General features: G+C 34.2%; 1 protein-coding gene, 1 long non-coding RNA gene and 1 pseudogene across 2 annotated transcripts; 1 reads left to right on the top strand and 2 right to left on the bottom strand.

The window, feature by feature from the left end:
* Positions 1-6,363: 6,363 nt before the first annotated feature.
* On the top strand, positions 6,364-7,696 carry LOC107846254 (annotated as a pseudogene).
* An 8,559-nt stretch (positions 7,697-16,255) lies between these two features.
* Positions 16,256-17,986, bottom strand: LOC107847098. Its single transcript, XR_001667307.2, has 3 exons — positions 17,828-17,986; positions 17,540-17,603; positions 16,256-16,547 (listed from the first exon to the last, which is right to left on the bottom strand). It is a non-coding gene; the product is annotated as an uncharacterized LOC107847098 (long non-coding RNA).
* Positions 17,987-41,654: 23,668 nt separating this feature from the next.
* On the bottom strand, positions 41,655-47,879 carry LOC107848473 (tetraspanin-3). The gene is made up of 2 exons (XM_016693243.2): positions 47,077-47,879; positions 41,655-42,196 (listed from the first exon to the last, which is right to left on the bottom strand). The coding sequence occupies exons 1-2, from the start codon at positions 47,587-47,589 to the stop codon at positions 41,852-41,854; spliced, it is 858 nt and encodes a 285-aa protein (XP_016548729.1). The 5' UTR covers positions 47,590-47,879; the 3' UTR covers positions 41,655-41,851.
* Between the last annotated feature and the right edge of the window lie 24,210 nt (positions 47,880-72,089).

The following is a 72,089-nucleotide window of genomic DNA, read 5'->3' as shown; positions in this document are numbered from 1 at the left end:
TAGTCTTGCATATTCTTCAGTAAGAATTTAGTTGCGACTTATGGATAATCTTTGGACTATCAATTTTTTGGGTAACCTTGCACATTATACAGTTAGGATGTTGTTGCGGCTTACGGATGACCTATGGGCTATCAACTCAGAGATAATCTTGTATACTATCCTATTTTAAATAATATGGCTTATAAATGACCCTCAAATTGTCAATTTCAAGGAAATCTCATATGTCTCTTATCTTCATGTAGCGACTTCAAGGCATCCCTTCAAATCATGTGCTCTTGATGCATTTAGATATTGATTCATAAAATGATAACATATCATCGATGCCAGCATATGATATTGTAACGCCCCAAATCTGGTACCCAAAATGCTACACGATGCTCATCACCCCGAAGGACCACAAGCTAACCCATGACTGATATCTGTACATGAACAGTGCATAATATACTATAAAAATATGTGGAAACATGAACTGAAAGGCCATAAGGTTCAAAACTATAACATAACTGATAAAAATAATTATCTGAGTGGGGTAGTAAAATACCCAAAACTAAAATACTTTCTGAACATACTGTAGTCTGAAAGCCTCTAAACTGTCTGAATAAGGAGTTGATGGGACATGTCCCCAACTAACTTCAAAATACTGAAAATGATGAAATAACCAAATAATAATAATAACATCCTCGAATGATGAAGACTCACTGCTGACTCTGACTACTGAAAGCTGGAACGTTACTGATGCTCTGGAGCTCATGCTTCTGAACCTATGGCGTAAAGTAAAACACCATAGCGCAAATACGTTAGTATGATTGAATGTACTGGTGTGTAAATGAGGTAGGCTGAATGCAAAAGGGTTCATAGGCATGAATAATACTGAATGACTGACTAACATGAACATGAGAATACATGCATGAATATGTATCTATAATTGAGATCGTGATAGGACTGAATACTAAGTTATGATGACTGAGTCTACTGATAACATAGATTTACTGACCTCTGAGTTTACTGATACTGGGATACTGAATAACTGAGTCTACTGAGGTTAATATTTGAGTCACTGATAAGTGAGGAACTGATACTACATTACTGAATACTGAGAGATTGATAACATATTATTGAATATGAATGACTGTTTGTAACAGTTCTGGTTATGAAGAACTGACCTGGTTGACTATATACGACCGTCCTAAATTTGATTACTGATAACATGAGTTACTAATAACTGATTTAACAAATAACTGATATAACTGATAAATAGTGCGACTATGTCTAACAGTCCTGTGTTATGTCATCTGCTTCTGTGCTGTACTATGTGTTTGTGTGATATCTCGTGACTTGAGCCGGGGGTCTTTCGAAAACAGCCTTTCTACTTCATCAGAGGTAGAGGTAGGGACTGCGTACATCTTACCCCCCCCAGACCCCACTAAGTGGGAATACACTGGGTTTGTTGTTGTTGTTGTTTATGTCTAACAGTCCTAATTCTGATGGAAATAGATGAATTTCGTACTATACTTAGTTGACTGTATCTGATAGTCTAAGTTCTGATGAAACTAACTGAGTTCTATACTATACTAAGTGGCTATATCTGACAGTCCTGAAATCTGAAGAACTATCTGAGTTCTTTTACTGAGACTGAGACTGAGACTAAAACTGAGACTGTGGGAAGTAGTCATCTAACTGACATGCCCTAAATACACTATTATGGCTAAGCCGGGGTCCAATTTATAATCTCAATTGGAAGGGTGTCAATACCGCGCCACTGGTAAGGACAAGCTGTGAGTGACCCTCATCTGACAGTATCCCCAAAAGAGAATAGAAGGACCCTCATCTGATAGTGTTAATCCACCTCATCAACCCTCATCTGACAGTGTTTATATCTTAACCTATGCTGGCTACATAATTTTGGAATGCAAGGATTGCTTCTAAAAATCACACCCTTATCTGATAGTATGTGTTTCCATCCTTGGGTTCACTAGGTGTTAACTTCTACTCTTATCTGAATAGACACTGAATATGATTAACTAAACTGAATTGATTAACTGAACTAAACTGATACTGATGGTATTATTTAGCTGAGCTGAACTGAGTTCACTAAGTTTCGTTGACTGACGAAAGGCTACTGAGATCTGAGGACTGACTGAGAGTACTGAAGTTACTGAGATTACTGAACTATTGAGATTATTGAGATTACTAAACTACTGAGATTTTTGAGATTTCTGGTTTTCCTGAGTCACATAACTGACTGAGTTCTATAGATCATGGCTTGATTGAGAGTATTGTGAAAACATGACACTGGCTCTAGGCACACAACTATATTTTTTAGGTACAAGTACCCCCAGGACTCGATAGAAGGAAACTGACAAGCATGAATTTCTTGAATACATGACCATCATCAACAATCCATAAAATAATAAGTTGGGGATTTCATGAAGTACATGGTTATCATAATATTGTACATAGATAGGATTGCAAGTAGACATGGAATAATTTCATAAGGCTAATTCATAAGCAATCCAACAACATTGACGAGGCACATTAATAGCATGGGAGTCATTTGGACGTAGGGGTAAAACATGAATCCATCACTTAAGTCACAATTGAACTATATTACATGATTTCTAGTTTCTTAAGCATTTTATCAAACACCTTACATGCACTACTTTGGGGCATAGGCATAACTATCAATTTAACAATCCTAAACCACCAAATTCATGGATTTCAACTCATATACCAAGTAGTTTCATAACATCACATAAGGATTTCAACTTGGGAATCATACAACAATAATCACATAAACATATTCAACCCATAACATAAACATCATGATTTATAATTTGAAATAGGATTCTTGAGCTTTATGGATGAAAGGAATCCATAAATCAACACTACGCATACCTTAGATGGAAGATCCTTGAAAACTAACGGTGAAAATCCCTTGAATCTTGAAGCTTCTATGAAAACCCTACCTTGTTCTTGAGAGGATTTTAAGATAATTGGGTATATTTTGGTCTAAATGAGGCTTAATTCCGTATATGTGACTTATATAAGGGTAGGAAATTGACCAGATTGCCCTTGAAAACATGGAGGTCAAATACTAAAAAACTGGAATCCTGTGTTTGTGACTTATATAAGGGTAAGAAATTGACCAGATTGCCCTTGAAAACATGGAGGTGAAATGCTGAAAAACAAGGGCTACACCCAGGGCGGGGCCTTGGTTAGAGCCTTTTCTAACCTGGGCGGAGCCTTGGTTAGAGCCTTTTCTAACCTGGGTTGTGCCCACTTATAGCCTTTAGCTACTGGTTCAAAATCCAAATGTGCCCTAAACGGATTCCAAAAATTCTAAAACTCACCTAGAGTGTACTGTGGACTTGCCCCATCATAACGTAACTTGAAAATCAAAAAAACAGATGTCGGGAAGGTCTTCAAATAAATCCCCAAAGTTCGAAGGCTCAAAATGAGACTAAGTCTTAAACACTTAGCTAAATATTCTAAGTGTTGGAGCTTTTGAAGAGCTTAAGGAGCCGAATTTAGACTTAGAATTTTGTGGGGTGTTACAGATACCTCGCGTGCCAATAGATATTAGATGCTAATGATATCCTCGATGCCAGCGTATTCTATCTTGCGTGTCAACAGATATTATATGTTGATGATATCCTCAAGCCAGTGTATGCTATCTCACATGTCAACGGATGTTGGATGTTGATGATATCCCCGATGCCAGCGTATGCTTTCTAGCATTTCAATAGATATTGAATGCTGATAATATCCTTGACACCAGCGTAAGGTATCTTACATGTCAGCAGATATTGGATGCTGATGATATCCTCGACGCCAGCGTATGCTATCTCACGTGTCAACAGATATTAGATGCTAATGATATCCTCGATGCTAGTGTATTTTATCTCACGTGTCAACAGATATTGAATGTTAATGATACCTCAACTCCAGCATATGTTATCTCACATGTTAACAGATATTGGATGTTGATGATATCCTCAACACCAGAGTATGGTATCTCACGTGTCAACAGGTATTGGATACTAATGATATCCTTGATGCCAGCGTATGCTATCTCATGTGTCAACAGATATTGAAAGCTAATGATACCCTCGATGTTAGCGTATAATATCTCGCGCGTCAGCAGATATTTAATGCAGATGATACCCTTGACGCCAGCGTATGATATCTCGTGCGTCATTAGATATTTGATGCAGATGATACCCTCAACGCCAGCATATGATATCTCATGCGTCATCAAATATTTAATGCAGATGATACCCTTGACGCCAGCATATGATATCTGGGCGTCATCAAATATTTAATGCAGATGATACCCTTGACGCCAGTGTATGATATCTTATGCATCATCAGATACTTAATGCAGATGATACCCTTGACGCCAGCGTATGATATCTCGTACGTCATCAAATATTTAATGCAAATGATACCCTCGATGCCAGCGTATGATATCTCATGCGTCATCAAATATTTAATGGCTCTCTCGGCAATGAAATGAGATGGAATGGCTCTTTTGGCAATGAAGATAGTTTCGCATGAACCCTTTTATTTGCATTTTTTTGCTTTATATATGTACCTGTACTCAAGGTAGACAGTTAGTAGACATAATGTCACTCTCATTGACGACCACAGTCAAGTTTTGTGACAGTTAAATAAAAAATACTGAGCATCATAATTTGAATGACTTATTCCACTATTAATCTTTTCTTTTCAAAGAGATAATTATATATCGAATTCATCGAATGCAAGTAGATGGGGAAAAGTCCTTACTTGGGGATTACTCAAATACCGTTTGGTTCGCTCCAAGGCGAATTTTGAGAATGACTTTCTACTATTCCTCTTATTGAGTGGTCCTTTGCTGTATTTATCATGTTGACTCTCTTAAATATACCTTTGTTTGTCCTTCATGGTCTCAGGAGATGAGACAGATAATTCTAAAGGCCCTCGACAAATGGGTATTAAACTCATTTTTAAGGCTACCCAAAAATACCGTTCTTGAGCATTATATTCTTTGGTGCGGCTCGTAACCTACTTGGGGATTATCTAAAAAAGATTTCCACCCTTGTGTATTGATTCCTGCATCCACAAAAAAATATTTAGTTCTGAAGAAAACTACTCCGTGTTGACGTCCTTTGATCCTTGGTTAGCTCCTCGCCATTTTTTGGGTGCTCCGTCATGCTGGGACCTCCCTTCTGATTCCCCGTTCTAATAGATGTCTAGGTAATCATTAATTAAGGAGATTTACATGGATTTTCTAAATTAGTCTTAATTTTAAAAAATAGTTTCGAAAAAATTCTGTAAAAGCATTAGAAAATCCCTGCCAGTCATGTCATGTACTAGCTCAACGAACGTCTTCCTCTTGGTTTTGACTATATCGATGGAGGATTTCCAAAACTCATCATCATTGTTGAAGGGTTCTTCAAACAGTTCTATCATAGCCGGAGATTGAGTTTACCTAGACTTTGTCGCAGCTGATGACTTTTAAAGTTTGACTTTGACCTCTGGTACTGGGGAATTGGAAATATATTCCAGTATTTTAATGGAAATTTTGAGGACCTCCTCAAAATTTCTGCTCCAGTTTAAAGTTGTTTAAGACGATCCCAGCTCAAGAGGATTCGAAGTCTTTGTTAGTCTTCATTCTCTTTGTTGCATGATGGTCTTCATCATTGTGAATTTTTGAGATTCTTTCTTGAAATTCTGCCCAAGTTTACTACTACTTGAGATTATCTTGGCTCGAGAAGATCTGAAGTCACTAAAAAAACTGTGTTTAGCGACGAAACATTCAATTTGGCTGCATACATGGCAGCTCAATTTTTTTGGTATTTTATTAGCAATGAATCAGTGACGGAATTATAATTTCATCCCTAAATAATAGCAAAAATGGCGCCTTAAATTAGTGACAGATTAGCAACAAAATATTGGTCGCTATGTTAGCTATTTCGTAGCAACAGATTTAGCAATAAAATTTCATTTTATTTAGCGACCTACGTATTCATCGTAAAATATTAATAATATTTCAGAATAGAAAAAAGGGGGGATTCTAGGATTTATTTATTTCAGACGCCCCCTGTTTCTCTTTCTAATCTCTCTCTCTCAAGAACCAAATCACGATTTAAATGAGTTTTTGCACAATTTGAATGAGTTTTTGCATGAATTTAAGACATTTATGCATGTATTAAAGGTCAAGCTTACACTAGGTTACTGATTTGAAGCATTCGAAGGTATTTTCTTCCACTGTTACACTACACAAAGTTAGCTAGGTTTGGATGTAGATGAATTTTGATGAGTAAATTGTCCAAATATTTGTCAAAATCTGAGCAGAAGATTATGATGTTTTGGTTATCAATGATTGCCCATAATTCAGCCTATCTCCATATTAAAGAAGTTGCTAGTATTCTCTCAAAGTTTGTAAAGTCAGATCTGGTTCTTGTAACATCATTTGACAAAGATAAATTATTTTAAAATCTAAGAACTTGCATTAATTGAAAAGATTTTTGCACGTTGTATTCTCTCAAAGATTGTTAATTATGTCATCTTAAGCTGCATTTTGCTCAACAAAGGGAGATTTTTGATTCACCTGATCTGTTATACTTTTTTTCAATATTGAAGGGACCTAATGGTCGTTGGTCAAAGAGTTGCTTCTTCGACTTTGATAAGCTTTGTGGCTGTCATTCGTTGGTTCTCTTGTAGGCGTTTGTTTTAATCTCCATACAGTCTTCTCAGTATCTTCAATACTTACATTATTTGTTTCTGATACGTGGGATGTTAAATGCTAGCTATATTTGTGTTAGTAAGCAGTTGAATGGTAAAAGTATTAATCAACTGCTAATAAACAGTAAACTTACTTTAACTATATCAACAAAAATAAGCATAACATTGGATCTCGATGGCCTTCTTTTGCAAGAAGTTTGTACAGTTGAACAGATGCTACTTGTTGCTCTGTTTGACCTCGTTATGGAAGGTTAGAGGAGGAAGATTACAACAAGAAGAAAACTAGCTCAAAAAGTTTGTTACTTTTTTTGAACTTTGTTCAAAGAAGAGTAGAGTTACTTAAAAAAACTTTAAGAAAATAGGAATAGAAAATGATGTCATGGTGTCAAAATTCAAGAGAATTTGTGTGTTTTAAGGGAGTTGCAATGGGAAGAAAATTAGTAATAAAGGTGTTACTATTGAGCTAGGCATATAATTGATCTCAAGAAACATTGATTTGGTTTATGGTAGCGGTAGCATAGGCCTAATGGGTTTGGTTTCACAAGCAGTTCATGATGGTGGTAGGCATGTTATTGGAGTTATTCCAAGGGCACTCATGCCTATAGAGTTAACTGGTGAAACAATAGGAGAAGTGAAGGTAGTTGCAGATATGCATCAAAGAAAAGTAAAAATAGCTAGACACTCTAATGCTTTTATTGCTTTACCAGGTAGGTATGGCACACTTGAGGAGCTACTTAAAGTAATTAATAGGGAAGAGCTTGGCATCCACGATAAGCCGGTAGGAATGCTGAATGTGGATGGATATTACAATTCATTATAGTTATTTATTGACAAAGTTGTGGACGAAGGCTTCATCAGTCCCAATGCTCGCCAAATCATCGTATCTGAGCCAATAGCAAGAGAGCTTGTTGAGAAACTGGAGGAATATGTTCCTTTACATGAAAGAGTTGCACGTCCATACACATAATTCTTCTCTTACATTTTCCTTATTCCATCCTCGAGACCATCGTTAATAGGTTTTGAAAAATGATTGGTAGAGCCCAGTTTTACTACTAGTCATTTTTCTTTTCCTGTAACAAAGTTATAGTCAAGAGGGATATCTCTTATTCTTTTTGATCTTGTAGGGCCATTTTGTGCCGACACAGAGTAGTTTCTATTACCTGCAAAGTAAAACAACTCAAAGGCTAATGTGTTAGATTTTGTTAATAATAAGCAAAGCAAGATGATTAGGTAGGAAGTAAGCACATAAAGTTTTTTCTTATCTCATGCGAATTGATCCATGGAGTAATGATGACTAAAGAATTTCAATGGATGAAATTTTGTTCAACGATATGGATAGGTGGAATTTATCAGGAAGGCTCAACTTTTCTTCTTTTCAACCTTATTTCTTCTTTCGAGAAAATGCAGGACAACAAAGTTTTTTAAGATAGGGACTTGGCCAAAAGGTTGCCTACGTATCTCACGGATGAGAAATCAGTTCCTACGTAGTTCGAACTATAATGGCTTTTTTTATTCTAAAATCAACTTTCCTAAAATGGTAGCGATCATTTTGGAAGTTTTAAGAATGACTGTGGAACTTTCTGAGAAACTTGGGAGACTTGGGAGTATGTTTGATCAGGTTTTTGTATAGTGGGGTATATTTCTGCCTAGAGATGCTTTATGAAAAAGGGGATTGGATCAATTTGCCTTTGATTCAAATCATCATAGCACGTATAAGTACATAAACAGTTATATAACATAAACATATTGTAATAAGCATGTATCCTAATTGGGTGACCCCTTTGAGCCAAGGGTTGGCGTAATGTATTTGAAGGAAGTATATGTTTTTTAAAACCAATCTATTATCTCTCGAAAACCTTCATAGGTATACATAAAGGGCATAAATACTTACAAAGTTGCAAAAAAGGGATACAATCTTTAGGGAAAAGAGAAATAACATGAGAAAAGAACAATGTCCCACACAGGGGATAGGAAATACCAGTTCCTGAATGCTCTTCTATCGGCCTTTTCCTTCTTAGCTTTTTCCACTTCTTATCATGGACGACATCTATTGATGAAATTTTTCCCTCAGTTGGTGGATGATTGACGCCTCCTTACACGAAAGTAAGCAAAACAAGCCTTCTGCCGACCCTCCAAAGGATAATGGATTGGATTAAACAAGCATATATTTCTTCACGCATAAATATGATTCGTCTATAATTGACTCAGGGTCAATTGACGCAAGACAAGTTTTCAAATGGGCCCAATATCCCCTCGGGTATTAGGTCTTCCTAGGCTCATGTTTAAAATAGGGTTTTGGTTTCGCTCTATCCTAGGTATCTAGGGTGGGTTTGGACACAGGTTCCCAAGCGGACAACTTAAGTTTGGAAATATGAACAGCTATCAGACGACTCACGTACTAATAAACTATCGTATTTTTAATATTTTATTTAGAGATGAAACACAAGGCCGGGAGATCCACGAAACTCCAAAAAAGTTTAATAATAAATGTAGGATTTATGAATGAAATGCTACAGTTTAAATTCTGCAGAATTAAAACATATTAGCACATAAACAATTTAAACAATTTAGTCAAAAGATAAATTCAAACATTTGGTTAGAACCTAGTAAAAGTACCCAGCAGAGTCGCCATTTCTATTTTGCTGAGAAATTTTGACTTTTTTTATAGAGTCGCCACTTAATTTATTTAGGAAAATTAAGAAAACCTTTATAAATTACTCAAACAATTCAAAACAGAAAAAATCATTTGAGGTTTAGAAATTCTAGATAAGCGGTTCCTATTAACGTTTTAGGAAGGTTTTTAAGGCACCTAAAACGTCTGCTAACTAGCAATTATCCGAACTGTTAGAAAGTATCTTTTGACTAAATTCTAAGAAAAAATCGATTCATTGAAAAGAGAAATTGATTAAGGAATATCTTTGAAGATTTGTAAAATCAGTTTTTAGTGACTTAGTTTCGGAGTTTCAACTAAGTCTAGGCAAATAACAAATAGCACATAAAATAGAAGGAAAGAAAATAAAAGACCCAGGCCATTGGGCCCGAATCAATAAACCTTGTCCTAGTCTAATTGGGCTTTTGACCCATTTTCACCTGTCCTAATCTAAATATTAGGCTTTGGCCCATAACCTGTCCTAAACTATTTTTTGAACCTTTGGATCGAATTTCGCTTCACCTGTATTAAATTTACAACTTTGGCTTCAAGGCCCAAATGAATAAACAAATAAATAAATAAAATAAATAACTGAAAATTAATAAAGCAGTGATAAATAAATCAATAAATAAATAAAGGAAAATAAGACTCTTCAAGTCTCTTAACTACTTCAATGAGGAGTCTTTGCTTCATTTTTCCTTCTTTCAAATCCTCGTGTCCGTATGCCATGTGATTGTCTTTGGACTTTCTTTCGGGCTTGACTCAAAAGACGGGCCTCATTGGCCCAAGATTAATATGCGAAAGGGAAAGAGTTCGTGAAAGACTCAAATAATTTTCCTATCTCGGAGCAGCAAAATGAGACTCGAGCTAATGTCGGACTCTACCACCACCGGAAGTCGATCCTTCGAGCATTCCAATCAATCGATGGCTAAAATTTTACTAAAAATTAACGTTTTTACAGGATTTTTGTCAAAGATGGTTTTTCTCCCTTTTTGAGACTTTTTTCCCTCTTCCCCCTCTCCTTAGCTCAACAACGAGCCTTTATATAAAGAATAAAATAAGGACCCCCAAATCCTTTTCTGTCGATGTGGGAGAAAAGAAAACCGAGCATAATTTGGGGATCTTTCCAAGAATACCGTTGAAGAGAATATGAGGACCCCACCTCCAGCTGGAAAGAATGGTACCGTTTTGGTACCAATTATTCCCAATTCGAATGATTTTTTAACCAACGAAAAAAAACTAAGAGATGAATATAGAGACACATCATGGATTCTAGACCCTTCATAATACAACCACGATTTGGACATGTTGGAAGTTGTTGTGGAAGATTCGGGTTGAACTTGGAGTCGGGTTCATTAGGTCGGGTCGACGCGGTTGATGTCAGATCGTTGATGGGTTTAGGTCGGCTTCGCCGAGTTGTACTCGGGTTGAAGTTGTTTGTGCTGGTCTAGTTTAGGTTCGTTGTGGGTCGATTCAGATCTTACGGGTTTGCGGGTTTTATATTGTCGATGGTGTTGTCGATCATCGGCTACACGCGACTGATGTGTTTGCTGTGTCGATATTGACGTTTGCCATAGTTAAAACTATTGTTCGATTTGTTCGTTGGTCTTAAAGTCGCTATTTTTTTTGCCATTGAAAGTTCGAAGTTGTAATTGTTGCCATGTTGTCGATGTTGTTGTGGTTTGTTCGCCATCGTTGTTATGTGAGGTTTTTATCATTGTTTTGTTGTTGGATTAGATTGAGTCAAGGCTGAAAGAGGGGGGTTAAAGAGATTAGGCCGGGTCGTTGGAATAATTGGGTTGGTTGGTGGATAGTTGATTTGGGCTAAGAGAAGGAGTTTTGGGAAGCTAAAAATTGTCAGATTAAATATATTTTTAGGCCGGTTGAATGGGTTAGAATTGGATTTAAAATTGGGATTATTTAATAACCCCAATTACATTTAATTGGGGTTATTAAATAACCCTAATTAAATTTAATTGGATTAAATGACTATAATTTAATTTAATTGGATCAAAAATAACCCTATTTAAATTTAATTGGATTAAAACACTCCTAATTAATAGACGGTAATTTTTTGGGATTAAGATTGAATTACAATTTAGGCGACTTATTTAAATTCTAACCAAATTGAATATCCATTGGTCAATTACATTACAATTATGGCCAATTTGATTTCGATTGAGGTCATATTTAATTAGTTCATTAAATTGAATCGCAATCCGACACGAATCAAGTACAAATTAACCTCTAGTTTCTTGATTTGATAAAAATTGAATAAATATTTCTCCCAAATAAATTATTCTTAAGAACAAATTATATTTAAATCAAGATTTTAGTCATCTAAATGTATTTCAAGACAAACCTTGATTAAAATTTGATATTTTATAAAAATAGATATTTAAGTAACAAAATTATATAATTTCATATAATTGAATACGATAATATATAATCTCTACTTAAAATGGAAAAATTACGTACAAATATATTTTAAATTTTTTTTATTTGGATGAAATAAATATTTTGATTTTATTAAAAATTAAAGAAATTCGGGATTAAATTTAGTCGTGGAGGGCAAAAACTAGATGTCAACAAGCCTCTATCAGAAATGATGGACAATGGAACCCCATGAAGTCGGACAATTTCATCCATAAATAACTAAGCATATTTCACTCTACTATATGTAGTCTTTACTGGTGGAAAGTGAGCCGACTTAGTAAGTCGATCTACAATTACCCATACAGAGTCGTGGCCTTTTGTGGTTCACTGTAGCCCGATTACAAAATCGATGGTAACTATTTCCCATTCCCAATCTGGAATCCTGATCTCTTGCAATAACCCTGCTGGTCGTTGATGCTCCACTTTAACCTGTTAACAAGTCAAGCAACTAGAAACAAAGTTAGCAACATCTTTCTCCATACCTTCCCACCAGTACAACTGTTTTAGGTCATGATACATCTTAGTGGAACTAGGGTGAATGGTATATCTGTAGTTGTGAGCTTTCTCAAGAATAGCTCGTCTTAACCCATTTGTAGCTGGTACACATAATTGATTACCCACTCGAAGAACACCATCACAATCAACACTCAGCGTCTTATTTTGACTAGCTAGGACCTCATCTCGATATTTACACAACTGCACATCCTCAAATTGAGTGGCCTTTATGCGCTCTACCAAAGAAGATTTAGCTTGAACACAAGCCAAAAACATCCCTGACCTTCCAAAACCAAAAATGACACCTTTGCCTTCAAGTTTCTGCACATCTTTCGCCAACTGCCTCTTTCCAGGAGCTATATGCGCCAAACTACCAATAGATTTCCTGCTCAAAGCATCATCCACGACATTAGCTTTTCCAGGATGATACAAGATAGCACAATCATAATCTTTGAGTAGTTCCATCCACCGACACTATCGAAGATTTAGATATTTCTGCTGAAAAATATACTTCAAGCTCTTATGATCGATATAAATCTCACAAAATTCACCGTGTAAGTAATGCCTCTAAATCTTAAGAGAAAAAACCACAGCGACCATCTCTAAATCATGGGTAGGATAATTCCGCTTGTGCTTCTTCAAATATCTCGAAGCATAAGATATAACATGATCATGTTACATGAGAACACATCTTAATCCAACCCGTGAAGCATCACAGAATACTTTAAATCCTTCAGAACTTGATGGTAAGGCTAAAGTTGGTGCAGTTTTCAAACATGTTTTGAGTATCTGAAAGCTCTGCTCACATTCTTCTGTCCACTGTAACTTCACATTTTAATGTGTTAACTTGGTTAATGGAGCTGCAATTTTAGAGAAATCCTGTACAAACAACCTACATTAATTAGCCAAACCTATAAATTTGCGAATCTCCATAGGTGAAGTAGGTCTAGGCCATTTTTGCACTGCTTTTATCTTTTTAGAATCCACTGTGATACCCTCTTTGGAGACAACATGCCCCAAAAAGGGTACTGAGTCAAGCTAAAATTTGCACTTTGAGAACTTAGCATAAAGATTATGTTCCTACAAAGTCTGCAATATAGTCATCAGATAATTCTCATGTTCTTCCTGGCTACGAGAATAACTCAGAATATTATCAATGAATACTATCACAAACTTATCCAGGAACGACCTGAACACCCTATTCATCAAGTCCATGAATGCAGCAGGAGCATTGGTTAACTTGAACGGCATCACAAGAAACTCATAATGCCCATATCAAGTTCTGAATGTTGTCTTGGATATATCTTCCTCCTTGATTCTAAGCTGATGGTAACCAAACCGAAGATCAATCTTAAAAAAATTGGCAGCTCCTTGTAACTGATCAAACAGGTCCTCTATATAAGGCAACGGATAATTGTTACATATTGTTACCTTGTTTAGCTGCTTGTAGTCAATACACATTCTTAGAGACCCATCTTTTTTTTTACAGACAAAACTGGTGCACCCCATTGTGATATACTCGTTCTGATGAAACTCTTATCTAGCAAGTCCTGCAACTGCTATTTGAGCTCCTTTAACTATGTTGGCACTATACGATATGGGGTTATGGATATTGGCATAGTATCAGGTATCAAATCAATACCGAAGTCTATCTCACGTACTGGAGGCTATCCTGGAAACTCCTCAAAAAATTTCTTTACCATAGGTATATTCTCCAAACTAAGTCCTCCCTTACTATCATCAATTATCAAAGCCAAGATACCCATGCAACCTTTCTTCAAAAGTCGTTGGGTATTCATAAAAGATATAAATTTACTAACCTCCAGAACCTGACCCTCATCTAATACAAAACTAGATTCGTTGGGTATCTCAAATCGAACTATCTTTGCATGACAATCTACGGTAGCATAGAAAGGAGATAACCAATCCATGCCCATCAACACATCAAAGGCAATCATATTAAATACAATCAAGCCAGCAAGGGTATCCCTACCTTCCACTATAATCTCGCAATCACGATACACATACTTAACTAATAAGGAATATCCTATGGGAGTAGCAACAAGAAAAGGACAATCTAATATCTCAGGCTGTCTATCGAATCTCACAGTAAAGTATGAGGACACATAAGAGTGGGAAGAACCCGGATCAACCAAAGCATATGTATCAAAAAAACAAACGAAAATAATACCTGCAACCACTACATTCGAAGCCTGTACATCTTATATAGTAAGTGCAAAGACTCTCAGTTGGCGTCTTCCAGCACTTCCTTGTGCCTGATTCCCAGCAACCCGTTCTCCATTACCTCGTCCTCTACTTCCTATACCAGTAGGATTACGAGTATTCTGACTAGGTGCAGCTACCTGACCAGAACCTTGACTAATATTTCTCTGAAGCTGAGGGCAATCCCTGATGCGATGACCTAACCGACCACATCGAAAGCGCGCTCCAGTCAAAGCATGACACTGACCCATATGTGAGTTTCCACAAGTCTGGCAGAATGGATTGGTGGCCTAAATCTGGCCCAAACTACGATATCCATGAGATGCCGAAGACCCATGAATACCCTATCTAGCAGGTGGCTTATACGCAGACTGTGAAACCAAATCTGTCCCTGTCTGATGGCTCTGATACTTTCCTTTATTTTTCATTCTAAGGTTTGCACTTAAGTTATCACTGAAAGATCCACCCATCTTAGACTTCTTACGAACCTCATAAGCTGTTCGTTCTGCACGACCCTTGTCCTCAATCATTCTAGCAAGATCCCCTATCTTATAATAGGTCAAAATTTTCATTTGTGGAGCCACTGCATTATAAAGATGAGAAACCGGCTCATTTACAAACCTCTGGACTCGAGTTTCATCCGTGGACACCAAATATGGAGCATATCTAGCTAACTTACAAAACAGAGTGTTATAAGTTGATACATCCATATCTGGAGTCTGAACCAATCTCTCAAACTGAGCTGCATATTTCTGTTTCTGACTGTCAAGAAGAAAGGTATCCTTGAAGAACTTAGTGAACTCGTCCCATGTCAAAGGTTCTGCTCCTGCAGGCCTTCCTACCAATAAAGTATCATACCAAGTGCTAGCCGTGTCTTCTAATTTGTACAATGTAAGCTCCACGACCCTCTCACTAGAACATTCTAACGCCCGCAATGCCTTGAAAGTACCATCAAAAAAACTTTGAGGATCAGCTGAACTGTCTGAACCTGTGAATTTTGGTGACTTCAACTTTAGAAACTCCTGCAAAGATACCTCCTTATTTTCAAAGTTGTAAGTCTGAATAGGTGCCTACAACTGTGCAGATTTGTGTTGACCACCCCTTTTCGGTCTATCCAGTCAGTCGGCCAAACCCTCTATGGCTCTTTGTATGAAAGCAAGTGCCTCGGCAGTACTACCCTCATGAGATGGAGGAGGTGGACTAATATTTCCTTCAGGACTAGGCTCTCTTGAACTTCTTGGAGTGATAGTGTGATTCCCTTTGGTATCATGACTACCCCTACCTCGACCCCTTCTGCGGGCTCCACCTATTCCCCTACCAATAGTTGCTCTATGAACCATCTAATTTAACAAAACAAAACAGTTAGATTCATCTAATTGATCCTAAATGCCACACACGTACGAAAGAATAAGAAAGAAAATCAAGACACATCCTATCACGCTCTCGCAGAATCATGTTTATAGAAATGGCCGACAACATAATCATATTGAGATTTTACTACTAACATGTGCTCCATAGTCTCAAGAATAACCTAGGTGCTCAGATACCAACTTTGTCATGACCGAAATAGGATCATGATCGGCGCTAAGGATTTTAGGACTCCAAAGCAAGCCTTGTCAGAATTCTACAGAAAATCGGACAGAGTTTCCTTTGTTTTGGGGCCTAACAAGAAAATTTCCTGTCTCAATTCAACAACAAAACAACCCCACAGCACAACCACTACACAAACACCAACATAATTCACCATATATTACCAACATTTCACCAATACCACCAACTAACAATACGAAAATCATCTCCAAAGATGAGAGAAGATCCAATATTCCACAAATCCAAAATAACGAAGAGTACACAAAACTCTAAAGACATGACTATGGAGCAAACTAAGAGTTTTCAAGAAAAAGAAACATAACGAATAAATAAACTATAGCCCACGTGAACAATTGCGGGGCTTATCAAGAATATGCTACTCGGATCCTTTAGCCAATGCGATCCTCACCGTCACCTGTGTTCTCTAAAAAAATAATAGAGAGGAGTGAGCCACTAGCTCAGTGAGTAATAAATGGGGACAAGTCATGAAACACCATGAAATAAATGTTCTTTCAGAAAACGGTAACAATAAACAATATCATTGTTTCATGTAAGCTAAGTGAACCAATAGCTCAGTAATAAACTTTAAAAAAAAACATCGTATCATATCAAATATTACATATTTGGGAGGTTTCCAAGAATGAATCATGTAATCAGTGTGGGGTTCTTCTTCATTAAGAATAACCCAAAATAGTGGACCCCTCATAAAGGAGTTAAATATCATATCAATGTCAATATGCTAGTTCTACCTTCCCACTAGCGAGGGTTGTAATATTCATCAGTAAATACAAGGTGCACCAGGTCTAACGATCCCGCTGTTAGCTACGGGATTCAAATCAAGGTCTATTCCCATTTGTAAATTCTTTGTAAACAATAGGCTATTCATGTGAAAGCATTTTTCAGAATAATACATATCATTTAAAGTTCATATCAAATCATGTTACATATAAACTTGAATAAAAATATTTGTTAAAAATACTTATTTCTCGTGTAAGTGAAAATATTCACCGTAATAATATCATATCTCAAATAACCATTTTAATATCATGTTAAGATCATACCTCAAATAACCGTGTCAATATCATATCAAGATCATATCTCAAATAACCATTTCAATATCCATATCTCAAATAATCATTTCAATATCATATCAAGACCATATCTCAAATAACCTTTTCAATATCATATCAAGATCATATCTCAGATAATCATTTCAATATCATATCAAGATCATATTTCAAATAACCTTTTCAATATCATATCAAGATCATATCTCAAATAATCATTTCAATATCATATCGAATAAGGACTTGCCCCACATGCAATTTCAAAGTATTTCATAACTCATTGTTTCATCAAAAATATGTATAAATATGCAATTTAATAAACACAAATTGTGGTAAGATTACTACTCACTATATTATTTCCGGAATACCAACTTGTCACCTCGAACAATTGATAGGACTCCCTTCGATCGAATCTAAAATCATATCATATCAATCTCAAGTTAATTCTCTTGTTTAGGCTAAATCATAATAAAATTAGACTACCCTACCCTTAAGGTTTCATGAAAACCTTCAATTTCACAACTTTGAATCCAAGACATCTTATTACCTAAATTCTTATCTTTAATAACTAAATTTCAATACCAAAATCAAATTAATTTAACTGAAATTTACAATGAAGATGTAGAAACAAATTTACCTTAACCCGAAATAATTTTTCAATCAAAGCTTGAACTCTTTCTTTTTTTTTTCTAACTGAACGAGAAATTTGATTTGGAATTCTTTCTCCTGTTTTGGCGTGAATGCAGGCAGAAGTACTGTCTTGCTAATCTTAATTTCTCTATGAAAATGTAATGGGGCAAGACCCCTTATAATATATAAATATATAATATTATTTCTCATTCCCACTTAAACTTGAATTGAAGTTATGAGTCACCTATCACTCCCTTTTCTTTTCTTTTTTAATGTGGCTTTAGCCCACTTTCTATTCTTTATTAATTCTTTCCCTTTTTTTTTATAAGGGATATTACATTTTTTAAAATAATTAATAGTAAAATTTAAAGCAAAAAAATTTAAAATGAAAAGGGAAAAAATTGAATGCTCAAGTGGCATCCATCTGATGCAAATGTCACGTCATGTGGCTCTCTTATCATGGTGTAGAAATGTTAAAATAAAGAATATTTTTAATAATTTTGCTAATGATAGAGATATATTTTGCCCTATAGCATAATAACAGGGAAAATATTTAAGTCAATAATATAATGAGGGACAAATTTATCAAAATAATGAAATATTTTTGACCCTTTTTTGCCTAAATGCATGTGTGTATGTAATTACAAAACTTAGCTAAAGTTTGAAATAATTATAATTTTTATCTAAAATTTTACTTAATACCTTATCATATAGAATTTTTAGCTAAGTTTAAAACTTTTAATGAAATAATTATAGTTTGAGTCAATATAGAATTTAAGAAAGACTTTTGATTGCATTTTATAATTTAAAATAAGTTATAAATATTTATGTTTCTATAAATTATTTCATTAAAAGTAAATAAATATTTAAAGCTTAAATGTTGTTAAAGGTACAAATATATCTTTCTTCTTGAGAATGACTAAAAGGGAAGATGAGTGAAGTGACAAATATATATTATTTGATTTCTTGTGTATTTTTTATATGTTTTATGTCGTATATGTCGTATATTTCACGTGTATCCGTTTCATATGTATTCAATCATGTAGTTGTACTATTATTGTAATTCCAACCGTCATATGTGAATTATATATATATATATATATATATATATATATATATATATATATATATATAAAAGACATATTTGTCTTTATATCAGCCAAGTTTATATTTATTTTTCTAAGTGAATTTAGGGAACCAAATATATTTATGGCTTAAAATGTAGCTATGATTTGTAATTAAAAGTTAAACCGAAATGTTTTTATGTGGTAGTTAGTTTTAAGCATTAGGAGTCGTTTGATAGAGCGTACAAGAATGTTATTGAATATGATGTATTGATAATGTTGGAAGTAGTAGTGATAAGATTAGTTATGTTGAGCTTATTTCGTATCTAAACTTCAGAGTTTGGATTGACATATTAAAAATAGTATGCATTGTGGTATTTCTAAAAAGCTATTATTTGATTATATAATACCCTCATTCTAATACTTTGTTTACGTTTTTTTACGAACCTTTATTATTCATTTTCAAAAATGATTTTTTCAAATAGTTTCCAACTAAAATTGTTTGGAAAAAATTGTCATATTAATAGATGGGAAAGAAATTATTCATAAATTTTTATTGTTGAACTTCACATATTTACTGTTGTTTTCAAATGAGAAGTTAAGTTTCTTTTGAGTTGTGGTTAATTTTTTTAGATTATTTTTTATAATGATATTTTTCTAAGCTTATACATTTTACGGTAACTAAAGTAGGTGAAATGATTTAAATTTCTTTTCCTAAAGTTTGAATTGTAATACTAAATGTTGATCATGTGGGGCTAAAAGGATGAACATGAATAAATGACAAAAATTTATTAAAGTCATAACGAGCAATTATTTTAAACTTATTCGAATGAAAACTTAGCTATATGTTAGCAAAAGAATGAAAATGTGCGTCTTTTTATCATTCATTAACAAGAAATTTTAGCAATAAAAATTTATTGCCGATAATTATTTTAGACCTAAGAGAACATTTTGTGGCGTGATTATATTGAAATTTTATTTTGTGTCCTCAAATATATTTTCTAAAAATATTTTTCATTAATATAAAATACAACACCATACCATATCATGCTCACCCCTACTTGATTCCAGGAATTTAATCTACAAATTCAGATCACTTATTGTACAGACATAAGCAAAAAGTAAAATTCCCAAATAATAGCAACACACTTTACTATATATACAAACACTTATGATTGTATCAAATGGGGTCATACTAACACAGGTAGGTTTACAGTACGAACTTGCTACAACCAAATAACCACGAAAAGCGTGAAGTCTATGCCTCCAATAGAATTTTTTACGTGGATTTGAAAGTTAAATACCATCCCCAAAATAAAACACTTTCTATGGTTATTAGTGCTTCGTCGTCTTCCCAACATATTCATATTTAAATCATATATCGTGCTTACAATTACCCAACTGCAAGTTATGCCAAGTTGCCAACAAGCTGTCCCCGAAACAATATCACATCTTTTTATTTCATGTCCTGCTCTTGCCCAGTTTTGGGGAAAATTATTCACTACCATGGGGTGTTCAATGCAGCTTCTACCACAAGATTCCAACATGTCTTTTAATACTTGGCTAAAAAATATTCTCCAACATCACCATCTACCCTTTACCATGGTACCTTTCGAGGTTCACTACGAGAAATTAGGTCTATGGTGACGGTTGCAAAACCGTTGCAATAGGCCAAAAAACCGTTGTAATAGGCCTATCGCAACGGTTTAGCAACCGTCCCATAGGTGGGCGTTGCGATAGGTCTATGGCAACGGTTTTTGCAACGGTTGTATAAACCGTCACCATAGATAGAGCTATAGTGACGGTTTCATATAACCGTTGCCATAGATAAGCCTATTGCGACGGTTATTTTTTGACTTATTGAGACGCCTATTTTCATCCATTGCAACAGTTACGAACCGTCGCAATAGATGCTATTGCAACGGTTATGAACCGTTGAAATAGATGCTATTGTGACGCCTTTGCTATTCTGTTGCAACGCTTTTTGACTACCTATTACAATTATTTCATCACTTGTTGGGACACCTATTTTCATCTATTGCAATGGTTACGAACCGTTGCAATAGATTCTATTGCAACGAAATCTATTGCAACGACATTAAACCGTTGCAATAGCATCTATTGCGACGCTTTTGTTATTAAATTAAAACGATTTATATAAATAGTCTTGTTAATGTAAATTTTTATTTATATACATAATAAATTATAACACAATATATACACATCACACAACAAAATCATTAATTAATAATCTCATTATTCAAAATATACAACAAGCTAGTAATTTAAACCCAAAAGTAAAATGTAATCAAAATGATTAGTTAAGTTTTTACATACTAGCAAGTTCAAGTCGCGATAAGTTTAGAAAAATTCAACACAAAACTATTTATATTAGTGCATTTATCCACAAACCAAAAATCTTCTCAAGTTTGGTCAAGTCTTCATCATTTTCTTCATCTCTTTCTTCATACACCTATAAATGGAGAACCAAAAATATAAATTAGCACTTAAATGACAACATAAAAAGGACTATTCCACAACAAATTTAAATATGAACCAACTGATAAAAATTCAAATGAAACCAGATAATTTCCGATCTCAATTATTATTTGAACTTTTCCGTATGATCTCCACTGATAAAAAAGCTAATAGAGGAACAATTCAGACATGAGTAGGTTAATGACCTTCAGTTTGTACTTATCCCAGGACCAAAAATATTTGGTGATAGGGGTTTGGTTCCTTTGTTTAAACCTTTGGTGCATCATCCACAAAAAAAAATATTACATTGCCAAACAAAGGACACCAAAGTCCACCTAATTACCAATGTCAAAATATCTAGAAATTCTTGTTGAAGAAATTATTGTTTGCCCGTTACACTTTCTTCTTCAAATAAAACCATAGTGTTCAAAAAAAACTCACCTCGACTATTTTACATCGAGTACCTCGGCAGCATGCCGAGGCACAGAGAAACCTCCATGAGTACTTGTATCACTTGCTGTCAAGGTTTTGCAAAAAAATTCTGGTTGTGGTTTATTTGCTTTCATAGACAAATCTGACCTCAATAATGTCTCCTTCTCAAACTGCACGCAAAGACGTTTATGTTACCTACGTTTTAAATTTGATTAGAACAGGCTATACTTGATAGAGGGCCATGCTTATCCCACAAAAAGGGAGAAAACAACAACAACAATAACAAACCTAGTGTATTCCCACCTAGTGGGGTCTGGGGGAGTAAGATGTACGCAGTCCATACCTCTACCTCTGATGAAGTAGAAAGGTTGTTTCCGATAAAAGAAACACCAAAATAAAACCAAAAAGAGAGAGTCATACCGAAGGAACTGGTTGTAGTGTCATTTGAGCATACACTTCATCTGTTTTGGGATCAGCCTAAATAATGCAAAAGATAATATATTAACCTAGAACAACATATAAATTACAGTTTTTATCAAGACAAGTCAATCAGGAACTTCACGTACATGCAGGGTGACATTGTACAGAAAACAAATTAACTTTGATGGAAGGTTTGGACAGTTTGGAATTTGGGCTTCCACATCTTTTTTGATAGATGCAGTACCCTGAAAATATAAATTCATTCGTAAACAACAAATAATCAGGAGAGGGTGACTACTCCAGAAGAGATAAAACCCTCCATTCAATAGAATTCCAAGATTATTAGCCATTCATATTAACTAAGATTATATCAAGCAGGGAACTATATAATCTGTTTTCAAAGGATGTGTTACTAATGAATAGATGATAGAAGCAACTTTTATCGAAGCATATAGTGAACCTAGGAAAATCACGATTTGCAGATTTTGCATGAAGCTGCAATAGGGATATTTTCACTCCCTTTGCATATATTTATTACAGGTTTATCCGATTTATGTTTTTGAAGGTTCAACGATGGCCGTTAAGGTTATAAGATTAAAAGATTAAATGGTGGTTGTTAAAGTTATAAGGTTAAATGGTGGACGTTAGCCTTATAAGGTTATAAGGTTAAATGGTAGCCGTTAAGGTTATAAGGTTAAACGGTGGCCGTTAAGGTTATAAAGTTAAACGGTGGTCGTTAAGGTTATAATGTTAAACGGTGGTCGTTACGCTCTACCCTCCAGAGTCCACTTGTGGGATGACACGACGATACTGGATATGTTGTTGTCGTTGTTGTAATGAAGTGGAAGACTATATCAAACTTGTGGGAATCTAGCTGATCCCGCCGACAGGAGCAAAGGAAGGTCTCTTTTGCCTACGAGCATTTGTACGAAGAAAGAAGTCTCATACAAAGGGTTGGAAAGAAGGCTTTTACCTTATTTCATGTGAGTTAGTGCATATCTGTTTAGGCGGAGACAGACAATGAAAAGACAGAAAGAAGATAATGATGCCAACCAACTCGACAAAGACATTCAGATATGAAAAAGGTAAGGAAAGACGTATTAAGCTTTTGTTTTCCCATCCGACTCGCACACGACCGTCTTTTTTTTATTAAAGAGTCAGACTCTCCGGGAAAAATAGCATCTCATAAGTTTCTGGAAGTAAGACGCAAGAATAGGTATCGGTAAAGGAAAAAACTCAGTCGGACTATAGTTTTCCTATGTTGAAAGACTTTAGCTCCTACGTACGATAACAGCCATATCAGAGAACTGTTTATTGCCATAAATAAATGTAAGCCAAAAATCCAAACTAGTCGTGGTCGACTATATGAATCCTCTGTATGCATCTCAAAATCATTTACATCACTATGATATCTATCAATTCCAAACTTTATTACTGGTAATTCTATTTCTAATAATCAGCTTCTCTAAGACGGTCAAATTTATTAGATGAGTAATGTCTAACGAGGCACTTGTTTTTACCTTTCAGTTAATACTAGATGCGGCAAATAAGTACAAAAGCGTACAGACATACAGTAAACAAGATTCAACAAAAGGGATACATGTAGAGCTTAACTTTAACAAAGCATAGAAATTTGGCGGCGTAATACATAGCCAGTCCTTTAAAATAGTTCAGCATATTCCAAGAAGAAGAAACATACCTAGAGCTTGGATGAAAAAAAGAACCAGAAAATAACGAACCTTCAACCTGAAGAAAGTCGTACCGAGCAGTGAAATATTATACATGCCTGAAAATACTCCTAAGTCACTTCTTCCACCTCAAGTCACCTCAGCCATATGAAACGGCAGATCCCCGCCTCACTGTGAATGCTTTTAACAACACATTTTTGAAGTATAGGGGTATTGTCAAATTTGTGTATGATTTCATCATATAGGTGGGAGGTTTAAGTATTGATTCGGTAGCTTATTCTAGAATAGATAATTAAGAAACGAACCTACTTTTGGAGAAGGAAAAACTAAGACAAAAAGAAAAAAGAGAACAAACTAGTGTAGAACGGTTCTCACTCAAGCATGTTGAAGTCGGACGATTACCAATACTCCTTCTTGACCAAGTCGTTTGCAATCTCGATGTCAACTTGTCACATTCTGGGATTAAAGATATAGCCCGGAAGTACCACAAACCGCCATAGGTGGAGGGAAAAAGAAAATTTTCAAGAGAAGTTAGAAATACAAAGTAAAGCACTCTATTTTTATCAGTAAGAGAGTGTATCTAATCAGAAGTGTGCTACCGATGTCTTATACATCTACATCATTGAAACCGAATGTTAACAATACTAACACTAATTCACTGACCCATTGGAATTCTAAAGCTAAGTTTTGCAACAAAAGAAAGAATTGAAATATGACATAAATACAATATTAGAAAGGGGAAAAAGAGAGATTTATTTCAGTCATGTTACTCCAGGCCATAGACAGGCAATTTGCAATCACACTCAAAATCGATGATCGTGTTAATGTTATCCGTCATGTAAAAATTACAGACCATTTCACCTTGATTCACAACTACAACCTAATCATGCATTTAGTATAATGGTGAGGCAGAAAAACATAGCGGAACAGAATAGAAACCTCTTTAATTACAGCAGGACTTGATGAAGTTATCAAAGCTAGATAATCCAGGAACTCATGAGATGGACTTAGTCTTTGACGAAGCATTTTGATGTGCGGATCCAAGTTTTTTGGATCCAATGAAGAAACCACTTCTTGTGATGAAACATTGAATTTTGTACTAGATTCAGAGTTCCGTCATGCACAATTGAAGATTCAAACTGCTCCAGTACCATTACAGAAAATGTTCAAAATGATATGGTGGGAGAGTTAACAATCTCTTTCCCAAATGAACAAGACCTTAGGCAATCCGCACCTGCAGCAGTAGTAATTCCCAAAATCAGAGTGGATTAGATACTTAATATTACAGAGTTGACATAAGAGAACAAGGAAAATTAATTCTTACACAGAACAAAGGTTAGCCTATTTGTAGTAATAACTGGACAGAATATACAGCATGCCAGCTATTCTAGCATTGTTTTTTCCTAGACCTATCAATCCCAAAGAAATGATAGCAGCTTACATACAATATTTAGATAAGCAGTTCATATTTGAGAATTTTTTTATAGCAACAAAATTATCTACTTTCTGCTGTTCTTCAAACATACCATAGCTACTTTGGAGTATAAATCATTACTAAGCTTGCTCAAAGTGTTCATCGCATTGACCTTTCTGAACCACCAAGAACCAAAATTTATGCTTGCACATGACCCAAAAAAAAAGAGGAAAAAGCCTGGGCATCTACTGTTTAAGAGTGAAAGACCTGCTTGTTACACTATCTGTTGTACATCACCTGATCCTGATATATTGATGATAGTATCGGGGCAGGTTTACACAACAACACTGGAGAACTTCCTATACCATCTCTACTTAAGTCTTCACCCAAAGGAACCCCTAGAATCACTAAACCACCCATTTAGATGCAATATTATACAGGTCCTCCTTATCAGAGGTGAAAATATCCATTGACATGCCATTTATTCTATAGTAGAGTCAGTGGAGCATATCAGAGTTATTTAACTAAGTTATTAATAATTTTTTGACATTTTAAATTTGGCAATTACTACTTTATATAGTTGTTTCATCGGAGGGGGTTCGGATGAACCCCGAACCACAAGGTGGCTCCGCCAATGTCCGTGAAGTTAAACACCTAAAGTAAATTCGCCACACAAGTTTAGAATTGTTTTAATATCTCTTCTCTACGGTATTAAACAGTGGAAATGACACCATCTAATTAATATTGGTGTCAATTCCAATAACTTATAGCTGCAATTCGTGACTGGTTTTACAAGTGCAAATAACTTTTTAAAGCCACTTCTATTCTTATTATTTCAGTAAATCATCAACATTATGCCAAATATACAAAAAAATTAGTCTGGCCAGAAATAAATAATACTCGTGCCGAAATATTACTCCACATGTCTCAACCGAGAGTCTGCTCTCCCTTTTTAACCACTTAAGCTAACTGCCACACCACATTTCCTCCCCCAAAAGAAAATATTTTAGTTGGATTTTCATGATTCCTGATGTTCAGGAGACACAAATTGGATATACTTCCTACTGTTGTGTTGTAGATGTCTATCAAATAAGCAAATCAACATAATTAGTTTCCTCAATCTGACTGCAATCACTAGGCAATACTTGTGTAGCATTTTCTAAGTAACATGCTAAGGATCATCCTTTCTACTAACATCATTTCTCATTAATCTAAAAATACACATGAAAAAGAATAACAATCTAAACATAGAAACTACATTATATACAAATTAAATCAACAATTAAGACTACAATAATTAAAGCTCTAACAAGTAACACTCATCTTACTCAACTTCTGGTTGTCAATATAACGCATTTCAACATCTTCCCTAACATAATGACCGCAATCATTAGAATTACAAGGAGAAATAAAAACACAATTAAATGAACCTAAGAAAAAGTCAAAATCCTAAAAAATTAGGTCAAAGTCATAGAAGAATACACTAACCTTAAAATTCCCAAATTGACGCAATTGAAGTGCGAATTTGAGAGAAATTGAAGTACAAATTTGGCCTGACTTTCCAACATAAATCGATTTTTGAAGCGGCACCAGTAACACCCACAGATTTCACCATCGGCAGCTCACTACTAGACCATCTCCACAAGATTAAATGGTTTGTACCAATTGTAGCGACTGCCGTTAGCGATTTTGTAGCCCTAATCATCGATTGTAACTATGAGAAACTATATGTTTAAGCTAAGAGAGTAATCGCATCGTCGATTCGATTGTAGCGATGAAAAGCTGTAGGTTTAAGCTAAAAGAGAAATCCCATCGTCGATTGTAGCGAGAGAAATAAGAGAGAATGTTTAAGCCCTAATTGCTGATTGTAAAATGAATAAGGTTTAAGATGTAGGAAAGCTTTCTTTTGGCGGACTGAATGAAAAGTTTTTGTGAAAATGGAGGGAATAAATTAAGCGTTGACATAGCTTATTTTATTTAGCTATTGCAACGCTTATGGTCAAAATCAATAGTTAAAATGTTAAATTAGAGCTAACAGAGCAATAATTTTTGGCAATGCTTGCAACCGTTGCCAAAGACCACCTATTGCAACGCTTTGTTAACCGCCGCCAAAACGTTAGTTGCAATAGGGGTAATTTCTAGTAGTGGTTCTAATATACTACTGTTTGTGGGTTATAACTCATATGGATTTATCTCAATAAACATCTCTTTGATGGGCAACATAATGCCCCTTCCCTAGCTCTTACTTTAACTTAGCTACGCAATATTGATGCTTAGCAGGCGATTCAATGATCAAATGCAACCCTTTTACCTTATATGTTAAATGGAACCCTCTAAAAAAATGGAGCACAATCTAAAGCCTTTGAAAATAAATGTGGATGCAGAGGATATGATTACCTTGCTTAATAATGCAGACACAAATACTAACAGTTCTACCCTATTATGTGATTGCAGGTTCCTCCTTGTAATCCGACATGACATTCATATCTACAAAAAGTATAATAGATTAGATAATAGTCTAGCACGAATATTATGTAGGGAATAAACCCCACCACAATAATAATATTGCGGTAATAAAGAGCAATAAATATGACAACAATAATACGGTTAATCAACAAAAACAATAAGAGCGATAATGACACCAAGATTTTTACGTGGAAACTCAATAAGGAAAAAATACCACAGGCCAAGAAGAGCAACTGATATCTCTGTAGTAAGGAATTTTACACCATAGTCCCAATTACAATACTCAAAGTGACTACTACACACTCAAAAGAAATCTCTCTTTTGATTTTTCCACCTCACTACAATATCGCTCACAGTCTCTATTTTTTCTTCACAGACTTAACTCTCTGTGATGCCTCACTCTATTTTTCTTTCACTCTTTTGTTGGTGTGATGTCTAAGTGAGCTGAAGCCCTCTATTTATAGTAAAAAGAGGGAGTGCATATATGCCACTGATGACATAATGTGTAGGAATTGTCAACTACACAATCTCTAATTGATATCTTTCTTTCTGCAATGGTTGAAGAAAGAAAACCAAAAGGAAAAGTTTTCAATGTTTCATTTATGGGCTGGACCCCATAAATCTCCCCCTCCAGTCCCATAAACCTGAAAGAGGTATTCTCGTCTTCTCAAAGAGAGCTCATGCCGACAAGTTCTTTGCACAATTTGAACTTGTCTTGTGATACCACCTTGGTCAGCATATCCAAAGGATTCTCACTTGTAGGTATTTTCTTGATCAGCATAGATTTGTCCTCTATCTTTTCTCGAATCCAGTGATATCTCACATCGATATGCTTCGTTCTTGCGTAATACATGGTGTTTCTGCTTAAGTCTATTGCATTTTAACTTTCACAATAGACAATGTTCTCCTTCAGATCCAACCCAAGTTCTTGAAGAAACCGTTTCAATCATACCATCTCCTTGCCAGCTTCAGTAGTTGCAATATACTGTACTTCAATTTTAGAGAGTACGATACACTTCTGCAACTTTGATTGCCATGATATAGCTCCCCCTAAAAATGTAAACAAATATCCTGTAGTGGATTTTTTGTTGTCAAGGTCACCTGCCATATCAGCACCTGTATAGCCCTTCAAGATTAGATCAGATCCACCAAAACACAAGCAATCTCCTGTGGTACCTCTCAAATACCTAAGTATACACTTGACTGCTTCCCAATGTTCTTTCCCAGGATTTTCAAGGAACCTTCTAACAACCCCAACTGCATGAGCAATATCCAGTCTGGTACACACCATGGCATACATCAAACTCTCGACTGCTGAAGAATAAGGAACATTAGCCATATTTCCTTTTTCTTTCTTTATTGTAGTACATATTTTCTTACTTAACTTCAGATGACCAGCGAGAGGTGTGCTAATAACTTAAGCACTCTTCATGTTGAAGCGTTCGAGTACACGTTCAATGTACTTCTCCTAAGATAGCCACAACTTTTATCTTGATCGTGCTCGAACAATTTTCATCCCCAGAATTTGTTATGCTGGGCCCAAGTCTTTCATATCAAATGACTTGGACAAATCTTTCTTCAACTTGGCAATCAGCTCCTTGTTTTGTCCTACAATCAACATGTCATTCACATACAACAACAGAATAATAAAGTTGTTGTTTGAAAACCTTTTGAAGTATACACATGGATCAGAATAAGTCTTTTTGTAGATTTGACTTTGCATGAATGAGTCAAACTTCTTATACCACTGCCTTGGTGCCTGCTTCAATCCATAAAGACTCTTATTCGGTTTTACAGACCATGTGTTTCTTTCCAGCTACTTCAAATCCTTCTGGCTGGTCCATATAAATCTTTTCTTCCAAATCTCCATGAAGAAATACAGTTTTCACATCCAACTGCTCCACTTCAAGATCTAGGCTAGCTTCTACGCTCAAAATGGTTCGACTAGAAGTCATTTTGGCAACGGGTGAAAAGATTTCATCAAAATCAATACCTTTCTTCTATTCGAAGCCTTTTCCCACCAATCGAGCTTTATATCTGACCAGCTGTTTTCCATTTCCATCTTTCTTGAGTTTAAAAAACACTACTAAAAAATGCCTAAAAGCAATGGCAAGTGTCGCTTTTTGGGGCAAAAGCGACGAAAATCCATCATTTTTTTTCGTCTAAAAAAGGGGCATTTTTTAAAAACGACGGCATGCGCCGCTTTTATTATGACAGACAGCGTCGCTTTTTGAAAAAAAAAATTAACTTACATTTTTTAGAAAAAACGACGCATAATGTCATTTTATTGAAGGAAAAATTAAAAAAAATCAGAAAAAACGACATTGTCCGTCGCATTTTGAGAAAAAAAATTCATAATGAAGAAAAAAAGCGACGTTGGCCGTCGCATTTTGTTCTTCATAATGAAGAAAAAAAAGCGACGTTGGCCGTCACTTTTTGTATTTCATAATGAAGAAAAAAAGTGATGTTGACCGTCGCTTTTTAAAAATTTTATTTTAAAAAATTTCAGAAAAGTGACGGACGAAAGAGATCATGTCCGTCGCTTTTCTGCATTTTTTTTAATGCAAAAATCTGCATTTTTTGCATCCCACCTGCCAAATAAAAATGCAATTCAATATATACAGCCTCATGCAACACACATTTCTAAAATAATCATACAACACACAACATTATCAAAACATTTAAGCAATTCAAATCAACAACACTTACACAATCAAATCCAAAATACAAAACACTTAATAATTAATCCAACAACCACCAAAACACTTAAACAATTCTAAAGTTTTTTCATTGGAGTCTACAGGTGTCCAAGATTTCCTTTTAGCAGTTGACTTCGAGCTCTTACATCAAAACATATAAAACATATAAAAATCAAGTCATTAGTTCATATTTCATATGACTACACTTAATATATTCAAGTTACTAGTATACATTTCAAGATGCTATACTTAATCCATTTTTAAATATCTAATTGACATTTTATTTCACTATGCTTAACCATTTTCAAATGACTAATAGACATTTCAAGTAACTACACTTAACCATTTTCAAATAAATAATTCACATTGTAAGTCACCACACTTAGAATATTTTCAAGTTACTAGTACACATTTCAAATCACTACACTTAACTATTTTCAATTAACTAAATCACATTTCAAGTCAATATACTTAATCATTTTTAAGTGACTATACCTTATTATTTTAAAGTTATTAGTACACTTTTCAAGTAACTACACTAAACCATTTTTAAGCATCAAGTTCACAATTTCAAGTAACTACACTTAACCGTTTTCAAGTCATAAGTTCACAATTTCAAGTAACTACACTTAATCATTTTTAAGTCACTACAATTAATAATTTTCAAATAACTTATTCACTAGTACACATTTCAAGTCACTACACTCAAACCATTTTCAAATAGCTAATTGACATTTCAAGTTACTATACTTAAGCATTTTCAAGTAACTACACTTGAACCATTTTCAAGTCACTAGTACACATTTCAAGTCACTATACTTAACCATTGTCAAATAACTAATTCACGTTTCAAGTCACTACACTTAACCATTTTCAAATAACTAATTCACATTTCAAATCACTACACTTAACCATTTTCAAATAAGTACTTTACATTTAAAATAACTATACTTAACCGTTTTCAAGTCACTACACTTAATCATTCATTTCAAATCACTATACTTAATCACTTTCAAGTAACTAATTCACATTCTAAGTAACTACACTTAACCATTTTCAAGTCACTAGTAACCGTTTTTAAGTCACTAGTAACCGTTTTCAAGTCACAAGTTTACAATTTCAAGTAACTACACTAAACCATTTTCAAGTCACTACACTTAATAATTTTCAAATAACTTATTCACATTTCAAGTCACTACACTCTAACCATTTTCAAATAGCTAATTGACGTTTCAAGTCACTATGCTTAACCATTTTCAAGTCATGTACTAGCATTTCAAGTCACTACACTTAACTGTTTTTAATTAACTAATTCACATTTTTAAGTCACTATACTTAACCATTTTCAAATAACTACACGTTTTAACCATTTTCAAGTCACTAGTACACATTTCAAGTCACTACACTTAACCATTTTCAAATAACTAATTCACATTACAATTCACTATACGTATCCACTTTTAAGTAACTAAACTTAACCATTTTCAAGTCAATATACTTAATCATTTTCAAGTCACAAGTTCTCAATTTCAAGTAACTACACTTAATCATTTTCAAGTCACTACACTTAATAATTTTCAAATAACTTATTCACATTTCAAGTCACTAGTACACATTTCAAGTCGCTACACTCAAACCATTTTCAAATAGCTAATTGACATTTCAAGTCACTATACTTAACCATTTTCAAGTAACTACACTTAACCATTTTCAAGTCACTAGTACACATTTCAAGTCACTAAACCATTTTCAAATAACTAGTACACATTTCAAGTCTCTACACTTAATCATTTTCAAATAAATAATTCACATTTTAAATCATTACACTTAACCATTTTAAAATAATTAATTCACATTTCAAGTCAATCCAAGTTCTGTGGTTTCTATGTGAAAATGGAACAAAATTGAAATTGGAAAAAATTAAACCGAAGTGTTAACTATTAGTTGCTTGATGTTTGTTTGTTTCCATAATAAAAGAATCACTGGCTCCAGAATGCTTTTCTAGTATATTTGTTTTATAATTTGTGATAGTATTTGTTTTCATCCTTTCAGTATTATGATCAGTTGATGCAATGTATATGTTCCAAAATATATGGATATTGTTGTCATTGTGTGCTAGTGTTGGTTAGTTTTTTATTTTTTATTTTTTGATCGAACTAGTTAAGGAGCTGATTGGAGTAGTTCAATTAGGTAATATATTCATTAGTATTAGAAATTAATAATTTGAAAACAAAAATAAGAAACCTGTGTGCTTTGTAATAGGACTTCCATTAACTTCATATATCTTGATTTTATCAGGAACTACAGAAGACAACAAGTAGATAAGAGACTCCCACTCGTTTCTTCCAATTGAATCCCTAACAAATACAACCCGTCTGTTTCGCAGCTTTTCCAACGTAATTTTTGCATCGAATCTACTTAAGAGTAAATAGAAAATTCAAAATTTGCATTCAATAATCATGAAAAAGATTAATAATTTGAAAACAAAAATAAGACTGATTTTATTCTCTAAAGCACTAGTTTGAAATTAAGCAACCGTGAATTAAAAGGAAAACAGTTGAACATCAAAAGAAAAATAACAACATAGTACAATAAAGGGGGCCGACATTACATGAGGGCCTCATTCCGCTTGCTGCTATTTAAGCCGGTGGCAGCGGCTGGATGGGCTGGCGGTAGCTGTGGTGTCGGTTGGCCGGAGAACGGCGGCGGCTGACGGATAGGGCTGGTGGTGATGGTGGCACGTTTCACCGGCTGGAAATGAAGAGAGAGAAAAGAAGGGTATAGGGAGAGGGGAGGCTTCTCCGTTCATGGTTGCACCTGTGGTGGAAGAGGTGGCGGTCGACGACAGCCATGGCTGCTAGCAGAGAGAGGAAGAGAGAGATGACAGTAGAATATGTTAGGTTTGGTGAATATGTTAGGGTTTGGCCATGATTTTGTTTAAAAGGGAAGAAGAGGATGATTTAATCTTAGCCGTTGATCGTATCAAATCAAAGGTTGTGACTTAAGAACTAAAAGGATTATATTATAAATTAAAAATTTGGTCTGAATTTCGGTTAAAATTGAAATTGGGATTAGAGATTGCAATTTGGGGTCAAAATTAAAATGAATTTAAGCTAAAATTGACGTAATTTGAATACAAAGATGGCTAGAAGTTAAATAAACTGAGAAAGTTGAATTGAATTCGAACTTCTATTTAATAAATATAATAACGATGAAAATAATAAGATGTCGACATTAAAAATAAGTTACGTATGTAAAATTAATGTTACGTAAACATTGTTATATAAAAATTATCGTTACTAAATTTTGAAATAAATTAAAAACAAGGCATAATACATAAATATGACCCTAAACTTGACACCAAATTATAACATTGACCTTAAACTTTAATAGTGCACAAATAGGACCTTTAACTATTCAAAGCCTGAACAAATAAATACCCCGATCCTATGTGGCAAAACGCGTGTTGTACATGTAAAACGGTGTGCGTTCGAGTTGAAATTGAAGGATTTTTTTATTTAGTTTTTGTATAGTTAAAAGGCCAATTTGGGCACCGACAAAGTTAAAGGACATACTTATAGTGTGTTTTTTTATTAGCTGGCACCATATGAGTGGATTAGTAATCCAAATCAGAGCAAGTGGGGTACACGCGTGTAGTTACAAAATTGGAGTATTTTTTTGTTCAGGTTTTATATAGTTAAAAGGTCTACTTGTACACTATTAAAGTTTAAGGTCAATGTTATAATTTCGTCTCAAGTTTAGGGTCATATTTATGTATTATGCCTTAAAACAATAATAGACAATGCATTTGTAAATTTTTTAATGCTTAGATGACCATAAAAATTAATTAGGGATGATATAATCGAATCGCGATTGAAACAACGAATCAGACATGTTTTAAATGACTTATAACAACTAAATAGAATTGATAAACAAAATTGCTATAAAAATACTTGTGAAAAAATTTAAATGAGTCACATATAAGACATCAAGTTAATTTAAAACATTAAGAGTTAATTTATCGATTTTTATTAAATATTATTAATTTTTTAATGCTAAAATAACTTATAATAATTAATTAAGAGTGATGTAGTAAAATTACGATTGAAGCGGCTGAAGAAGATAGCACAAAACATCAAGAATTAATTTATTATTTTATTTCTATTTTATACTTTTTATCAAATATTATTATTTTTTAATACTTAAATGACATACTAATTAATTAGGGATAATATAGTAAAATTACAGTTGAAACAGCTGAAACATGCAGCATAACCAGGCATGTAGAAGACGTGTCTGCTTATTGTATGATTGACTATCAACTTCAAAATATGTACTATATACATCACATACACAAGTATATTACCTTGTAATACAATGTATTTTATTTCTACTCTAATTAATTACCGTTTAATTTAGCTTACATTATTATATTATAACCTCAACAATATATTATTACCTTGATCAATCGATCGTATGATATCAATGTATTCAATATATATAGTTGATTGACTATAAACTTCACAATATGTACTAGATACATCACATACACATGTATATTACCTCTTAATACAACGTATTTCATATATACAACGATAAATTATCGTTTAATTTAGCTTTTATTATTATATTATAACTTCAACAGTATATTATTTTCTTGATCAATGTATTCCACATATAATTGAATACATTTAATTTTTTTAAATATAAAAATTATTTATTTAATAGTAAATTAAAAATATCAAATATCGATGGACAGTGTCGTTTTCATAAAGTTAATTTTTATTTATTTTTAACAAAAGCGGCATAGTGTGTCGCTTTTTGTAAAAAAAATATAAAAAAATGGAAAATAATTAAAAATTGCGATGAATAACATCTTTTTTCTATAATTAATATTTTAAAATAAACAATTATAGCGACGTTGTCCGTCGATTTTAACAAAAATAAATAAAAATAAAAATTTAATGTAAAAAGTGACGCTATCCGTCGTAATTTGTAATTATTTTTTTTCACAAAAAGCGACGTTGTCCGTAGCTTTTAATAAAAATAAATAAAAAAAAAAATAAAATTTAAAAAGCGACGGACGACGTCACTTTTCAAAAAATTAATTTTTATTTAGTTTTAACAAAAGAGACATTGTCCGTCGTTTTTTGTAAAAAGAAAAAAAAATTACAAATTGCGACGGACAACGTCGCTTTTCTGGAATTAATATTTTAAAAAATAAAAATTATAGCGACATTGTTCATCGGTTTTAATAAAAATAAACAAAAATAAAAATTAAATTTAAAAAGCGATGAACAGGGTCGCTTTTCAAAAAATTTATTTTTTATTTAGTTTTAACAAAAGCAACGTTGTCCGTCGCGTTTTGTAAAAAAAAATAATAATTAAAAATTGTGACAGACAACGTCGCTTTTCTTGAATTAATATTTTAAAATATAAAAATTATTGCGACGTTGTCCGTCGTTTTTAATAAAAATAAAAATCAAATTTAAAAATCGACGGACTACGTCGCTTTTCAACAACTAATTATTATTTTTAAATAAATTACGATGCTATCCGTCGCATTTATTAAAAAAATTATATTTTTTTTTAATTAGTTGGCAAAATAATCAAAAAAAAAAAAGCGACGGATATTAATACGTTGACCATCGATTTTAATAAAAAATAAATAAAAATAAAAATTAAACTAAAAAAACGACGGGCAATGTCGCTTTTTAAAGCGACACAGTTCGTGCTTTTTTTTGCGTCGCTTTTTGGCCTTTTTTTAGTATTGAAACCAACTTGCATTTAAGTGGTCTTTTACCTTTTTGAAGTTCAACCAGCTTGTACGTGCCATTTGGCTGCAGAGATTCCATCTCTTCTTGCATGGCTTTCATCCACTTGTTCTTTTCTGGATGGACCAACACCTGCTTTAGACTTTTTGGCTCACCCTCATCATTGACGAGGACATACTATGAAGAAGGGTACTTGGATTACTCTACCCTTTGCCTTTCTGACCTCCTCAAAGGTTGTTGTTTTTCTTGAGTAGGGTACTCCACTTGCTCAGCGTAATCATCAAGTTGCTCCCCCTGCTCGGCATAATCATCATGTTGCTCCTCTTGCTCGGTAATCTCATTGGTTGTACTTTCTGTACTTTTGGGATGGTCAGAAGTAGAAGGAATGGTAATACCATTAGGGACTACACCATTCTGTTTCTTGACCTTTTCTAATACATCATCAGCAATTTCGACTTTACTTTCTCGAAAAATTACATCTCTGCTTCTGATGACCTTCTTCTTTACAGGATCCCACAATCTGTACCCAAACTCTTCATCTCCATATCCGATGAATATGCAGGGAATTGATTTATCATCTAGTTCTGTTCTCTGCTCTTTTGATACATGTGCAAAAGTTCTGCAATCGAATACCTTCATATGAGAGTAGGACACCTCTTTGTTGGTTCAAACTCTCTCTGGGATGTCAAACTTCAATGGAACTGATGGACTACGATTGATCAGGTAATAGGCCGTCTGAACTGCTTCACCCCAGAATGACTTAGGCAGTTTAGCCATTCTGAGCATGCTTCTCACCTTCTCAACAATGGTGTGATTCATACGCTCAGCAATACCATTGTGTTGTGGGGTTCTAGGAACTGTCTTCTCATGTCTGATTCCATGAGTTGAACAATACTCTATAAATTTCCTTGAAGTGTATTCACTTCCATTGTCGGTGCGAAAACGTTTTAGCTTTCAACCCGTCTCCCTTTTCATCAGAGCATGAAACTTTTAAAATACTTGAAATACCTGATCTTTGATTTTCAAGATATAAACCCACAATTTTCGTGAAGCATCATCAATAAAAGTAACAAAATATTTGTTACCAACCATCGATTCTTCCTTCATTAGACCATAAACATAAGAATATACAAGATCAAGTATATTCAATTTTCTTTCAGATAATGTTTGAAACGAGACTCTATGCTGCTTACCGAATAAGCAGTAGTCACATAATTTTGTCGTCGTACCTTTAGCAAAAGAGATGAGTGATTTTTTAGCGAGAATCTCTAATTCTTTCTCGCTCATATGACTTATTCTTTTGTGCCGCAAATCTGCAGAAATCTCTTCTTGAACTGCATTCAATTCACCTCGGTAAATTTTTGTATTTTTCCTATACAACGTGCCACGAGCAACTCATTTTGCAATGACCAATGCTCCCTTGGTGAGTCTTCATTTTTTATTTGCAAAATAGTTCTCGTATCCATCTCGATCCAAAGCAATTTCAGAGATCAAGTTCAATCGCAAATCGGGTACATGACACATATCTTTTAGAACTAATGTGCATCCGATATTAGTTTTGATACTAATGTCTCCGATCCCCACGATCTTTGAATAAGTTGAGTTACCCATTTTCACAGTGTCAAAATCACCTGCTTTATACTTGCAGAAAAGATCCCTTACCGATGTAGCATGGTAAGATGTTGATGTGTCAACCACCCATTCCGACTTTGTCCCTGCCAAGTGCATACACTTTTCTTCCTCATTTATGAAGAGAACAACATCATCATTGTTTTGCACAATGGCAACAGTGTTGTCGTCATTCTTCTGGCCGTTACTTTCACATTTGTCCCTTTTTTAGATTTAGACAATCTCTTTTAAAGTGACCTGGTTGATTGCAATTGTTGCAATTTCTGGCTCTTGATTTGGATCGGACCTTGGACTTTCCACGATCTTCGATTTTACCATAGCTACTTGAACTCCTTTGGTGACTTCTGTCTCTACTTTCTGTGATGAGAGCCTGTCTATGATTTTCAGGCTTCTTTCTCATCTTCTCATTGAGTAGAAGGGATAATGTGACATCTTTCAGCTCAATAGAGTCCTTACCATGTAAAATGGTTGTTTCCAAAGTATCATAAGAAGATGGCAACGAGTTCAAGAGTATGATGGCTTTATCTTCCTCCTCGATCTTTACTCTGAGGTTAGTCAACTGCGTGATCAGTTCATTAAGCACATTTAAACATGATAAAAAATGCGTACCTTCACCCATATGTAAGGCGTACAACTGCTTCTTTAGGTACAATTTATCTGTCAACGTTTTGGATATGTAGAGATTTTCTAACTTTGTCCAAATACCACATACACTATCTTCGTAGATGATGTTATTGACCACATTATCTGTTAAGTGCAACCTGATTGTACTAGAAGCCTTTTCATCCATTTCTTCTCAATCCTCCAATTTTATGGATTCGAGCTTTTTGGATTTGCCACTTAGTGCCTTGTGTAATCCTTGTTGGATGAGTAGATCCCTCATCCTTCTCTGTCATGTTGAGAAACTGCTATCACCGTTGAATTTTGCTACCTCGTACATTACTTTGGACATTTTATTTTTTTTACCGAGTATAGTACCACCAACTGCAAATATTAGTTTCGTGAATGAGCAGAACCTGTTCTCTGATATCAGTTGTAGGAAATAAACCCCGCCACGATAATAATATTGCGGTAATAAAGCACAATAAATATGACAACAATAATACGGTTAATCAACAAGAACAATAAGAGTGATAATGACACCAAGATTTTTACGTGAAAACCCAATGAGGAAAAAAATCACGGGCCAAGAGGAGAAACTGGTATCTCTGTAGTAAGGAATTTTACACCGTAGTCACAAGTATAATACTCAAAGTGACTACTATACACTCAAAAGAAATCTCTCTTTTGATTTTTCCACCTCACTACAATATCGCTCACACTCTCTATTTTTTCCTCACAGACTTAACGTTCTGTGATGTCTCACTCTATTTTTCTTTCACTCTTTTGTTGGTGTGATATCCAAGTGAGCTGAAACCTTATATTTATAGTAAAAAAAGGAAGTGTGTAGATGTCACTAATGACATAAATGTGTAGCAATTGTCAACTACACAATCTCTAATTGATATCTTCTTTCTGCAATGGTTGAAGAAAGCAAACCAAAAGAAAAAGTTTTCAACGTTTCATTTATGGGCTGGACTCCACAGAGTCATCTGCACTACACAACCATTCACCTTATCTACTGTCTCAGCCATATCTGCTACTACTTTTTGATTGTCTCCTCAAAACTCTTTAGACATTTTGCTTGCAGATAATAGAGAGACATAGTTACTAGACATATGAAGTCTTTAGGAGTTTTTCCGCTAGCTAGTTTATCTATAAATATACCTACTATTACTAGTTTATGTTAGAGTTGTGATCCGAATTTTATTGGTCCGGCACTGAAAGTTTCGCGGTGCGACCTATGTTTGTGATTTTCAATGGGGTCTGTGGTGGTAGCGTAGGTATCGGGCCGATAGGACCGATCTCGGAGCGCACCACTGATCCCTCGATAGGGGTGCGGGCACGAAGCCCCTGCGGTATGGACCTTTATGTTTTGGGGTCTAGGACCTATTTGTACACGCGTACAATATAAGTGCGATTTAGTGGGTTATTTTCGTTATTCAGAAAATTCAACCTTCTCCACATTGTAATATCTCTCCATTATAGTGAAACCTCCTCTGCCTCTGCTCGTAGTTTTTTTCGCAAGAATTTCCACGTAAATCTGTGTGTTGTTCTTATTTTCTTTTACTTGTGGTTGCTTCTCCTGTCCGAATCATAACAATTTATTTATTATTGAATGGTCGGTAAATATTGCACAATGTGAAGATACTATGGTGGCAACGCTACCAAATTCCTCTCTGTAGCTTTTGTTATGATGCTAATATAAATATCCTAATTATCAACAAAAAAAAAAAAAGAAAATTGTAGTGTTTGTAGTATACCTGCACATGAACCCCACCGTCACCCCACACACACCACTCCAGAATGCTTGGAGTTTCCCTACTTCCATTACGAAGGTAATTTTCCTTATTTCAAAAATCTTTTTTTTTCAAAAAAAAAAAGTATTCAATCAAACATGAGAACATTAAAAAATATATTTTCCTCCCTAAAAAACACACCCATAAAATGGACAGTGGTTGCAATCTTCTATGGAGGAAGCCTTTTACCTATACTATATTCTTTAATTTGTATCAATATTGTAGACCAGAATGACTATGAACAGAGCAGTGATGAGTTATGGAAGTATATGACATCCAAGATTGAGAAGTAAATACTGAGTGGTTAGATTGGGTTTTCAGTATGAAGTCGACTTTGTTGCCTATCGTCGGCATTCAGCTTTGGTTCGTTCCAAATATGTTGTGCTTGTTTCGTCACCCATAAAATGGACAGTGGATGACCCTCGAGAAGTCCTCATATTGCATTCCTCCGTCAACACCCTATTTACAGGAACACTGAATGTATTGATGATATTGTTGTTTTGACAGCCTGAAATGATACTACCAATGATCGTTTGAGGGATAGGTCCGACTTTAAATGCATTCTTCGACTTTATCACAATATTTATATTAATTGATAAAAAGTCTTAGATCTTAGAAAATAAATAATTCACATTGACTATTAAAATAAGAAAGAAAGAAAAAAGTAATTGTGTGAACTTGTTATATTAAAGTAAAAAATTATTTTTCAAAGCAAGTTGTTATCCAACTTCCTAAGATATCGAAATCATCACAATTCACGTGCACTTAAGAACATGCCAACTACAATAACATGATTTCTTTAATTAAATAAGGTACGATAACACAAATTGTCTCCTCATACTATGGCATTTTTCACATACTACATCACAGATCATGTGATCACTTACTATAAGGTTTTTCATGTGTATGTAAAATAAAATCATACACCCCTTTCATCTAATTTGTTTGAATTATTTTGACTGGACAAAAAATTTAAAAAATTAAAGAAAACTTTTAAATCATATGCCTTTAAATTAGAACAATCTCAATTGTGAACTTACATGTTACGTTGTTATCAACACAATTACTGAATAACTCTACTAACCAAAGTTAAAGAAGAATAAAAAGAAAACACTGGGCCACACTCTGAGTGACTCTTACTTGCATAAATATTTCTTGTAAAATTAAACAACTGAGAGGAAAAGCTTTTTTTTCTTGCAATTTCAGCATTGGTGCCTCTTTGAATTAGTTTTAAGTCAATAGTAATACTTAAATCTCATAACAAGTTCCAACTTGTTGCATCAGGAAGGGACCAGAAACCAAAAAAAGAAAAGGCAGCCCATGCACTAAGTTCCCGATATGGACATGGTCCGTACAAGGGACCAAACCAGCTTCAGAAAAATACTTACTACTAGTTTTGGAATTTAATCAAATGAAAATACACCATAATCAATACAAGATTTACAGTCTATGTTTTCTTAGGAAGAAAATAACATGTAGAAGTATAAACAAAGCATTTTTTTACTAAAAGAAAAACACTAAACTTACCAAACATAAAAATACACTGTTGTTGTGTGCAAACAGACTCTTTAGAAGTGTATCCTGCTAGGTTGAGCCTTCTCCATCCTAGTTTCTCCGTACGGCTCATCGTTATCAATCCGTTTGTTGTGTCTAAAAGCCGCGATGGCAACCATATACATGATCACTAGGAGGATCAATATGACAATGTTGATGACAGATACCTTTCTCCAACTCTTTTTAAGACTAGCAAGTACACCAGCTTTGCAAGAGTTGCAATTGTAGCAGAGTTGTTCTTGATCATTGCTCCATCTAACACAATCTGGATCAGCTCCAACTAGTCCTCCTCCTGGAAGCCAAACTGTCTCATTTTGATAAACATAGCCACATTCTGTAGGAGGCTTGCAGCAACCAGACTACATTGAAAAAAATTGTCATTTTGTTAGAGCTGTGTTCTTTCTTCACTAAGCAGATTCAGAGCGAATTTTTCCGCGTCAAATGAACCTATAGTGCTAGGATTCTTCAAAGATGTTGTCGCATGCGTGTCAAATCTCCCTCTAAGAATGTGCACTACTTTTGGAGGATTCGAGACACACTGACATTTGTTATGAGTCGGCGCAACATAGGCTCAAACTATATATATAAACACACAGATTTTTAATGGATCATTTAATAAGGTTATACTACTCCATTCGAAATCCAAACCGACTCTAGACTCTGGATTCACCTCTCAGCGCAGTAACTGTTTTAACTAAGTAGTAATTCAACACACATTATGAACTAAGAGATTCATCAATCCTATTGTTGAGGAATGTACAATCTTATATTTAGGAAAAGTTTTACAAGTGGAACAAATACATTGTCATTGCAATACGTTCATTATACATGTTGTACCACATGCATGACTACTTGTACTTTCCCGCAACCGTATAAAAAACCGTAGCATCACCAGTTCAGACAAGTTCAACTCAAGAAAGAAAGGGGAGATCTATTAGGGTAGACTACACCAGGGGCATATTCACATGGGTCCGCGAAAAATTACACAGTATATCAAAGATTAGAATTATTTTTTAATGTACATGTAATAAATGTTGAATTCCTGACTTCTTCAAGTATTACTTCAATAAATTTTGAATCCCTTAATGAAAATTTTGATTATGTTGTTGAGCTAGACATATGCTTACGGCATAGATTTTTATTGAAGTTCAAAAATATCTGGAAATATCAAAGACTCACATGGCAACACTAGCCCATCAAGATGTAAATAATTGGGGGCCCTATTATTGGAGTCTTCTTTAACATGTTTTGGCCCCCTATCTTTTCCAATCAAGTATGGTCATTCATTTACACCATCTATAGTCTAAATACTGAACACTTTTCTTGAATCACATTAACAGTGAAAGGTGCTTTTTGAACCATAAAATTTTATGAATTGATTGAAACAATAAATTTGTTGAGAAAAAGATATCCCTTTGTGAGAACAGTATGTTTTGCAACAAACATGCACTACAAATACTTTTCTTGTCATGTTGATCCACGTTACATCAGGAAGATATGATATTTTGTTCGCACAATTATCTAAGTTTGCTATCTGTTATTTTATTTGCTTTGTATATCTAGTAATTTTTCTTTCAATTCTGCTTTAATTAGAACCGAGGGTTCATCACTGCTATCCTTCTCAGACCCCACTATAGTAGTACACTGGATATAAGTTGGATATAAACTAGTACTTGCGAAGTTCAATCGAGTAGGACCACTTATAAACAAAATGAGCCAGATGGATATTAAGTAAAGATTTGCATAACCACCTACCAAGTTTTTGGTCCTGAATTTAAAACTTATCCAAGAAGTGATCATAAAGATTTTTAAAATAGAGTAATTAATTTTCTTGGATGGTCCATCTGCCAATTTCATATCCATCTTCAAATTTAGGTGTGAGGTTAAATAATGGGATAATATTAATGAGGATCCATGCATGTTTTGTCAGGGGGGAAGTGAAGGAGTAGGGCATGGTAGGGGTTATTGACCATCACTCTTTAACATGTTATACATGCCTAGGTGCTAGCTATAACCCACACATGCATCCAAAAGCCATTTTAGTAGGATATGCAAAGGGCACTTCATTAATGAGTGGCTCAAACACGTTAGTGATCCAAAGTTAAAATCGAGTAGAGGTCTTAGATAGAGTATTATAAAATTAATATATTTTTTTATAAAGTATATTCTTCTAGCTCTTTGAGATGCAAAGTTGTTAATAGCTTTATTATGATCATTTCTTCTAATAATTCTTATTTAATTGATAATAAAATTAATCCGTTAAATCTTTCTTGAACTTTAAACTCCAAATATGTCAAATTTCTTCTAATAATCTTTTTCTTTTATATGAAAGCTCATTTTTACGACTAATACTCAAAAAAAATTTCTTCAAAAATAAATTTATAACCTATTATTGCTAAATTAAAAAAAAAAAAAAAAAAAAGGGGGGGGGGGGGGGGGGGGGGGGACCTGCCTTATTTCTAACTCATTAGAGCTGCCTGACGTAATGGAATGGTCAATGAAGTGGATGAAAATGATGCTAGATCAGGGTCTAGATTCTACTTGAGAGAGAAAAGAATGTCAGGTGGTCTTTTTTCATATCTTGGTGTGCAAAGTATTGAGGTACATATATTAGTGAAAGGTAACAAATACCCGATGAAATAGTAAGATACATAGTCTTAACATGTATTGGGTGAAATAATTAAGGTATGCCCAAGCTAAGACCAGACATCATCCTTTTTAAAATAATTATGATATCTACGCTATGTTATGCATACTTCAACTAATTTTCACGGGATACCTATTATCCTCTTATACAAGCTAACTCTCAAGACTTGAGCATATAAGAAACAATCATATGGTGTCTTTGATTTCGCTAGAACTTGAATTTGAGACCCTGTGGCTGTCAAACTACTTTATTAAGTGTATGTTACAAGGGTATAAAAACATCATTGTTACTACTTTATTAACTATGTTACAAGGGTACAAAACATCATTGTATTTAAAAGAAAAAGAAAAGGAGAGGAAAGGAAAAGGAAGAAAAAAGAGGAAACTAGAAAGCAACAGCAAAGCTAGTCAAACCAAAAGGCAAAAGGGGCAAAAATATACATTTTTCCTTTAGTATTAAAAAAAGGGTTTTCTTTTTCAAGTGTTAATGAGAAACTCAGAAATTTAATAAAGGTATTCAATAAAAAGCATTAAAGCAAATATGATATTTTTTGTCCTACCAAGCAGGCTGTTCTTCGTTGTATTTTTCGTATTTCAGAGACTTAGAATTATTATTTTATTGGTAAGGATCACTATATCAAAAAAAAATTTTAACAATAATTAACTAATAATAATAGTTTGATGGTCTTTAATTATATCTTTAGAGACAATAATTGGTAATAATTATATTTTAACATTCTTTATATATATTTCTGAAGTCTATAATAACATTGATCTAATAATAATTAATTAATATCGATAAAATTGTTAGCACTTTTTTCTTAAAATATATATTTATTATCGTTAAAAAAAAAAAAAAATTGTCGTAGTAAATGTAGAAATTTTAAGTTTATTACGAGGCTATTGTTATTTATTAATGTTGGCTAGCCAGCTGTATTACTTCACAATGAAGTAGTCTCTGAACTGACCAACAATTTGTTATACTACTAAGTATTAAGAAAAAAGTTTATCACATTTTCACATATATTAAGTATTGATTAACAAAAGAAGAATATATTTTTTGATGCAAATTGTATTCATTAAAAAGCATTAAAGCAACAAGATAATATCATGAATAATAGTCCAAAAGAAGCCAACCTCTCTATATCACACAAAACATGCATGGCTATTAGTGAAATTATTATTTAAGTTGTCACTGTTCTTGTAATTGTCTACTTTTTAAAGTGTGGAGGAGGTATCATTTTCATTAAACGACAATTTAGATGTTGGTAAATTGTTCCATCATTATATTAAGGGGTATTTGTACTCTAAATGTTTTTATATGAACTTATCTCGCATTTTCGCGTACATTTAAATATTGAGAAATTGATATAGTTTGATGAAAATATGGCAGAAGCTAACAAGGGGTACACAAATCACTAATTCATGCTCTTTATCATTATAATTTATTTATTTTATTTTGACTTTGATATAAAATTTATAATAATAAAAAAATAAATTTTATAATTTTAAATAATATATTAAACATATTGAAATGCTCTTTAATTTTATAATTCTAAATATGTAAGGAAATATGAGAAAGAAAAAAGATATTTTGTTGAAAATAAATTAAAAAAAGGTAGAATAAATAATTGAAATTGAGAAAATACTTTTTTCGTGTCAATTTATGTGAAAGTATTTAATCATGATTATAAAATATAAAGAAAAAAGAAAGATTTGAAAATTGAAATTTGAAAAGAATCATAAAAAATTTGTGGTCATAAATTATCTCCATATAAAAAGAGTATTCTTTTTTAAACTAGCTAAAACAAAAGAGCGTCACATCAATTAAAACAAAACGGTGAGAATAATGTAAACATGGAAAACTGAAACATTCTTGTAGTGTTGCAGCGGCACAACGTTTTATTTCCGTAAAAACAGATCTACGATGGACTTCCAGAGACTCCAAATCTCAGTTTCAAAAGTTGGGTGAGAAATAGTGGTCACGACTCACCAATGTCTTTGTCATTTCAAATGTAAATATGATAACTTTAAAGAAAAAGAAAAAAGTTCATCTTTTTATAGTATCTTATAACACATTAATTTTATTTCCTCTAAAAGTTGATTATAATAGATACTCCTATTTTATTGATTTAGATATTTCCATTTAAAATTTATCGATTCAATTAATTCAGATCCATATCGAATGAACATAAAAAGGTAAAATGCGATAACCTGGATGTTCCTAATTTTCAAAAGTTTTTCAATGAGTTTAAAAGCGTCTAAGCCTAATTTTTAGGTAATTTTTTCATAATTATTTAAGTTTGGAGAAAAAAATACCCCACATCAATAGATGTGTGAAAGGTAATTAATGTTTAATGAAATAATTACTAATACACACTATCATTATTAAAAAAAAATAGAGTTGTAACCCAACTTTTGATGAAAGAAAGTTGTTCGAATGGCATAAACATCTTACTTTCAATTCAAAGGTTATAAGTTCAGGTTATCAATTAAGTTGCATATGATTGTGCAAACAAAATTGAGATACACACAAATTGATCTAAACACCACCGTGATAAGAGCAAAACAAGAAAGTTGTGGCATGACTAACCTCAATAGGACTAAGTTTTCTGAGATAATACATTTCAGCACTTTCAGGAATTCCATTATAACTTTTTCCCATTTTAGCACAAGCATGTGAATCTCTTATACAAGAACTTATCTTTCCCCAGTAACTTTGGCTAGAAACTCTTTCTTCTAACCAACCTGAATAATCCTGTAGATAATACTCCAAATATACCCGGTTTAAAACGGGTCGACCCGACCCTTTATCAGTAACAGCATAAGCAAAGATGACAAATGCAACTAAGGCAGCAATAATAAAGAACATTGCCCATAAGTAAAGGTACATCAAGAAAGTGTTTCTATAACAAGCACCAGCAAAACCAGCTAATGAAACAACCATTATGGATACACCAATAATGATTAATGGCCATTGAAGGAACTTTAAGCAATCTGTGTTATTCGCTCTACTGCTTAGCCAGATGCCACCACCAAGTATTGGTATTGATGCCAAGAAAGTGAAGAAGTTTATTAGACCTATCAAGTGGTTGCTGGTTCTCATGGTGTGTGTGTGTATTTTTTTGTCAAGTGATTTTTTGGGGTTCTTGGAACCAGGAGAAAGAAGATTAGTGGAGTGATTATAAAGAAGGTGAAGAAGAAAATGGGGGATTATTGTAAAGAGCTAGGAAAAAGGGGTGGGGGTGGTTGTCTTAAGTTAAAGACGAAGTGTGTATAGTGAAATGAAAAAGCTACCCTTTATTTTGGTGGCATTAAGTTGGCATTGTGCAGAGGATTTTGAGATGAGGATTAAGAATATTTTTTATTTTATTTATTTATTTATTATTTTCTTTTGGCAATATCAAAATCTTTAAAAAAGAAATTTAAAAGTTTAGTCTCACAAAAAACTTCAAGTGTGAAAATGAGGTACTCTCAAACTTCTTTGTTACAATATAATTTGTTTTGATAATTTTTTTATGGTTATAGAAAACATATAATATAACGACGATGATAATAATTATCAAGTGTAATTAAATAAGTGAAATTTAGAGAGGATAAAGTATATGCAGATATTACCTTTATCTTAGGAGGTAGAGCGATAGTTTTATTAGTCCTTGACCGAAGGGAAAAAGTCAAAGCAGGTCAAAAAGAAAAAGAATTAACAAGAGTGAATAGTGATAAAGAATATGTAACTACAACAAAATAATGCGATGCAAGAAAATAAAAGGTAATAACAAATTTCGAGGGCAAGAAAACTCCATGGGAAATACAACGAATACTAGTATTGAAAAGATAAACGAGGCAATGTTTTAGAACTACTTATTATCCATAACCTCATATGAGGTCATGTCCTCGGTAGCTGAAATTGTATCATGTCTTATCTAATCACCTCTCCCCAATGCTTTTTCGTCCTAGCTCTACCTCTCGTGAAACTATTTATTACAAATCTCTCATGCCTCCACACTAAAGCATCCATACACATCCTCTTCACATGTTTGAACCGTCTCAGTTTTGTTGTCATATCATATTTTCTACCGAGGTCACTTCACCTTATTTCAAATATCTTCATTTCTAATTTTATCGGTCCTAGTATGTCACATGTCTATTTCAGCATCCTATCATCTCCGCAACTTTCATCTTTTGATGTGAGATTTCTTGAATATCCAATACTTTGCTCTGTACATCATAGTAAGTCTAACCATCACTCTTAGAACTTGCCTTTAAGTTTTGGTAGCACATTCTTATCACGCAAGACTCAGATGCACCCTTAACTTTCCCCATCCTACACTAATATAGTTTGTGACATCATTGTCAATCTCTCCATCTCCTTGAATAATAGATTTGATATACTTGAAACACTTTCCTTTACGACTGCCTATATATCAAGTCTTACTTCCACATTAGCCTTATCATGTGCTACTATAACATCTCATGCTTTCGAACTAAAATTTGAACCATTCTTCAAGCGTGTATAGGTCCAAATCAATGACTTTTATTTAGATATTTGTATTTACGTCAATTCTCTGGTTTGCTAAGTGTTTTGAATATGAATTAAGGTTATAGGAAAGCTTTAGCATAAAGACGAGTTGAGCGTCGTTCTACTGATTAAATTTTCGTATAAGTTTTTTTAAGGTCAACTTCAAATGAGCATTACTCCTAGATTTTGAAGAGTTGTGTGGCCCAATAACTACCAAACTAAAGGTTTTTGAGTCTTCTTTCCAACGTCATCAATCGTTCGTCAATTTAAGTTTGAAGAAAAAAGTTGGACAATTTAGTGAGGCACTATTTCAGCTACGCGTTGGATAGCGTAAGGCCGAGCTCAATCCAGGAGATCATTGGTTAGCCTCCTCACTGGGCTGCACCACGCGGAGCATACTTCCCAACATAAAAATATTTTTTTCTCTTATTAAATCAGAGGCAAACTGATTCTTTCAATTAGATCTATTAGTGGCTGATTTTTCGATTACAACGTGATTTTTATGCGAATTTTGAATTTCGGTTTGTTGAATAATTTTTGAAAGGAGGAATTACTTAATCTTGCGAGAATCCTTTTCTATGAAATTGCTTTAAATTGTTATTTGAACTTGATAATTGAGATTTACTATTTGAATTATTTAATTCTTTTATTATGAAATTATATTGGGACATATTGTAGTCATGAAGTCATGCTTCTCTTATAAACCAACTTGTTACTCAACCCTTAATTTTTGGCGAGAGAACGAAAACTACTATATTTCTTGGTTTTGAAAAGAACGTGGACATTTGAATGTAAAACCTTCCATCTTTAAGAAATATGTTTAAATGTGTTTAAATCTTCAAAATGATGGGGCTAATGATGTACAAACATATGAAACAGTTATGATATGATACTTACGACTTGCGAGTCTTGGAATAACGATACCAACTTACCAAATGGCCTTAATAAAGAGTTATTTATGTAAATGATAAATGTTTATGAAAATACAAGAAATTGAGCTTAAAGAGAATTATGTAGTTTATCAAGAAGGTGTAAGTCCTCGTAACCCAATGCCTGAAACTTGTGTTTTATCGATGTAGAGGTGATTCGCTCATTAATAGGACAGTCTTATGATGTTTTCCTGTATAAGGATATTATGATAGCCAAATTATATTTATCTCAATTAACGCGACAAACATGGATTGGGGCTTCGTCGATTGGGTGAAGATCGAACCCATAGTTCGATTACTTGATGCAGGTAAAACTATATAGTTCAGAATTAAAGTTCAATAAATGGTTATGTTTTATGGTTTTGAGTCACTTGTCCCATATTTGCTCTATTATAATTTATGTTCGGACTTTTATGACTTGCTTTATAAACTGCTTCATCTTTTCCCTTAGGTTGCAAATCAGTATTCATTGTACTGACCGTCTCTGGACACTGCATCTTTTCATGATGTAGGTTTGAAGACACTTGCTTGTGGTGCAATGCAGATTAGAATTCCTCGGTACAACATTATTAGCAAACGTCTAGTCCTCTATCTTTTGGAAGGCATTTATGATTTTCATGACTAGACCTTGACTTACAGTTTTATGGTATTATCAGGGTCATGTTTCGATTTCAGATTTTCATTCATCTGTTAAAGGTTGTTGTAGACTGTTAAGTTTTTAAGAGGTGTGAATGAAAAATGAATAGATCTTTTTTGGAAAGACACCAAGAGAAAGGATGTTATTTGAATAGACACCTTTTCGAATTGAATGGTTATGACCTTTCCAAAGGATTGCGACTTTTTCAAAGAGTTGCACCGTTTCCTAAGAATTGCACCTTCATGAAGGGGTGCACCTTTCTAAACCATTACTTCTCTTCATGAAGTAACACCTTGATAGCTATATATACCTGAATTTTTCCTTAGGTATAAATATATATATATATATATATATATATATGAAATTTGCAAGAAAAAAAATTCTTTTCCTTGAAAAAAAAAACTTCAGTGTGATTTGCTCTCGTTGAGTGCGTTCGTAGTTCGATAGAATTTGAGGTACCATTATTCTGTCGAAGTGATTCGTTTTATCCTGGGAGGATATATTCCATAACCTCGGATACTTGAGGGATATAATTTTCTTAAGGACACATTGTGACTTCGATGGACTTGAATCTTTCTATTTCATCTCTTTTCTTTAAAGTTGGTTTTACTGTTGTTCTGGAAAACAGTTTGAACTTCATATTGATAATTCTTCAACTGAACTTGTGTTTGAAGTTCCTCAAACTTCATTTTGATAGTTCATAAGTTGGTTGAACTTGTGTTGAAGCTCTTATATTTGATTTTGTTATTTTTCAGAAAATAGTTTAAACTTTATTTTGTTGATGTTGAACTTATTGTTAAAAGTTTAAAGTTGTAAATATAGAGTTTAAACTTTATTTGATTGTTCATATGATTATTTGAACATGTGTTTGAAGTTCTTGTTGAAAAATACTATAGATTTTACTAAATCCGAGAAATACAACATAGACTTGCGTAGATGATGTCTAAATGTTTTATTTCAAACTTGGATAACTTTTTATTATATTTTAAATAGATTTTCTCTCTTGAGTCCTTCCGCAAAAGTTTTTGAGATGTTCATGATGATACATTAAAGTGTTTTATTAGGCTTTTATCGATCAAGAATACCCATTACGTCCAGAGTCTAGATTCAAATCGTAATAGCTGCGTCACTAAACTTGCGCTCTAAATATTTTGTCATAATTTTGTTAACCTAGCAGGTGAGAAGGAAAGATTAGTGCTTAGAATTTCAGGTGACACTGAACTTTTAAACTAGTTCTCAGTGAAAGAGGAGAAAGCTCTGTGGTTTCTCCTCCTCCTTTTGATTACTTTCTACCATAGCTATAGTATCCCGCGTTTGGCCATGAATATTTTTCACTTTTTAAACGAATATTATTCTGATTTTTTAAAAAAAATATAGAATTGTTAATAAATATTCTTTTCCTTTATTTGACGTTTAAGGTTAACGAACTTGTTTGATTGAGTGAAGTTAAATTATAAATTCAAACAAAGACTTGAATGATATTACTTGGTCAACAATTTATGATGCCATTTATATATATATACATATCCCAACATCTTATTTTGGTGAATTTTGATAGTGAATAATGTTTATTTATATTTCGTTCGTCTTTTTTGGGGAAGTTTCGTGTAAACATAAGAGATAAAATTGTAATTTTTGTACGAGTCAAAATTTGGTAACGTATATTAGAGAATGACACATGACAATTAAAGCTTAATCACGTACAATATTTAGATCCATTTAACTTTGAAATAAAAAAATCACAAATAAGTTTAGTGGATAAATTAACTAAGGTGAAAAAAATGTTTCAAGTCTTAAATATTGAGTAGATGTGACAATTTTAAAATTAGTATTAGTGATACTAATTTTAAAACTCTCAAATTTTATTATTTACATAAAGATTCATACACCATCACCATTATTCCTCCTCCACACCCTTTTTGTTGTCGCCGCCGCCATCACCTCCTCTTCCTCCACTATCACTATTACTACCATTGTCACCTCTTTCAGATTCGTCATTATTTCCTCCCTCTACATAATTATTGCCTATTTTTCTTCTTTCTCCTCCACCACCGTCGCTATTAACACTGTCAGGGTGGACCCACGTTGGTTCAAGTGGGTTCAGTCGAACCCACTTTGTCGGAAAATTACACTGTATAGGTAGGTAAATCAATTTTTTATGATAGTAAAATGAAGTAAATAATTATTTTGACACCGCTCAACATAGTCACTTTCTTAGATCAGGCGGTCAATCTGTTCATTTTCCTCTCCTGCACGTCATGTGTTCGAATCCTCTTTACCACTTTATTTTTTTTGTCTATTTTTATGGTTGGCAAAGTAAAACTGTGTGCTTTGACCTCCACGTGCCTTCTAAATTCACCAAAGTATTACTTTTATTTTTCGCTTAATATAATTAATGATTGGCAAAGTAAAACTATGTGCTTTGACCCCCACGTGCCTTTCACTTCATATCACTCATAAAAAATTAAAAATAATTCTAATTTATACTCATATTCATACGCAACTCCCATTTTTTAAATATTACTTTTCATTTTGAAAATAAAAATACTTTTTTATCAATTTCACAATTAAAATTCTCGAAGATCAATTTTAGTTTCTCTTTCATAGAATGCTAAATGATGCAATCATACTGATCTAAATTTCTTATAATTTGTAGTTTAATTTATATTATGTTAAAAATTATTATTGTTTTATATTGAAGCTTCTAGATTAGTAAATAACTTCATTTTTTTAATTATATATTTTAATTTAGTTGAGTTGTGTAATTCTTTTGGGTTATCTTCTATTTGAAAATAACAATTCTTTAGAATAGTGGCGGACTCAGAATTTAACGATCGTTGATGCTTGGGAGGTTCAAACACACATATTAACACCCCTTGAAAATCAAAGCACTTAGCTATTTTCTTAATTTCATGAATGTTTTTTTTTCCCATCTTATATCAATTTTTATACATTTCTTATATAATTGTATCTATTCTAAATCAAATTTATTAACGAGTGCGAGATCATATTTTTGAATCTAGGTCCGTCCCTGCTTTAGGAGTAACAAAGAGAGTAAAAAAAATCGTCAAATCTAGCTTATCGTGTCGAATATTAGTTATATTATTGGTTATAACTATTGTTTGTTGAACTCACTTGTGAAAAATTCTGGGCCCGCTACTGAACACTGCAACAAATGTCATTTTCTCAGTCGGCGTCACCACCAGCACCACCACCTCCCTTTTTACCATCAATATCATTTTTTCGTGGGCTCCTCCTCCAATCACATCTTTTTTCAGAAATTAAGTAAGTATCGAAGCTGCTGCAGCAACATCGATAATTGATGTAACACAACAACTAATATAGTTATTGCAGCAATTATCATAACTGTTGTAGCAATTATGGTAGTTGCTGAATTTGCTGAATTATTTCTTCATTCATTTTTAAAAGAAATAAAAAAATTTCTTTTCGAACTTCTCAATTTTTTTTTTTTAAAATAATCCATGAAGATTAAAAAAGAAAGAAGAACAAAATGAAAAGAGAAAGAAAAAGAAAAAGAGAAGATGTAAGAAGAGTAAAATCTAGAGAGAGAGAAAAAGATTGAAAGATAAGAAAAGGGGAAAATTCTAAAATTTGAAATTTAGAGTTGGAGGACTTTTGAAAAGTTTAAAGAGTTTAAAAAATTACATTTTACATCCTAATTTACATTAATCACTAATTAAAAAGAATTTGACTTGAGTTGATCAAAACTATCACCAATTTTAATTTTAAAACTTATTTGTCACCTCACAATTAATATTCTCAAGTTACATGTATATAAGGCACTGAATTTTCATTAAAAAAGAAATTACTCTCACAATTGTAATTTAAGCTTTCAAACTCTTGCTTTTCTGATGACTTTGCCTAACAATTACACGAAAAACATTCAACTATTGTTTTTCTTTATTTCATTATTTTACAGTTTTTTTTTTTTTTAAATTACATACTTCTTTAATGACTTCTTTAGTTACATATATAGTATTAAGAATATGATATTTAAATATATAAGCACATGAGATTTTCCACTAGAACTTTTTAAATACATATATGGTGAGAATGCAGTAAGTAAAATAAATTTTATAAAATAAGATAACTGCAAAATGACGTCAAATATAATGTCAATAACTATTTCTCCATCTCAAATACGTTGGAGTCGACGGTATAAGTCTCAAGTATTTCATGATTTAAACTCTTATATATCTCATAGTATCATTATAATAAATAAAATGAAAGTAAAAGTTTCAAAGTATAAAGTATATCCTCGACTAGAAGCTATTACCTTTATATGAAATTTGTTATAAATGTATTTACATTATAGTGAATGTCTATCAAGATATACTTTGATATCTATTAGGATTTGAAACATCTGTCTTTTACTCAGGCTAGAAGTAAATTTTTCCTATAAATAAAGGAGTTTTGTTCATTGTATTGACAATCTTATGATCTCTCATCTCTCAAGAGAAATAAGAATTAAAAATAACACGTTATCAGCACGAGACTCTGCCAAATAAGGTGAGATTATAAATCTGAAGGATTTCAAGGTTAGTAATTCTTTATATTATCTTTCTTTTGCTACTACTAATATAATTATTATTGAATTTGAGGAAAAATAATTGGTTTGGAACCATTTATATTTTAGATTTATTCCTCAAGAACAATATTATCAAAAAGGATAATAATATGCTGGGTTCAAGTCCCATCAATTTAAGCCTGAAACGTCTTTATATGGATAATACGTTGAGATTGGGTCTCAATGCATGTATTGATGATATTGTGATGACTAAGGCAAAATAATGAGTGTTTGATGAAAAGTCATGAAATTCGACCCATTGATTATGCTCAATTCCATGAAGTGAATGTGATAGTAATATATTATAATTCTGAAATATGACAACCTACTTCATTCTTGAGGTGTATGTGGTAGCAGTGCATAATATGTCTGAAAGAAGACAAGTGATTAAATGCACGAATATACGCGTGGACGGAACGAATATACGCGTGGACGGACAATATGATAATGATCATAAAAAATGATGATATTTTTGCACGCGTATTATGATCATAAGATATGTTAGAGAAAAATTTTCTAGATTATATGTATGCCTCGAGTTGCTCCTCAAGTAGCAATATTTTGAAAGAGGTTCTAAGCTATCATAATTTGATACGCTTAAGACATGATTATATTCCATTCTTGGGGAATGAGAAGCTTATTAATGCAAACGTGCACTTGATTGTGATGGTATCACAGCTCACCTCCGAAAGAGGTTGAATAATTGAGAAAAGTTATTTTGAAATCTACTTCTGAAGTAGCAAACCTGAAATTTATTCCTATAATAGTAAATCTGAAATTTACTAAAGCAAAAACACATATCATGGTAAACTTGGAGTTTACTAGCATAAAAGTTCATAAGTTGACATGAACGATTGCGACATCTTAAAGATGTGCATATTAAGTATTAAACATATATTGAAGAATTCAAAAATTCTTCATGAACTTTAATGTTGCTTGTTCTCATGATATGTTGGTTGGACCAACTAATTTTGAAATTGAATCCCTCAAAATCTGAAAAGAATAAAATGTGAATAGGGGGTCCGTTCACCTATCATGTGATATGTTGAAAAGATGCATTAATAAGATGATCACATGTACATTCATTGTCAACCTACAATTTGACATTCATAAAGTTACTTGCTCAACAAAATTGAGTTAAGAAAATAATTTTCAGATTGTGCAATCAAGAAAGTTATCTTGATGATGATGGTTTGGCATTGAATGCCTTAGATAAATAGCTAAACCATCGTTAATGAGAACAAAACTTCATGTGTTGATCTGAAATATGATATGTTGCATACAATAACACTTGTATGCATCAGACCATTAAATTATGATTATTTCTTCCCCTTAATTGGTTCAAGGTCATGAACCAACTATTTCATCTAATAGTTTTGATGTGCGGTATACGATTAATAAATGTACCGTGATGCACAAAGATGGATCCATCAAAGAAGATGGAGGATGTATGTTAGCTTTCTAACATAAGGGGGAGATTATAAGCAGCTATGAAGTATGTTAGAAATTATCATCAGATCCTCATTCAAAAGATAATTCAAGTCAAATGTTGAACGCATATCATATTTAAGCTGCAAGTGCTCCTATTTTATGTCTCTAAAGGACAAAGTCTATGCATGCGTGAAGCGTGATAGACCAATCGATTCCAAATGAAATAGTACTTGTATAGAATAAGGAGCAAATAATCATAATAAGAAGGTAATATGTGCTTGAAGAGCCTATGACATAACATTTAATGAAACCTTATGAGGGGTTTATGTACCTGAAAATAATGAAGTGATGAGATCTCAAAATGTTATGTCTCATTGTGAATCGATACGAAATGATATATCTTCAATATCTTTGACACAATATTGGCGCAATATTGTGAAAGATTACGAGGATCTGAATTCTACATTTATTTAAGCATGCTGACGTAGAAACATTTATCAAGTGATATGAAAGGGTGCATCTTGGTAAGTGAAAACTTATTTGATTTGCAGTCCAGACACTTGAAGATGTCACACATAAAATGTTGAATATTGTCACTTGACAAAATTTGTGTGAAAACTTCTTTAAGAATTCAAAATATAAAAGTTTCTAGGAAACTTATTGATAATCCTTATATTGTATAAGCTTATAGCTTGAAAATTATTGAAACTCTTGGAGAGTTTTCAAAAGAAATAAGATTGTTTGCTGAAATGAGAAATATACCAATTTAGATTGGTTATGAAATACCATATCTTAGTACAATTGGTGCACTCATGTATCTTGTAAAAAACTACAAGAACCAATATAGTCTTTCGCTCAATTTGTTAGCAAGGTATATTTCTACTCCTACTAGGAGACATCGAAATGGGATAAAATACATGAATTTATTTTATTCTAAAGGTTGCAGTCCCGATCTTATTGGTGATGCTAATGTTGGGTACTCATCTAACCCGCATAAATCTCGGTCTCAAACATACAATGTGTTCACATGTGGGGATACTGTCATATCTTGGAGATATACAAAGCAATCTATCGTAGTCACTTCATCGAATCATGCTGGGATAATAGCTATTCATGAAGCAAGTCGAGAATGTGTATGATTGGGGTCTATGATACATCTCATTCGAGAAAAACGTGATGTGAAATATGACAATCTACCTACAATTTTATACAGAGATAATTCAGTATACATAGCACATCTTAAGGGAGGATTTATAAATGGAGATAGAAGAAGCACATTTTGCCAAAGTTTTTCTACATACATGAGCTACAAATGAATGATGATATTAACGTGCAATAGATTCGTTCAACTAACAATGTGACTGATTTATTCACCAAGTCTTCTTCAATTACAACTTTTAAGAAGATGGTGCACAAGATCAGGATACAAATGTTCAAGGATGTTCTCATTAGGGGGAGTTAATACGCATTGTACTCTTTTTCCCTTACGAGGTTTTGTCCCACTGTGTTTTCCTTGTAAGGTTTTTAATAAGGCAGCCGATATGCGCATTATTACATATGTGTACTCTTTTTCCTGCACTAGATTTTTTTTCTACTGGGTTTTTTTCTAGTAAGGTTTTAACAAGACACATTATCTATTAATTAGACATTCAAGGGGGAGTGTTATAAATGTATTTACATTATAGTAAATGTCTATCAAGATCTACTTTGATATCTATTAGGATTTGAAGCATGTGTCTTGTACTCAGACTAGGAGTAAATTTTCTCTATAAATAAAGGGGTTTTGTTCATTATATTGACAATCTTATGATCTCTCATCCCTCAAGTGAAATAAAAATTACTCTCTATTCTCTATTCTTGTTTGTTTTATATTTTATAACAAAATCTTTCTTCTTCCGCTGTGCCTTATTTTTAATTAAGTTTGTATTAAAATATACCAAAGAACTGCAGGTTTTTTGGGACCACTTCCATGTGTAATTTAAAGGCTACCTTATACGTTTTTAACACTGTCACTTATCATAATTTCACACATATAAATCAATGCATTTATAGATCCGCGAAAAATATGATCAAACTACATATCTCAAGCGACCTACTAGTGTTTTATCCTCAATATATGCTACTTGCACGTTCTAGTGAATAGAATCATTTTTATCATATCTAATAGAGAAAAATTCATAAAGAATTACTCCTGTAACGTGAAGTGTAATTATGAGACATCTAGAATTTGCTTAATTACGACTGATAACTACTACTTTGATTTAATATGTAATAATATACTCTGTAGGTGTGCTCCATAGAATTGTATCAACACAGTCACGCTGAATAAATATACTTCATAAAACAATCTAGTTGACCATCTTAGAGATGGAAGTCTAAAATAATAAATGAAGAAGCACAATATGGGAGAAGAAATGGAGGACATGGACTCCGGTGGTCACCTTACAAAATCAAAAAAACATTAATTGAATATTTCTTATATTATTTTTATAATTAATTTCTTTTAAAGTATTCACACTTATTTGTAAAAATTTCAAGATTTTTTTAAGAGTTGAATTAGCAAAATTACCTTCTTATTTATGATTTTTTAATCACTGTGTAAAATAAAATGTGCCCAATTAATATGAAACGGAAGAAGTACTCCAGTATATTAACTATATCCAATAATCCATCCACGTATTTATTGGACAAAAAATATTTGATAATAAATATTTTTCATTTCTTTTCAAAAATTATGATGTTTGGGTCTTTTCAAAAGCACCCAATTAATTACACAGAATATTTTCGTTATATCTAAGTGAGAGTTTAATTTTCAGCTAACACCATCACTTATGCTTGGAATATACTTAAAGAGTGTCCTTCAAATGTAATTTTTGAACAAAATTTTGCTTTGTAGTACATTATAATGTATGTTAGTCTTTTTATACGACATCAGCAAATAATAGCTTATATTTTTATTAGTAAAATACAAAGCAATAGTTGAACAACATGCACGAAAGAAAGTGCATCATTTCATGTGTGAACAATTTTAAAGAATTATTATAAGTAGGCCTAATGTGAATGTAACATGGGTAATCCGAGTTCAGTTCTCCATAAAACTAAAAATATCAGGTGATAGATCGTTATTTGTTCAAAATTTTAAAAGATAGAACTAATGAGATAGGAATAACTTGATGTACAGGGGGAAAATGTGTAATTAGCATAAGTCGGTTAGATTAGGTAAAGCAGATTTGTTAAAGAGTCGGTTGGAATAAAACAACTGCACTATATAAGCACTGTACCATTGTATTTTGGGGTTAACTGTTTTTGATGAAATAATATTCCTTTCTTCTTCTCCCTTCTCAACTCAACATAACCAACTGCTCCAATGGTGAGGAGCTTAATCATTCAATTTCTACATGAATTTTAACATGGTATCAAAGCCGTACAACCACATATTGTGTATGTTTCTGCAAAATTGTTTGATTTCCAACCTTGACATTTCGTTCTGTTGAAGCTTCAACAATGGCGGCGGTGAAATTTGACCACAATCATGCACTTTTCTTACATCCCTCCGATACTACGGGAACTCCTCTTATCCCGATGCAACTGACAGGATCCGACAATTATTCAGTTTGGAGCAGGGCAATGCGGATCCAATTGCTTGGGAAGAACAAGCTTGGGATCGTTGATGGCACCTGAAAACGGAAGGATTTTTCACAGGAATTAGGGCACCAGTGGGATCATTGTAATGCAGTAGTCCAGGGATGGATCATGAGTTTCATTACACCGGAATTGCATATTGGAATTGTCTATGCTACGAGTGCGAAGGCAGTGTGAATGCTTCAATAAGGTAAACGCATAGCAAATTTATCAATTGCATAAGGCTATAGAATCTACAGTTCAATGAAATGATAATATCCCTGTCTATTTTTCGAAATTGCGCAATTTATGGGATGAATTTGATAGTATCGTACCGCCACCCTGTGATTGCCTTAGATTTAGAGATTTTTGTGCACATATTGTTCGACAAAAGTTAATGAAGTTTCTCATGGGTCTGAATAAGACATACGATCAAGCTCGTAGCTAGAATTTGATGACTGAGCCAACTCCCACTCTTAATAAAGCCTATGCTATGCTTATGGAACGAAAAAGTCAACGTTCAATGGCTACTAGTTCTTCTATGACTGGTGAAGGCACTGAACTAGCAGCATTAATGGCTAGGAGGGGTGATAAATCTCACTACAATCACAGACAAAGTTCTCTCTACCACTACCAAAAAGGAAAGCCAAGCTGGGAACTACAATGTGACTTTTGTAAATTAAAGGGACATATTGCAGCGAACTGCTTCAGGTTACATGGTTACCCACTTGATTGGAAACACAAGAAGAAGGACATGTGAACAATGTTGCATATAATGTACAAGTTGAAGGTTCTCATCACTATACACAACCAACAGATAAAGGAAATGGACAAATGATTGACATGTTCACTGCAGGTGATTTACCACGAGCACCTTGTTTAACAGGGGAGCAACATACAGATATCATCCATATGACAGACAAAGATGCTACACACATAACTATGAAGGCTAATATGGCAGGTAAGATAGGTATTGCTCATACTCCCATAGCTAATGTAGAAGAATCGAAATGGATAGTTAACAGTGGAGCAACAAATCGTATGGCCTCAAGTTTGAATTTATTGACTAATACACATTCAATAGAGTCAAATCAAAATAAAAAAGTATATCTACCAAATGAAGGGGTCACTTTGGTAACACATACTGGTAACTTCATGATCGTGATTCAGGAAAGCTGAAGAATATATTGTACGTTCCAGATTTTTAGTATAATCTGTTATTAGTTTCCAAGGTAACTAGAGAGCTTAGCTGTTTTGTATCATTTTACCCTGGATTTTGTCTGTTCCAGGACCTTTTCACTGGGAAATTAATGGCGATTAGTAAGGAGCTTGATGGTCTCTACATTTTGAATCACACTAAAGCCTCTAGGACACATGATACTGGTGATGGCAATGTTAAAGCGTGCAGTGCTCATAGTGAGGAAAATGATATTTTGTTGTGGCATAGGAGATTAGCACATGCCTCAATAGGATCAATAAAAGATATGTTTGGCTACACATTGGATAAATGCAAATCAGCCTTGATCACCTGTGAAATATGCCCTTTAGCTAGGCATGTCAGATTTTCTTTTCTAGTAGTATTACTAAATCAACTGTTGCATTTGCTTTATTGCATTTAGATGTATGGGGTCCTTATAGCACAAAGACTTTTGATGGAAATAGATTCTTCCTTACAGTTGTTGACTATTTCTCCAGAATTATATGGGTTTTCTTGCTTAAATTTGAATGTGATGTATTGATAATCCTTAAACAATTTTTTTTCATGATTTATACACAATTCAATGCTACTGTTAAGGGTGTGAGAACTGATAATGGAGGTAAATTTGTGATTACTCACATGCAAGAGTTATTAAAAAAATTAAGGATCATCCATTATAAAACCTGTGCCCATGCCCCTCAGCAAAATGGCATGGCTGAGAGGAAGCACAGGTATTTACTTGAGCTAGTCAGAGCACTTAGATTTCAGGGTCATATTCCCCTTAAGTTTTGGGGTCATTGTATTCTTACAACGGTATACATCATCAACAGATTGTCATCCCAAACACTTGGAGGTAAGTCACCTCATGAAGTATTTTTTAAGAAGAAACCAAATCTTGCTCACTTAAGAACTCTTGGTTGTTTGTGCTTCGCTAGTACACTGCCTAGAGTTGATAAATTTGCTCCTAGAGTAGTGAAGGCAGTGTTTATGGGTTATTCCAGTGTAACTAAGGGTTACATATTGTATGCTAATGTGAATCAAAAGTTCTTTGTGAATATGGATGTTGCGTTTCATGAGAATCAATTTCCTGTTGATTCCTCTCATATTACTTCTGATATGGTTGGCAATATCCCTCTTGATGATGTCGTTATTGAGGATGTTTCATCTACTAATCATGTTTCACCTATTGCTTCACTTAAACCTGCTCCTTCAACCAGTATACTTGCTTCACCTGTTATCACTCCTCAAAGAAGGTCCAACAGGATTACCAAACAACTACTTTGACTATCAGATTATGTTACTCGAACCTCTACTAATTTTGCTACTTATACCCTTCATGACTATGTTTCTTATGCTAATATTTCCTCCTCATATCAGTCTTATCTTGGTGTTTTTTCTGCTATACATGAGCCTAGATCTTACCAAGAAGCTGCTTCTGATAGTAGATGAATTGAAGCCATGCAATCTGAAATTCAAGCTTTACAAAACAATCACACCTAGGATTTGGTTCCTTTGCCTCAAGGTAAGGTTGTTATTGGTTGTAAGTGGGTGTACAAAGTTAAGCTTAAGGCTAATGGTGAGGTTGAGAGGTTCAAGGCCAGACTAGTGGCCAAAGGTTACAATCAAAAGGAAGGTCTTGATTTTCATGAAACTTTTTCACATGTGGTGAAAATTTCCATGATTAGAACAGTTTTTTCTCTCGCTGTTCAAGAACACTGGTGTATACATCAATTAGATGTTTATAATGCTTTTTTACAGGGGGACTTACATGATGAGGTTTATATGCAATTGCCTGAGAGATTTCCTAGTCAGGGGGAGTCTGGTTTAGTATGTAAACTTGTGAAATCCCTATATGGACTTAAGCAATCAAGTAGACAATGGAATCTCAAATTGTGTGAAACATTGCTTAAATATGGTTTTACTCAAAGCTCTCTAGATTACTCCTTATTTATCAAAAGACAAGGGTCAGATATAGTGGTTATACTTGTGTATATTGATGACATATTGGTGACTGGTAGCAACTTGACTCTTATAGAAGACACCAAGTCTTCATTGCAGGTAGTATTCAAAATCATGGACATTGATGAACTGAAATTTTTCCTTGGTATGGAGTTCAGTGGATCAGCAAAGAGAATTCTAGTCAATCAAAGAAAATATGCACTAGAAAACTTGTCAGACTTGGGACTTGGAAATGCTAAACCAGCATGGACTCCATTGAAACAAATCTCAAACTTACAACACGACAACTGGACAGCTTGACAAATGAAACTGATGATGAAGCTCTTGAGAACAAAGAACAGTATCAAAAACTGATAGGAAGGATGTTGTATTTGACATTAACCCGACCAGACATTACATACTCACTCCAAACACTTAGTCAATTCTCGTATCAACCTAGAAGATCACACTGAGAAGCAGTAGTTAGAGTAATGAAATATGTAAAAAGGGCACCAGGGCTTGGAATACTTATCAGTAGAAGAAGATCAAATCAACTAAGTGTGTTCTGTGATGCAGGTTGGGCATCATGTCCAAACACTAGAAGGTCAATTTCAGGATTCTTAATCAAATATGGTGATACTTTAATATCATGGAAATCCAAGAAGTAAAGTGTAGTATCCAGGAGTTCAGCAGAATCTGAGTACAGAAGCATGGCTAGTGGAGTTTCAGAAGTCGCATGGATCACAGCTTTACTAAAGGAATTAGGGATTGATACGATAGAACCAATAGTGATATTCAGCGATAGCAGAGCAGTCTTACAAATAACAGTCAACCCTGTGTTTCATGAAAGAACAAAACATATGGAGATTGACTGTCACTTCATTAGGCAGAAGATACAAGACGAGATGATAAGGACTGAACAGTAAGATTTAAGGATCAACTGGCAGATATATTGACTAAAGAATTGTCCAGATCATAACATGAAAGTTTGGTTGGCAAGCTAGGAGTGCTGAATATTTTTGCACCCTCTAGCTTGAGGGGGAGTAATGAGATAGGAATAACTTAATGTACAAGGGGAAAATATGTAATTAGTATAAGTCGGTTAGATTAGGTAAAGAAGATTTGTTAAAGAGTCGGTGAGAATAAAACAATTGCACTATATAAGCACTGTACCATTGTATTTTGGAGTTAACTGTTTTTGATGAAATAATATTCCTTTCTTCTTCTCCCTTCTCAGCTCCACCAACTGCTCCAATGGTGAGGAGCTTAATCATTCAATTTCTACATGAATTTTAACAAGAATTATCGATAGAGAGTAATAAGAATTCCATGAGATAATTGAAATATGGTGGAAAAAAAATTATCTAATGTTTATGTAGAGTTATGTAACGACCAAAAATAAGATGTATTCAATGAAGTAATCAACATACTGAAAAATAAAATGACTTAATGTTCATACATTGTCATTAATGTTATAAAAAACAAGTAGCTCAGAAAGATGTTGAGAACAGGAATTCAATGAAAGAATTGAGATATGATGGATGATATTACATGCAGGATACTTGTATTGATAAATTTAGGTTTGTTTTATTTCACAATATAATTTTATTAGTAGAATCTACCATTTTAAAAGAATGAAATATACGCAAACTTCATCATAATTTATCACATTCAAGCAATAATGGATTTCTAATTTTATTCAAGCAGATTTAAGTTACTATAAAGCATAATAATAGTCGATAAAAATAATTATATATACATATCATTTTAAGGTAGTATTTATTAAAAAATAAATAAATAATTATTACATAAAAATTTCATTTCCTAACAATAATATATCAACTTTTTAACTACTTATAAAATTGAAATTAGATTTGTGACATCAATGGATCTTCCTGGAAAATATGGGTTAGTGAGATAAAGTCTCCCTTCTCACTAAAGAACCCCACCACTATACTACTAACTATGCAAATGTCATCCCAACACCTTGCAAACCAAGGAGAATCCCCCACCAAGCCCACTGATGACCAAATCAAAGTTGATCATGTGGAAGACGTGGTCGATAAAACAAAATCCTAGAAAGATGCCATCAACAACCTAATTGGATCCCCAATTGTGAACTCCAATTTACCTATGAAAAAACTATTAACTTTCCTGGAAGTAAATAACCTCGGACATAATATAATCTCCACCTCTCTTGAGGATTAGGAGAGATTATATGCTCCTCATAAACACCCAGTCATAATCAAGATCTTTGAAAGGAAAATCACTCACTAGTACCTCAAAACTAAGCTCACGGATCTCTAGGCTTCAAAATCTCTGTTTGCCCTTATAGATCTAGTCTTAGACTTTTATACAGTTAAATTAAATAGATAGAAAGGACACTCAATAGCTATGCAAGGAGGGTCTTAGTTTGCTGCAGGACAATTTCTATCAGTGAAGAATTGGGAACCGGACTTTGTGCCAGTGAGTGCAAAATCACTTCCACCTCAATCTGGCTACGATTACCCCACCTCCCTAGGGATTTGTATGACCAGCAAATACTCCAGCGAATCGGATGTAAATTTGGAAAATGGGTCAAAATTGATACGTGCACATACGCAACCCTCAAAGGGAGATATGCCAGAATTTATGTCTAAGTCCCAATCGACCAACCCCTTCAACATCGGTCATCACTGATCAACATACACAGGAAATCATCTACGAGGGTGAAGGAATTCTCTACAAGGTCGGTCTGTGGGAGGTTGGGACACCCAAATTCATTGCCCATACAAAACCCCCATCTTGTTGATGCCTAAGGCGACCGGAGATGGCATTTTTTAGGATACAAAGAAGAAAGATACTTGGCACACAGTGTCTTTCAACCGGCGGAATAGAAAGAGAAACCAAACCTGAAATATGTCACAACCACAAGGTAAAGTCCATCCAATAGCGGGGTAAACCAATCCGATAAGAACTCTGGTAAGTTCATCCAAACTTTCTCTACTTCAAGCGCCAAGGATCCTCATCTAATGTTTCCTTTAACGAACAAGCCCCATGACTCGAATAATTTACAGAGGCTCAACCTTATCGGCCCATCATCTAGTAGAGGCTCCATCCTAAATGATATAATTGGCATTCCCCCATTAATTTTGGACTGACCTAAAACGTTATCGATAATGGACCCGAGGCCCACCCCATTATCCCTAAGCCTCATGTGGGTCCAAACACCACCACGGTGAAGCCCAATTCTGAGTCCCGGGGAAAATTAGGCCCAACAACCATATCTCGCCCTCTATTTTTACTCCTCAAATCTCGATACCAATTTTAGTACTCTTCATCCCATTCAGGCTGAGATTTATCCTACAGCTCAAAGCAATAAGGAATCTGTAACACCCCAACTTAGGAAGGAGTCTCACATCGGCAAAACACGGGAGGGATGCTGGGTATATAAATGAGAAAGCATTACTCCCTAGTGACGCGTTTTAAAGCCGTGCGGGCCTAGGATCAGAGCAGATAATATCACTAGTGGGTTGGTCAGAGACAGGGGTATCTCAGGCCTGTGTGGTTTGGGATGCCCATCGCGGCCAGGTCCTCTGGCCGGGTTGTGACAGAATGGTATCAAAGCCACTCTTGTGTCATCCCTGTCAATGTGGGCCAGGGTTTAAACTGAGTGTAGGCAAATCCCGGTAAGGCGGGACAAACCTCAGTCCTGAGTCTAGGCAAATCCCATTAGGTGGGGTAAACCTCAGCGAGGACGCTGAGTTCATAAGGGGGGTGTTTGTAACACCCCAACTTAGGAAGGAGTCCCACATCAGTAAAACACAGGAGAGAACCCTGAACCCTTAACCCTGATGAACCCTGAACCCTAAACCCTAATGAACCTTGAACCCTGAACCCTGATGAACCCTAAACCCTGGGGCCTAGGCGCAGAGTGGACAATATCACTAGTGGGTTGGGCAGAGACAGGGGTATCTTGGGCCTGTGTGGTTTGGGATGCCCGTTGCAGCCAGGGCCTCGGGCTGGGTCGTGACAGAATCTTTCCTTATTTCTCTAAATAAAAAAGGTAAAGAGTTTGTTAAGGAACTTCTATCCCAGATATTAAAATCCTCAGGAACTCAAATATCTGGGCCCTTTCCAAAAGGAATGACGGCTCCTTTCACTGAGAGTCCCGCAGTTGACTTGATGGATGTTGTCCATCAATCATTAAATGATGATGGTCCTAATAATGCCAAAACTCTTGGCTTCCCACATAAGGCAGGAGTTTCTACTCAAAATGTCCTTGCTCACTCAAACTCTCTTTATTTTGATAACTCATGCAATGGCCTTCACTCTCCCGAGCTCAAAGATACCATTAACTTTTCTCTCAGAACCCCCATCACTAAATCACCAACCAACATCTTAGTTGGAATTGAGCTTCACATTGCTGACAGTGCTACTAACGTTGGAAATAGATGAAAGAAAAATCATAATCCTCATCTATAATCCAATTTACCTAGCACAGGTGATAAGGGAAGCACTGAACCAGGGCCTCTTCAACTTTGGCCAACATATCTGGCTATCTACAATCTCCCAGATAATGTTGAAGATGAGCTAAGACAAAATAATGTTGGAGAGCATAGTAGAGGCTCTGAACTCCATGAGCATGGCCATCCCCTCCCCCCCTCTGAATCAGGAACTATTTCTCCAAGGCCCAACTTTTGCAGTAGACTCTGGGGCCCCCCACCATTAAGATCTTCTCCCCAAAACCACCTTTCACATCGTGCAATAGAACTACATGAAAGGAAACTGACTCTAGAAATGTTGAGAAACTAAAGCAAGGAAATAAAGGACCTTTTAGCTATCCTAAGAGTTCTAAAAATAGAAGCAACTATTCTAGAAAGGTCACTCACTCTAGAGTTCACCGATCTAATCCACAAAATGGTCATTATCCTACTTTCATGAGACTTAGAAAAACTAGAAGTAGTCATCAGGCCACCAAACCCTATGAAAGAGAACCATTTTTAGATAAAGATGAGGCTCCTATCCAAGAAAAGAAAGGAGCCAGAGGGCGTGCCCATCGATAAAACCCATACAGGGGAAGGGGAAGAAAGTTATGACTCATAATTCCAAAACTCTAAAATCAATGCTAATGAATTGTATAATATGGAATATGAGCAGAGTCAACAATACTAAGTTTCAAAGACATTGCAAGTCCATGATCAGCACACATAAGCCTATTATGTTGGTCCTTCTAGAAACCAAGATGGCTGGCCACTTTACTCTAACTGATGAGTTGGGGTTCCAATATTACATCCAATCAAGTGCAATCAGAGCCTCAGGAGGGATTGTTATTATGTGTAAAGATGAATCCTTCAATATCAGTGACATTACCATCAATAACCAAGTTATCCATGTCTCTATAAAGGTTAGTAGCCCCCTTTCGAATTGATTCTTTACTGTCATCTGTGCTAGCAATAGTTTAGAAGATAAGAAACTCATTTGAGACTTTCTTATTAACTTAGCCCCTACAATCCATAACTCTTCCACTAAAGGATGGCTTGTTGGGGGAGACTTTAATGAAATCCTCAGGGCCTTTGAAAAATTTGGAGGCAATAACATCAATAATAATAGAGCCTTCCTCTTCTCAAACTGTATTAACCAGTGTAGCATATAATCTTTAATTTAAAGGGAGTAAATACACCTGGTCTAATATGAGATATAGAAATAGACATGGACTTATTCTAGAAAGGTCGGATAGGTATCATGCCAACTCCCATTAGGTACACTAATACCCTGAAGCCACTGTGACTCATCTACCTAGGACTCACTCTGACCACTCCTATATCCTTCTTAGTCTAGAAAAGTCACCCTCTTACACTCTCAAACCTTTCAGATTGAAACTATATGGTGCTCTCATTTTGGTTTTAAAGAGGTCATCCACAACATCTTCCATAATAGCCTTGACCTCACCAGTGCCATCTCTGACTTTGAAGAGGCTATCACTATTTGGAATAGAGATATACTTAGGAAGGAATATCTTCCATATGAAGAAACATATCTTGGATAGACTAGTTGGGATTTAGAGTTCCCCTCAGTACCTTACCCGTAGTTTTCTTCAGAACTTAGAGCTCTCCCTAAATCAACAGTTCTCAAACATTCTCAGACATGAATGTGAATTTTGGAAATTGAAATCCAGAATTAATTGGTTGATGGAGGGGGACTCCAACACTAAGTTCTTTCACACAGTCACCCTTAACAGAAGGATTTGAAATAAAATCAATGGTCTCTATTAGAGCTGTCAATACGGGTTGGCCCAGCCCATACGGGCTTTAAGTTTGATGGGTTAGGCCGGGCTGGCCCATTTAAATGAAGGACCAAAAAACGCTAAGCCCACGCTATTACCCTGTGGGCTGCAGGCCTTACAGGCCTGCCCGTTTTTTAAAAAATAATATTTTATTATTTAGTTTTACACTGTTAATAAACATAAATATTTATCACACAATAACCCATAGTATTAATGTTTGTTAATCAAAAGGGAGCCAAAGCTCGAATCACCCAAAGTAGGAAGAAAATAAAAAGGTGATACTACTCAATGGGAAACATCACGGCTGAAAGTTGATGCGCATTGAGGGAGATATAGTGAAGAGGAGGAGGCTAGTTGAACTAAAGAAATTAGGAAAATGAAGAGTACAATGTACTCTTTATATCTTAGTGGTAGATATTTAATTATTTAATTATTTATTAGATAGGAAAGTAGGAAACTTTCCAGTTTCCATTTTCTTTATTAATGGAACCGGTCAATGGTCATCATTGGACTTGATTGTTTTTTTAACTCTTTTATTATTTTTCAGTATTTTATTTTATTTTAAAATTATTTATTATTTGACTGACGGGCCGGCCCACGGGCTAGCCCAACCCATATTCCTCAAGCCCTACGGGCCATGGGCTTATCCGGGCCGGGCTAAAAAACCCTGTTCTTGAATGAGCTGCAAAAATTGAAGCCCACCCCATCAAATTACAGGCCGAGCTAAGCTGGCCCACCGGGCCTTGGCCTATATTGACGGCTCTAGTCTCTATGATGACCTGGGGAACTGGTTCTATAATCACAAGGTATTACAAACCATATTAAGGCTTCTTACCACTCCCTCTTCAGCACTGATCATCAGTGTTCCAAGAGACTTTGCCAAAAAAGCCTTACTCAAAAGGGTACCATTGACTCTAGACACTATGATTTCTTGGATGTTATAGCATCCATTGCTGAGATCAAGAAGGTTGTCTTCTCCTTTAAACCTACTAAAGCCTCGGGACCTGATAGTCTTCACCGTCTCAAATTTTAAAAATATTAGGATTCCATGAGCCCTTCTCCTAAAATTTTATACTAAAACCGTCACAACCTGTAAGATAGAGGAGACTGCAAACTCTACTTACCTCTGTCTTATTTCAAAATGCAACAATGCCACCTCTCTGAGAAACTTTAGACCCATTGGGTTATGTAATACCCAATATAAGATCATCACCAAGATCATTGCTAATTGCATCAAACACTTTCTCCCCCCATCATCAGTGTTGCCCAAGCTAGTTTCTTCTTCAAGAGAAAAGTCTCTGACAATGCCATCATTGTCCAGGAGTTCATCTCTACCTTCTGCAAAATGAAAGGAAAGAAAGCTAAAATGATCCTAAAAATTAATTTGGAGAAGGCTTTAATAGACTTGAATGATCTTTTATAAGACAAGCCCTCCATTACTTTAACTTACCTAAGGGCCTGACAAAGCTAATCATGTATTGTATTTCCTCTTCTAGGATTTCCATCCTAGTTAATAGAAGAAAGACTGACTTCTTCATCCCTTCTAGAGGTATTAGACAGGGAGACCCCATGCCCCCTATATCTTTATCCTTTATGAAACTTCTCTCAAGGAGAATTGAGTATGAAGTTGACTTCCTGAAATAGAATCTCATTTCAATCAGTAATAGAGGTCCCAAAATCTCCCACCTCTTTTTTGCTAATGACCTCCTCCTCTTTGCTAAAGCTAATGTTGCCAATAACACTACCATCATGGATACCCTCACTAGTTTTAGCTGTCATTCTGGCCAGAAAGCCAACATCAGAAAATCCAAGGTCTTCTTCCCTAAGAATGCCAAGAATGATCTTAAACGTAACATTCTAAACATTCTTTAAATCCCCCCTTACAACTGTTTTGGGAGATGTTTAGTCTTCTTATATTTCATAAAAAAAACTCAAAATGGAAACTTTTATTTCATTATTAATAACCTCAATAATAGGGTAGCAGGCTGGAAGACCAACTTCCTTAATATTACTAGCAGAATCACTCTTGCCAAAGCTTGCCTTAGTAGTATCCCTAACCACATCATGTAGTACATCCATCTCTCCTTCAAGATCCACAGGCCCATTAACAGAGCTCAATGAAACTTCATATGGGGGATTACCAGTACTAGAAAAAATGCGCAGGGTTGGATGGTAAACCATAACTAAGCCAAAAATGAAGCAGTTCTAGGTCTCCAGAAGGCTAGCATCAAAATGATGCTGCCCTCCGCAGCTTAGCCTGGAGGCTCAAAACCAACCCTACCTCCTTGTGGGCCAGCATTATCACCAGTAAATATAACTAGGAAAATGTAAGGCTTGAAAGCAATTACTCTAGAATGTGGGAAAATATTTATAGAGCCTGGAACCTCTGTAGGGATGCCTCCCAGTAGATTATCCACTCTAGGAAAAAGTTGACCTGTGTTGAGATAGATGGCTGCCCAATCATCCCTCTTTGGGCGGCC

Source organism: Capsicum annuum, chromosome 11 (assembly GCF_002878395.1).
Source record: "Capsicum annuum cultivar UCD-10X-F1 chromosome 11, UCD10Xv1.1, whole genome shotgun sequence".
NCBI lineage: Eukaryota > Viridiplantae > Streptophyta > Magnoliopsida > Solanales > Solanaceae > Capsicum > Capsicum annuum.
The sequence above is the reverse complement of the archived record's forward strand: the minus strand, read 5'-3'. Positions and strand labels throughout refer to the sequence as shown.

Excerpts from the sequence above, each read along its gene's own strand:
- LOC107848473 (XM_016693243.2), bottom strand. The coding sequence starts at position 47,589 with ATGAGAACCAGCAACCACTTGATAGGTCTAATAAACTTCTTCACTTTC. Across the intron at positions 42,197-47,076 it reads GAAAACTTAGTCCTATTGAG|TCTGGTTGCTGCAAGCCTCC; the intron begins GTTAGTCATGCC and ends TTTTCAATGTAG.